At 35.0% G+C, this 60,948-nt stretch overlaps 3 protein-coding genes across 9 annotated transcripts; all 3 read left to right on the plus strand.

Moving 5' to 3' along the window:
- The first annotated feature begins 5,509 nt into the window (after positions 1 to 5,509).
- LOC145688481 (uncharacterized) lies at positions 5,510 to 17,725 on the plus strand. 2 transcript variants are annotated; one of them, XM_081762773.1, is made up of 5 exons: positions 5,510 to 5,580; positions 10,698 to 10,924; positions 12,170 to 12,347; positions 13,563 to 13,659; positions 17,599 to 17,725. In XM_081762773.1, exons 2-5 carry the CDS (start codon positions 10,706 to 10,708, stop codon positions 17,660 to 17,662), a joined length of 558 nt encoding a protein of 185 aa, XP_081618899.1. In that variant the 5' UTR covers positions 5,510 to 5,580; positions 10,698 to 10,705; the 3' UTR covers positions 17,663 to 17,725. The 2 variants fall into 2 exon arrangements, with proteins under 2 accessions (XP_081618899.1, XP_081618897.1); XM_081762771.1 differs by lacking the exon at positions 5,510 to 5,580 and having other exon boundaries at positions 9,496 to 10,924.
- A 9,668-nt stretch (positions 17,726 to 27,393) lies between these two features.
- LOC145688482 (uncharacterized) lies at positions 27,394 to 55,631 on the plus strand. 6 transcript variants are annotated; one of them, XM_081762774.1, is made up of 11 exons: positions 27,394 to 27,852; positions 34,646 to 34,842; positions 36,871 to 36,994; positions 42,086 to 42,177; positions 43,162 to 43,298; positions 46,259 to 46,325; positions 47,405 to 47,570; positions 48,737 to 48,927; positions 49,375 to 49,540; positions 52,486 to 52,625; positions 55,282 to 55,631. In XM_081762774.1, the coding sequence occupies exons 1-11, from the start codon at positions 27,798 to 27,800 to the stop codon at positions 55,624 to 55,626; spliced, it is 1,680 nt and encodes a 559-aa protein (XP_081618900.1). In that variant the 5' UTR covers positions 27,394 to 27,797; the 3' UTR covers positions 55,627 to 55,631. The 6 variants fall into 6 exon arrangements, with proteins under 6 accessions (XP_081618900.1, XP_081618901.1, XP_081618904.1 ...); XM_081762775.1 differs by having other exon boundaries at positions 27,395 to 27,852; positions 36,877 to 36,994; XM_081762776.1 differs by lacking the exon at positions 27,394 to 27,852 and adding an exon at positions 29,761 to 30,952.
- A 302-nt stretch (positions 55,632 to 55,933) lies between these two features.
- On the plus strand, positions 55,934 to 58,207 carry LOC145687512 (uncharacterized). Its single transcript, XM_081760978.1, has one exon. The coding sequence runs from the start codon at positions 55,934 to 55,936 to the stop codon at positions 58,205 to 58,207; it is 2,274 nt and encodes a 757-aa protein (XP_081617104.1).
- The last annotated feature ends 2,741 nt before the right edge of the window (positions 58,208 to 60,948 follow it).

The raw sequence follows: 60,948 nt of genomic DNA on the forward strand, positions 1-60,948 counted from the left end.
TGTATCTAACACAAACTGAATGGAACAAATTCATCAGCGTATTTCAGTGTGTGAAACATGCAGTGGAAGTGTGCAACGAAACTAGTATATTCCTGAAAAAGTACTATTTTGAAAAATGTGTTATGCATATTGTACAACATGTATCTAGATATTGTGATGGTTGTCAACATCGTTCGTGGGTGCATACCTGTATTGATAAACAGTTTATTTGTGATCAAATGGACATTGAGTTTCCACCAATTGATATTGCATTAGACCTTAAAAGACTTCAATTGGAATTAAAATTATATGCTAAAGACAAACTAGTGCAAGAAGTTCAAAATACATTGTATCGACAATATCCAGAACCACTATCTGGTATGGATGTATGTGGAGTGTAATAAAATGATCCATTTCAATGAATTGTGTTTTTTCATTTCAAGTACAACCCCAGGTTCTGACGTGTACTATTGCACCACAATGTTGTCAAAGGTTTTTGCTCTAAACAGTTCCGGTTCTTTACTAATGAGTGCACAAACTTTTAAAAATGTCAAACCAAACTTTGAAACAAAAATTTAGAACAAAAATCTTTGAAACAAAATTTTGAAACAAAAAATTTCAAACGAAAAAATTTTGAAACAAAAAATTTTAAACAAAAAATTTTAAACGAAAAAATTTGGAAACGAAAAATTTCAAACAAAAATTTCAAACGAAAAATTTTTAAACAAAAAAATTTTGAAACAAAAGTTGTCAAAAAAAATGTCAAACAAAATTTTGAAACAAAAAATTCAAACAAAAATTTGAAAGCAAGAATTTTCAAACAAAAAGTTTCAAACAAAAAAATGTCAAACTAAAAATTTTACGTTTCACGGTTAACCGTCAAACTTTATCCGGTTTTTAACTATTCGATTAACAAATAAACGGTTTTGATCATATTTATCAGTGAGTGCAAAATGTTGAACGAAACCAAGATTTTTAAATGTTAAACAAAACTTAAAACTGAATGCAGCAAAGATTTGAAAATCAGCAACCAATCAGATTGCACGAAAGATAGTGATCAGCCAATCAGATTGCACGAAAGATAGTGATCAACCAATCAAATTACATCAACAATAACTTTGCCAGTGTTGTAGCATGTATTCCCTTAAGACTATGAGTCATAAGATTCAATAAGGTTAGCTATGTATCCCTGTACACTACCTCATCAAGGTCAATCACGTGGTACATCGTATTGCTTACGTTTATATTTGGCTGTAATAATCAATACCAATGACGCATTCTCAAATTATCCTACAAAGTTTAAATGTACCAATGTCCTGGACTCCTAATCCCATCATAGGTCAATAACTGATCACGTGATCATAATGATTTACCCAATGAATGAAATACTATCCAATTTTAAGAACAATTACCAATTATTGATATGACAATAAGAAATGCACCCCTCCCGAAATTTAAGATTGGTACACAAATACACCTGTGTCTTATGAAAAAGTAATAAATCCTGTAGTTATTCAATAATAAAGCCGTTCAATAACCTTTAAATTTTGAATATTTGGCCATAAGAGGAACACCAATGGGTCCTAGAAAACGTTTACCAAATTATGTTATTTTATAGTTCCCAAATTTAAAAGAGAACATAAACATATAAAGGTAATAAACCATATAACGTGCTAAATAGGGGTCAATAACCTCCGAAATTTGATTTTTGGTAGTTCTTTACCCATGAAAGGGAACGATGTGGACCATCCAAATTTATAGTGGTACATATTGAAGACCTGTACGAAGATACCAAATGCTTATATTAAAACAATTTCTAAAACTGAGTGGATGAGTCAAGATACCCCTCCCAAATTTTTAAAGGGTGCATCAATGTACTCATGTCTTATGATAGGAAATGAACCTATATACATGACCATATGACCATATACGGTAATAGAACCGCATCAAACGGGATAAATTGGGCCAAAAACCAAACACGTGATACAACATATTGCTTATGTTTATATTTTGGCATTTTTTTACTCATGAAAGGGAACAAGGTGGACCACCCAAATTTATCATGATACATATTGAGGTCATGTACTATGATAGCGAATGCTTAAATTAAAAAAATTCCAAAATTTAAGGGATTGGCTATGGTACCCCTCCCGGGGTGCATCAATGTACCTATGTCTTATGATAGAAAATGGACCCCTGTACATGACCATATAATCATATTAGGTAATAGGACCTCATCCAAGGGAATAAATTAGGTGAAAACGAAACACGTGGTTGTACTAAAATTTGGCAATTTCGTACCCCTAAAAGGGAACGAGGTGGACCACCCAAATTTATCATGATACATATTAGGGTCCAGTACTATAATACCAAATATATAAAATGAGCAATTTCCAAATTGAAGGGGTGGGCCAAGGTACCCCTCCCGGGGTGCATCAATATACCCATGTCTTATAATAGGGAATGGACCAATATACATAACCATATAATCATATAAGGTAATAGGACCTCATCCAAGGGGATAAATTGAGCCAAAACAAACACGTGGTTGTACTAAAATTTGACAATTTTGTACCCCTAAAAGGGAACGAGGTGGACCACCCAAATTTATCATGATACATATTAGGGTCCAGTACTATAATACCAAATATATAAAATGAGCAATTTCCAAATTGAAGGGGTGGGCCAAGGTACCCCTCCCAAATTTTTAAAGGAGTGCACAAATGTACCTATGTCTTATGATAGGGAATAGACCCCTATACATATAACCATATAAGGTAATAGGATCTCATCCAAGGGGATAACTTAGGTCAAAACCAAACACGTGGTACAACGTATTGCTTACGTTTATATTTTGGCAATTTTGTACCCCTAAAAGGGAACGAGGTGGACCACCCAAATTTATCATAATACATGTTAGGGTCCGGTACTATAATACCAAATGTTTAAATTGGGCAATTTCCAAAATTTAAGGGGTGGGCCAAGGTACCCCTCCCAAATTTTTAAAGGAGTGCATTAATATTCCCATGTCTTATCAAAGGTAATGGACCCCTATACATGACCATATAACTATATAGGATAATAACACCTCATCAAAGGCGATAAATTAGGTCGAAAAACCAAACACGTGGTACTACGTATTGCTTACGTTTATATTTTTGGCAATTTTGTACCCCTAGAAGGGAACGAGGTGGACCACCCAAATTTATCATGATACATATTAGGGTCCTGTACTATGATACCGCATGTTGAAATTGGGCAATTTCCAAAATTTAAGGGGTGGGCCAAGGTACCCCTCCCAAATTTTTAAAGGGGTGCATTAATATACCCATGTCTTATGAAAGGGAATTAACCCCTGTATACGCCCATATAACTATATAAGGTAATAATACCTCATCAAAGGGGATAAATTAGGTCAAAAACCCCCGAAATTTGACTTTTTGGCAATTTTTTACCCATGAAAGGGAACGATATAGACCCCCAATACTAATAGAGGTACATACTATGGTCCTAGGCTACCACACCAAATTTTTAAATTTGGCAATTTCCAAAACTTAAGGGGGGTGGTCCTATGTACCCCTGCCAAAATTTAGGGGGTGGGCCATTGTACCCCTGCCAAAATTTAGAGGGGGTGGTCCTAGGTACCCCTAGGTCATTGACCCCGGGCTAAGGTCATTGACCTTTGACCTATGACGTCACAAAAATTTTTGCTGACTCGGCTCAATATACGTCGGGGACTACTACTTATATTTACAATGATTTATTGAAATATGATAAGACTAATTAAATGAAGTTACAAAATTAATAACTACTTAATAGAGATAACAAAAGTGAATCAAATTAATTGAATATTACGAAAGTGAGATTCAGATTGGAGACATTTCCTATTATACGGTAAGAATCCTGATCATTTCCTATTGAAAAATCACAATTCAACATTTATTCTTATTATAGGATAAAGAGAGTCAATTACATTACTATTCGACAGAAGAGTCCAGAAGATCCAACCTTTGATGGGCAGGAGAGATCCATCTCTATGTTTCGAACGATGGTGACTTCCTCAAAGCAAGTGCCTTGCCTCTCCACTGTACAGACTGGAACCCCGAATCAAACTTATGGCAGTCTTTTATATCAATCGTGTAACTGTAGTTAAATTACTCTTAACCTATTTCTGTTATACCCACTCACCTACAGAAGTCACATAGCATAGAATAATATTTAGAATTTTACAGTTAGGTGGAAACTTCTGGTCTCTTCTAACTCAATGAACATAGAGAAATAAATCAATCTTTGGTTTTTCAACCTGTATGAAATATATATATATATATATATATATATATATATATATATATATATATATATATATATATATATATACCTTTTTTTCCGAAAGTGATTTCTACCACATTACCCCTCCTAGGGTAAATTCATCACACATCACAAAACTCTTGTCTTGAGGCTCGAAGTGACATCCACCATAGATATGAGCATTTATTTGTAAAGAAAAAGAGAACAAACAGAAAATAGTCTTCGCGTTTAAGTGGATAGAGTGGCGGACTGGTAGTTCTCATACAATTTTGACATCAGATTGAATGCCATTCCATTCCATATCATTTTTTTTTTCACAAACCCTTATACGAAGTGTATAGTTTTCATGTTAATAAAAATCGAAGCAATATAATAACGAAAAAAAAACTTATTGATTCTTTTTTCATTTAATGTCGTATTTATTAAGGATTAGAATACTGTTGGTCGTAGCTATTGTTTTCAGTTCATGCTGTTGTATAGCTTCTTCTCTCATTTTCTTTTCTTGGAAAAAGAACAATTTTGTCTCCAACAAGATGTGAAGGATATACCCAGGCAGAAACAGACATCTAGTACCAAAAGTGATTTATCGTGATGAAATGGACAAATTTGCAATTATTTAAAAAAAAATAGAAAATTATTCAATTTCTGTTTCTCTTTAGTTTTTAGCTAAAATATACATTTTCTTTATAAAACTATACTTTATTAGGCAAGGTGTGTGATCATACCCACAAATTTAGCAAGATGTGAAAGATGATTTTTATACAAATATTTTAAAGGTTAGGTGCTTGAAACGCCAATACACCATGGTCTCGTTTATCCGACCTTCGTTTATTCCACATACCACATTATGCGACATATCATTGCAGATAAAAAATAGCATCAATCGCCAAGTACTGCGAATTGTGTTCTTTATCTTTTGATGCTCTGGAGTCCGTCGCCTAGCGCGCCCGTCTACACCATAACCCAGATAGCATGTAAGCTTAAATCAAGGGTCGCTTTCCCTTGATTTTGGCTTAGCAATGTACAGTTGATGCGACAAGCGACAATCAACGTTTATTTTAGCTTGTTTTTAACTTGAAAAGAAGCTTGAATGCGACAAGCGACAATCAACGTTTATTTTAGCTTGTTTTTAACTTGAAAAGAAGCTTGAATTTATCAACTTTCTACTAAGCCTATTTCAAGCTTGATTCAAAACGCTTGACGTTTGTCGATTGTTTAGCAAATGGAGTCATCTGTAGGATTGGTGAGTAGTCTGAGATTTGGCGCTTGATTTCTTCCAAAAGGTAAACAAAGGTAAGCTATGTGTATGAAATGTAATAGTAAGCCCTACTTTAGTTTTAGTTACAAAATAAAAAGGTGATTTTTATTTTAGACTAGTGCGCTAAGCGCTTTTAGGATAGTATTACTTTTCAAATATGGATGGAATTTTATGTTTATACCTTTTATGTTGTTTTCTTTTTTTTAAGTGTGTTCATCCGTATAATGTATACCATATTTAGCCATTGGATTCTTTAAAGTCAGCGATGGCTCTTGACAATTAGCATCAGGATAGACGCCCGAAGGGGAGGGGGTGGGGCCCGGGCCCCCTTTGGCTTACGAAAATGTATACGTAATATAGAAATCATGTATATTAAATACCAGGCGTAATATAGCAACCATGGAGATGGGCCCCTCCCTAGAAAATTTTCCTCGGGCACCCCTGAATATCAGTACAAAAATTAGAGCGTTAACTTCAGCAGACGGCTTTATCATATTAAAAATTTATAGGTGGAATACTTGATAACTGTTAAGGCATTGCTTTAGCAGACGGCTGTACCATATTTATATCGATTTTATGGTCATTTTTCACTAGATTTGAGATAATACTGTTACATATAGAGAATTTTGGAACTTGGGGGCCAAAATCAGGTAAAACCACCGTGTTTACAGGAGAAATTAGTTGGTGTTACGTAACCGTAATTACTAACATAACTAACCAAACCTAACCTAAATCATCAAAAACAGAAAATATAGGAAGAAAGTACGAATTCAGGTAAAATCACCATGTAAAAATTACTGCGGATATTTTATGTCTTTTTCCACTTTCCTCGTTTATGTGCATGTCCTCCGTCGCTGACACGCCTGCTCTCTACGGACGCATCCCCTCGCTCCGCTCGGGACTCCCAGCTACACTCCTGCCCTGACTCGGTTAGATGGCATTCGTGCTTTTTTTGTGGCCACCTAGCACAAGTTGGTTCGTGGTTTATGCACTAGCTTCTCATTTAGTGGATATTCTACAAAAAGGAACCGGGAAATGCAATGTGTGAACATTTGGTAGAACCATCTGCTCGAGTAATGCCCAAGTATCTTAACCCAGCCTAACCTAAACTAACCCAAACTAACTTAACCTACCTAAACCATTAAAAAAAATACAAAATATATACCAAGAAAGTACAAAATTTAAGCAAAATATTGCCACCCTCAGTTCAAAAAATATGCCGTTACATAACACTTTACGTAGCATAGCTGAGCGAACGAAGGGGAATAGATGCCCCGCAGGGCTCGTTTTTTTCCCCCTACTTTTTAAGTTACACGCGTTTGGCATTGCAACCATTGCAGACGGTCATTTTCCAAAGCTTCATATGTACTTACTGCCATCTCATTCCTTGCTTGTATTCGTCTGCCTACCGCCTTGTCAATTAGATCCACCATAACATACTTAATTTTCCATTTCGTAGGATTCTATATAACAGATACGATTTATTAAGTCTAAACACATTAAAATAATTTATTTAATTAGGTAGAGCCATCTGCTAAAGTTAACCTTATATTAATAATGAAGGTGGTTAAATGATAATGTAAGTGTTTTAAACTCAATAAATTGTATGTACAAATGAGTATACATGGGAAAGTAAGTATGTTATGGTGGAGCTATTTGCCAGGGCGGAAGGCGGTTGAATACAAGCAAGGAACGAAATGACAGTATTTGTATGTTAAGTTTTGGAAAATGACAGTCTACAATGGCTGCAATGCCAATCGTGTGTAACTTAAAAGATATGGGAAAAAAACGAGCCCTACGGGGCTTCTAATCCCCTCCGCTCGCTCAGCTGTGGTTCGTGAAGTGTTTGTAAAGTAGTGCCTCAAATCTAGTGAAAAAATCAACAAAATCGATTTAAATTTGGAGAGCCGTCCGCTAAAGTAATGAAAATTACGTTTTATCTCTACAATCGAGGAGAAAACTGCTTTGAATTAATACATTGCCTAAGCTTTCTTGTTTTAGCTTTCACCGATACACTAAAAATTTTAACTGATGTGGCTTCCACAAGAATCGGTACGGATGATATTTAAATGCAGCAAGCAAGCCTGGACATTTCACTCATTTTAGAATGCATCATGCTTATCTTTCGTTCCTTATGTTCTTCCATATTTATTCGCAGGTTGGGGGCAAAATTGAAGAATATAAATACTTATGTCCGACTTTATTTAGTATCAATTACTTATTCTAAGGTATACTTCATCAATCTTAGATTAAGTGATATCACTCATTTCATCGCTTTACAATAAGAGGAAGGAAAGGTTCCATCGGGTATGGACTTTTGGGTTTACGGTAAAAGAACGATGAATTTCGAAAAATTACTTATTAGATATTAATAATAATTCAAAATGGATTATTACGCGAAAATAAGTTGGCATATTAGTTTGAAGTTTGTTAGGTAAGAAGTCGAGGGTGTAAGTTTGAAGAAAACTAGGTTTTTCGTTGCTTACATTTTTATCTTTTTATCCTCTAAAAACAGTAACTTCTGTCTCTTAATTGATTTTAGTGCTTTTGTTTACTTTTTTTTCTACCAGGTGAATGAAGTCTGGATCTTAAATCTCAGAAAAATATTTGCAATCTGAACGGATGTAATAAAGAAATAACGCTATTTTTCAGGATTGGCCAAAACCGTGTTTTTTTTTTTTAACTTTTTTTCACTTAAACCGGAATGTTTGCTTTACACCAATTTTTTTTTTTTTTTTTTTTTTTTTTTTTGTTTAAATACGTTTACCTTAGATTAAAGTGGAGTAACCGTTGCCCCCTTTTTATTAAGAGTAAAGGTAATTTGAGGCTGATGATTCGATTGAACAGGGTCGCAACCTCGAGAAATGAACGCAACTCGCTCAAACTAGAGGTCATAGGTCAACTAGTTCTGCAAATGATCTGCCATTACATCATAAATTATTCAGCAGTCTACTCCTTCAGCATTGGTTAAGCTTGAATTTTCCTTGTCGGAGGCATGATAGTCCACAAGTTGAGTGGGGGTTGGATTCGTGAAAAATAATTTTTTAACTTGTCTCTTTAATTGTGATTTTATTTTATCAAGTTTGGAGTTCCCGCCGAACTGCCTGTAGTGCGCTGCCACTAGCGGACGGTCAACAAAACTTTTCCACAGAAGCTGATTAAGTGTCTAAATTTATAACATTGGAAAGTAGATCGACGAAACAGAGATTTCCATTAGGTTTGACTGTTGTTAATAATAATAATAATAAAAAGTTTTATTTAGAAAGATAGTATGAATGGTCCAGAACTATTAGTCACTTCCTGTATTGATTAGCAAATTAAATTAAGCCTATATTTCTGACTGACTAAATTAGATCTTCTGTACTATATAGTCTTTTAAAATTGTCCATTGATTTAATGTGTATAGCTATAGAGTGATTCCATTTTGCAGTTCTTTCCCTTTTGGTTCTTAAGTGGCTCCTAAAATATTCACAAGTATGCAAGATCACTGCAACGTATTTCTATCAGTTGACCTCCGTGGATGATGGGTCTGTGGATTTATTGCTTTTGTTATCAAGGGATTCTGGTTTCGAGTTCAAATGAAGAACAATATCTCTCGAGTGCAAACTGAGTAGTGGTTCGGATCTCACTTTAAGCTGTAGGTCCCGTTCTTCATAACCCCGCTGTTATGTCCTTAACCATAGAAAGACGAAGGTGGGTCAAATTTGCCCGCACTTTCTTTTTCTCTTTGCCCGAACAAATGAATTTTACAACGTTTGAATTTTTTTGTATTTTCTTCTGTAATCTAAACTTAAATTTAGTTTTATTAGAAAGCACATTATTGTGGTAGGTTTTTTTTTTTTTTTTTTAGCGCAGGAGACTAAGTACATTTTTTTAGCAACTTAGAAATGTTAAGAGGAGTACAGTTTTACCTTGAAAGGATCATGTAAACTTATCTATTCATTGAATGGATGACTAAATTAACATAATCTACTTTTATACATTGAGCAAACGTAATACTCTCAGGTTTAGTATAGTAACTTGTCTACACAGGCTAATGTATTTCAAGCTACTTCATGTCTGCTAACCAAATGCGGTAGTAGTCTGTACTGGGACTTGTAATATTTCCTATTAAAATAAAATTTCACAAGTCTTAAAATAATTTTACAACTCACATTTATTAGTAGCAGTCATTAAATAGCTTTAAAATACATTAGTAGGGTTAAAATTGGAATTTACAACCACGAGCAAAATTGACCCCCCTTAGTCTTTCACGTGACCAATTATAGTTTAGTCTTCCTAGGGTTAATGTTAAGATACACGGATGACTAATGATAGTGAATGATTATGAAGGAATTAGTGGCATGAGAACGGGAAAACCCTGACGAATATGATATTGTCCATCATAAACTCATAAGGCCGGAGATTGAACCAAAGATCCGTCGCACCAAAAGGCAACGTTCTACCTCTGAGCAATCAACCCTTTCCTTCCGCAGTGCTGATGAATGACGTCATACTCTAATGATCTGGTCATAATTCTGCAACATAGTGGTCTTCTACACACGTCTTCCTAATTGTTCCCCACTTTTCCCCCCAAGATTTCTGATTAAATGAACAGCGAACTCATATTTAAATAAAATCTTTGAGTTTTGTCCCACGGTTATGCGGGGCAGCCTAAAGGAGACGGTGATGATGAGAATGAATTAAATAATGGATTGAAGAAAGTGGAGGGGAACGGTAGAACCCTGAGAAAATCTACGCACACGGTGTTTGTCCACCACAAACGTACACCCATGTCCAAAATTATTGTCGCATGTCTATAAATATGTTGTTGTAGGAATAAAATTTGATAACGAATTCGCCCTGTATTTCTTATAATGTTGGTATGTGCATAATCGGCAAAGACATGTATGTGGCAAATTTCATGTCAAAAGAGCAGTAAATAAGAACAACAAAACGAAAATAAAACTTTCTTGTCCATTTGTTTTACTCATTCTAATTTACGTGCTTATAATTCTTTCCCTATAAAATTTTCCACAAGAAGACAGTTATAGATATGCGACAATCATTTTGAACATGAATGTACATTTAATTGTTTCAATGGTTTGTGAAATAATATATTTTCTAGTTATATTAACACCTTCAAAACAATATTTCCTAAAATTTATTGCAGATATCAGAATGGTATTTGGCCAAATGCAATCTACTTTAGCTGACCTTAGTGAAAGAGTATCTTCCGTCCAGAAGAAGGTCGACACACTTCTAAGTAATGGTGTGAGTGTGAAAGCAGAGTCCATAAACGAAGAATCCGAACTTCTTGGCCTTCTGCCTCTGCGAACGTTCAATGATTTTCAAACATTTGAGAGAAAGCTTGAAGAACCTAACTACGGAAAGAAATATGTAAGTATCCTATCAAACCTGTACAAGTTATGAAGCAGGTTTCAAATCTTTGTTATATCTTTTAATTTACGTCTTTTTGGAACATCTCTCTTTTGACTAAATGTTAGCATCAACTCCATTTTTGCCAATTTAGTCATTATGATGTGCATTAGCTATGGACTATAATTTTTGGTCAACTTGCCATTCATACTTGCTAATATAATCATTTAGGCGGCAATTAAATCTTTTGCAGTCAATTTTTTTTTTTAGAAAATATGAAAAACCTAAAAAAAAGTAGTTTATCTTGGTATTTTTCTAATTCTTTTGTTTACAACAGCACTTACATTGTCACAGTAAATTAGATCTTTTATCAGTCTCACCTATCCGTCACGGTAAATTGGGATTCCTGGATCTGGTTTCTCCATAGTCAATTTGTTTGATTAGTTTCTAGTGTATTTTTAGTTTGGGTGGAGTTTTTCTTGTTGAGATGCGTGCATGTGCATGTATATATTTTTGTGATAGATCAATGGTGTTATCCAGCCATACCCAGCATTAGAAGTTGAAAATAATTCAAGAGATTTTATTACTTCTAGTCAATGAAGGAACAAATTGTATTGTGAAACTGTTTGATTTGAGGATATCAAAAGATAAATAATATTAGAACATCTTTGTAAACTAGTAGACTTAAAGTACCAAATATTTAGTTTCTTTATTCCTAAATTCTGTTACCTATAAGTTAAGGTAAGTTGAGCCATTTTTAGCTAGTTTTTGTGCGTCATTTAGCTATTTTCTGACACTACTTGTTGGCAGCACTGATTAACCCACTGTTACTTGTTACTTTTGGAAGTGTATGTAATTTCCATATAGATACACACACACAAACACACACACACACACACATATATATATATATATATATATATATATATATATATATATATATAGTATTTTTTTCTAATTCAAACGGACAATGGTCCTTTTAAATAACCGCTATTCCGATATAAAGCTGAAAGTTACCAAATAAATCCCAGGCAAACAGTTTTTGTTAGTCACGTAGCCCATTTGATACGGCCTTCCGTGAAACTCAGAACCCCACGCCTTTTTTTTTCACACTTCACATTACGGTATCTAAAAATTAATCTAGTTTCATTCATGCTTTGTTTTTTTTCCACTGGTAGAAAAACATAACAATACGGACCCTTATATATATTGTTTTTCTTTTTGATTTCAGCATGCATTAGATCTAAATACTTTCCTTTCTTTCAGGTAAAAGTATTACTGTCAATTGGTGGTAAGGATTTTAAAAGGTTTCGCTCACAATGCAATAAGAAGAACTTTGTGCGACAAACTCGCAATGGAATTCTCCTACTCTGGCAGGAAACCAAGGATCATGAAGCAAAAAAGCACACCTTTGGGTCCAACCAAATGTACAATAAGATCAACAGTAAGTTGATTTGAAAAGTTGTACTGAAATATTTAACTTCATTTATTTATTTATGCTAGTAACCATACAAAATTCCAGCTTGCTAATTATTAAGTCTTACTTCTCTCGTACTGGACGTGTGTTCTCATATTAGTATGTCCCAAGCAATCAGAAGTAATTCTTCATGAATAAAGTATGCTTTGAGTACTTTAGGATTCTTTTACTGTCAAGTAGTAAAATATGTAAATGTGTTCACCCTTACTGGGTGAATATAACATCTGTGTAGAATGTATAGGAAATTCAATAACTGATCCAACACTCTATGTTGTAAACAAAGCTTTACTGGCAGAGTACATATTTAAACAAATCTTTGCTTTGAAAAGCATTCAAAAGAATTTGTAAGGTGTACGGAAAATCTAAAACCAAATACAATTCCAAGGTAGGAATGATTCCAGGGCTAAATAAAGTCAATAGTGTCAACGAATTTAAATTGAAGTACAGTGTAGGAATCACTACTGTGAAGTATAATTTTGCACCAGACTTTTCGTGTATACCTGTAAATTTGATACTGTCTACCACACGAATATAACTTTGTTGGGTTGGCAACACTGTTAGTCTGGTAGTATTACATAGTATGCCAAACTGTCTCCCCTGCCGATATTTTAAAGGTGCAAAATTTCAGAGCTCTTTGTCTAACACTGGAACGCAGATAAAACACTAGAAGAACATAGCTTTCGAAGTTACCATAATTCCAATATAAAAAGAGAAAAGTTGCAGGCTGTCAAGACGGCGAATAGTCAAACTTTCGTCTTTCTGTCGTCTTCATCTTTCAATTTTTCGTGACAACGAAGGTAGCCAAAACCTAATGTGTTTTTTGTAGTGTTATTTAAGGTGACTTGAAACGTTGACTCAAAACCATATCACCACTAAGGGCACCGGAAGAAAGTCTTGTTACACTTGTATCGAAAAATGTAACTTTTCCATTATATAATATACCAAAAGTGTGGTGGAAGATAACTTTCTATAGTACCCTTACATAAAAATCACAAAATAGGGGCCTAGCTTAGGTGACTTGAAAAATAATATAGGAATTAGTTTCAGCTCTAGGTATCGATGTTTAGAAACCATACCATAATTCCGTAAAGCTATTTAAGAGGGAAATTTATTTCAAATGACAGTTTTTTTTAAAGAATAAAAATCGCTAGTATTTGCTTGAAATTCTATCTTTCTTTTCAGCTGCTGTTCGTAAGATGTACACCGTCGCAACAGAAGAAACGGTGAAGGAAGTATTGGGTGTTTGGCTGCAGCAGGCGGAGCCTAGACTACTGCGTAGGTAAGTATAGTTTTACCTATTTTCCTTACAATCACGAGAGAGATCGGAAAGTCCTTACCATCACTAAATAAGCTAGGGATCTGCAACTTAGTCCATGGACGCGTTCTTCTCTACATATACGTTTTGTATTCACTACATTTCTCACATCTATAGGTCACTAGATCAATATCATATGCATAGAATTCTGTGGATTTGGAGGAAAAAGAGATTTACAGCGTTTCAATGCCTTTTACTTTCCCGGACCCCAAGATATGAACATCTTATTATAATAATTGTAATCCTTCCCTTTTTCTTCCTTTTAGGATATGTATCATAAAACGCTTTTGTAATAATTTTAAATGAGAAGTTACTTCCATATTTCAAATCTTAAAAGATTTAGAGATATCGACATTTTATTAGAATAATTGTAATCCCCACCTTTTTTTCTCCTCTCCACATCGTTTCTTTCCCTTTTTACTAGCATGTCAAAAAAGAAAAAAAAGGGCCGAAACACGTGGCAAAGTATTTTAAATGAGAAATGGAAATACTGAACTTCAAATCTCTCACCTTAAGGGATTAAATACTTTACTATAATAATTATAATCCCCATCCATTTTTCTTTCCACCCCCCTTTCTTACCTTCGAGGCATATTTCAAAAGCGCTTAAATTCTTATCTACTTATTTTAAATAATATGAAAATACCAAATTTCATGTTTCAAACCTTCATAAATTCAGAGATTTCGACATCTTATAATAATTGTAATCCTCACTCCTTTTCTTTCTCACTTTTTTTCTTTTTTTCCTTTGTACTAAAATATCAAAAACCGCTTAAATATGTCAAATTATTTGAAATGAGACATCCGAATATCAAATTTCAAGTCTGTAACCTTAAGGAATTCGGAGATATGGTCATATTTTAAAAATACGTCCCACACCTATTTTCCTCCCCTTCCTGTCGAGTTTGCAAAAATCCTTCCTTAGTGGTATCCTACGTAACAAATCCCATGTACTGTCCATATTTAACTTGTCTATCTTAAGCGATTTGGCCTGTGCAAAGATCTGTCGGTCACTCAATCACTTAGGTCTTTGTATTTTATATAGCGAGATGAGTTCATTTTTACGCACTCATGTATTAGTACACAGTGAAATGAGATGAAATGTTTACCTTGTATGTATTTATTATTTTATTATCCCTTATAATTTAGCAACTTGCCTGTTACTTTCCTCGGAGGATGGAAATTTTAACTAAAATCGAGATTCATTACTGTTTACATTTTTATTTTCTTGTCTTCTGGAAGAAAGTACCTCTGTTAATTTTATTTTTTGATTACTCCTATCTGCTGAATGAAATCTTTTTTTTTAAAGAATAACTTTTATTCCTTGATTAATTTTGGTGTTGATTACTTGTTTTCTATACTGCAGGAAATTTCATTTTTTGAAAACTGCGATGTCAGAGTAATAGAGAGATAGGCACTTACTGTTATATTTGCCTTCTAAAAACATTTCCTACCTGCTGCATGAAAAACAGAAAGCAACTAACCTATTTTTTTCTTGACTAATTTTAGTGTTATTTTACATCTTTTCTATCTACTGAACGAACTCATCTCATGAGAGAAAAACTACAATACCACCCTCTTTCTTGATTGATTAGAGTTAATTACTTCTTTTCTATACTAAATGAAACCATCTTACATTCTGGAAAACTCTGCAATGCCATTGTAATAGAGAAATATGCAATTGCAGTATCTTCCAGACGATAAGATTATTTCGTTTAGTATAGAAACAAGCAATAAAGTACTATAATTAATTAAGATACAGATGGTATTGTAGTTTTTTTTTCCTTCTCAGAAGATACGGTTTCATTCAGGAGATAGAAAAGAAGTAAAATAACATTAAAACTAATCAAGAAATAGATTTTTTTTCCTAGAAGATAAAGACTTCAGCAGTTAGAAAATTTTGTTAAAAGACAAAATAATAGTAAATGCACATTTCTCTCTTACAAAGACATTCCCGAGTTTTCGGGAAGATAAGACTTCATTCAGTATGAAAAAGAAGTAATCAACACTAAAATTGAACAAGAAACAAAGGTTAATGTTTTATCCACAAGATAAAGACTTCATTCAGCAGTGGCAGTAATAAAAAAAAAATTAAAAAAGTAAGAGTAGTTTTTTTCCCCCAAAGACAAAAAGATTTCAATAGGATAGAGCACGCCAAAGTATGCGTATGCGTAAACACTCAACAACAAATTAACAGGAAAATAAATAGGGAGACATAGGTCTTAAAATGCATTCAGAATTTGACTGGATTGAAGTAAATGAAGTGATTTTCCTGCCTTGTGCCATGTACACTGAGAAATGTTTCTGCTTTCAAAGATGGGATATAAAGAACTAGGTCGATAGGTCGCAGGAGTATTTATTACTTCTCTATAATGAATTGTGAAACGACGCTAATGACTCCGACACGACGTTCCATGAATATGGGTCAAATAAACTTAGTGTTACATTTACGGTAATGAGTCATCCCTTCTTCACTTGATATGTATGATGAAGGCAATATGCATGTCTACCTATCAGTGATTCTTGTGTTTTGAAAGAATGAAACGTTGCAAAGATGTATTCCTCCGCTGTAAGGCTCAGGATTAAAATCCGTTTGTTTTACTGTCACAAATAATTCCAGTGAATTGTTATTTAACACCTCTTTACGTGTTAGTCACCAGTAACTTTTTTATTTTTTATTTTTAAAGAGAAATATTTCATTGAACCTCTAAGGTATGTTCCAAACTCGTTGCAAAATGGTACGAAGTTGTCCGTATACACGGTGCCTACTTTAGTAAATTCTACACTTTTCCTGTGAATTGCGAACTACACTTTCCCATGCATTCTGTTGTACATTACGCAGGATAACGCCTTGTAGGTCATCATCTATCATTTGTGTTGCTCCGTGAAGAATACAAGGTATATAGGTTCACACACTTATGACCTATCTTTCCTGTGAATCGTGAGATCAGATTGCATTTCATACAAGGCATGGAGAGAAAATTACAGAAATAAGTAAATATTTGTTCTTCCATCTCTCAGTGATTTCTTATATCAGTGATTACTTCGTTTGTTTTTCGTAACGCCGTGCTTATACAACAGTACCGAGTGAGTCAATATGACATTTTCTGGATTTATCTCAATTGATGCTCTCACAGAACAATGCACATTTTCAGCTAGGAAATTAAAAAAAAACTTTACTGAAAATTTACTGGCACTAGAACATTGAAATAGGTAAAGTGAATAAATATCATGCAGTGGTACCAGTGATGAAACGAGTAACATACTTCGTGACTCGTGATCCCGAAGTAGTCAGATCCCTGACCCTGTATGACCCAGACAGATTCGTGCGATCCCGAGACGACTTAATATGAGACTGTGGGAGAGTATGTTGTAATTGTAACAAACGCGATTCTTTCCTTTCAAGTGTTTCTTATGAGTGATCGTCAAAATTTAATCAAATAAGGCTGTAAAACGTAAAATGTAGAATATAAGGGATGCCGCTAAACCGAAAGAGTGTTTGGGTAATGTTTGTGTATAGTAGTGTTTAAAATTACTTTATTAATTTTCAGTATGGGAAGATGGATTATATTGTATTTGACATAGTCAAGACACTTTGAATAAGAAGTGTCACACTACAAATCTAACATCTGAATAGGTGAGCTCGATTAGGGAATATTAATTCACTATAAAAAATTCTACCGTAATGCTATAGAGATCATATTTGGAGTGCTTCCAAGCCATGGATCACCAGATCTGAGAAACGAGTGCCAGACTCTGTTGCCTTGTGTGGCACTTACTTCAAAGAATAATAATGTATTTTAATGAGAGCGTATTTATAAGGTAAACAATATGAATGTTTTCTTTTAACTGTGCAATCAATTACATGTTTTTCAGTACGTATTTATGATCGTTATTTTGCAGAGAACGAAGAAATTCAAAACCTGTAGTGGAAGGTCACACCGTTGAAGTTGAGGAACCCAATTAAGGAAATAAGTTAGAAATAATACAAAATATGTAAATAAGTTCAATAAATAACATTGTAATACAAGCTGATTGTTTTCATGGAACCTTATATCAGTTATTGCGTAGAATGTAGGGATAATTTATTTCAATTATGTAGCAGAAGGATGCGAAATCATAAGTTATGATCGGGGAGAGATAGGAGTAAATAAGTAAGTAAAAAAAAAATGCACTGGAAAGTTTTGAAATGAAGATTTCATATATTGAACATCCAAAATTATTGATATATGTAAGGTTAGGGATAATGCTTATCCACTAGGTTGTCCACTAACTGCACAGATTTACTGTAAATAGTTTGTATACTTCTGACAGTGTCGATGTCACCTTATCTCTCCAGTAAATTATTGAGGATGAATTTTCTTCCAAAATTTTGAAGTATGGGAATGGCCATCCTCAGTATTTCGCACCCTGTGTAGCAGTGGTTCTAGGATTTAATTTATATTTCTTTCTTTCCTGAAATCTGATAATTTAAAAGTTTGCTTAGCCCTTGACGTTTGTCTAGTGGTGTACGTCTTTGGTGCGCCTAGGGTCGTGATCGATTCCCAGTGGAAGACCTTACAAACACTGAACGCATTACTGTTCGGATTCTACAGGTCAGTGTCTCATGTAAAACTTCGTGCTGAAACGGGACGCTCAGCTTCAACATCAAACTGTGGTTAATGGTAAACTAATTGGATGCTGATCTGCCAGGTCGCATAGTATATTCACCAAGGAACTCAGGAAAAGTGTTGTTTTCTATGTTGAGATAAGATACTAATCTCAATAGACTGGAGTATGGGGTATATATTCAACACCAATGTTGTGTGAGACATGGATTTATAATTTAACATGATATTTCAATAATGTTACTCAACAGAAATAAACCTGAACCTCGTGCTGCAAAGACGCATAATGGACGAAGGAAAGAAGCATAATACAGATTGTGAAAGTATACATTATTTTGCTTTCATTTTGACCGAACACAACTATTCTTTTTCAGAACATTGCTTATGTAGGTTTAACAGTTCTTTCGTCGTCACCTTTACGTTTATTTTTGCAGGATTATTGTCTATATGAGGTTGATTTCATTTTGTATAAGGTTTGATGTGAGGCCCAGTAGTGTCAACCTTGATACAGATTTGTTTCTGCACGTGAGAAAATGATTCATCTGGTTGGCGTCATGTATAATGTTTGATGTGAAGGTTAGTATAATGTTCAGTGTGTAAGTTATCATTTATGTAACTGGTAACTGGTTATCATTTATGTAATGATGGTGTGTGTTCTTTTGCCATTTGAGGGTGTTTGGATATTGCCACCACTTTATTGGCATTCTTTTAAAAACATTGCAGAAACCATAGCTTACTACTATGTTTACTATTAATAGTAAGTATGGTATGGTTTCCCCTATATATATTTAAAAGAATGCCAATAAAGTGATGGCAATATCTAAACACCTCAGATGGCAAAAGAATACACACCATCATTTATGTAACTTACACATTGAACATTATACTAACCTTCACATCAAACATTATACATGTCGCCAAGCAGATGAATGATTTTCTCACGTGCAGAAATAAATTTGTATCAAGCTTTACTGAGAAGCTTGCAATAAACGAGACATATTAAGCATGTGCTAAACTTGAAGTGGACAGCTTGAAATAAGCTTGAGGTGACAATCCTGTAGCAAGCATTATGTACCAAGTTTGAGATAAACTTGAGGTAACAAGCCTGTAGCAAGCATTATGTATCAAGTTTGAGATAAACTTGAGGTAACAAGCCTGTAGCAAGCATTATGTACCAAGTTTGAGATAAACTTGAGGTAACAAGCCTGTAGCATGCTTTATGTAACAAGTTTGCAATAAGCTTGAGCTGACAAGCTTGAAACAATCTTACAGGATAAGCCTACAATATGCTTGTCGCCTGTCAACTTCGTCGCTTGAATCAGCCTTGATATACGCTTACAGACTTGTCGTAACAAGCTTGGGACAAGCTTATATCCTTGTCACGACAAGCTTATATCATGCTTGTGGCAAGCTGTTTCTGCTATCTGGGAACTCATATGTCTATCATTCAATGCGGACACGCATCCAGGTTTTCTTTTCGGAGGGGGCCTAACACGAATCCTCCTAAGCATCATTCTAATGTTTTAAAAATATCAATATCAATAATAATAATAATAATAATAATAATAAAATAGTTTCTGTATTTCTCTTAAACTTTTTTTCTTACGTATCAGTTATGAACAAACTCCATTGTAACACAAACAAAATCAAAAATATTTTCGAGATACATGTTACTAAGGAAAACTGTCCGCTACGGATATCACATAACAAAAATACCAAGAAGGCAATGAGTGTATCGTTCTAATGCAATAAAAATATAAACAGAAATGAAACGAAATTTTAATCGTATTTAAAACTGCTTTAATTCCGCTTGGGATCAATGGGATTACTGTATGTTCTTATAATTCTAAGAAGACAACAACACATTGCCCAAAATTGGGAGTCTGACTCAAAGTAAACTGATATAAAAGAACCTCAAAAGGGTAAAAGCAAGTTTATTAAAAAAATGTTTGGGTTTTGGAGTAATACAGCCCCCAGGACCTCACGCAGGATACGTCCGTGAATCAGTGCAGTGTATTTATTTGTTATAAAACATGATTTTAGATGCATAATCTGTAAAATTATTTGACAGTTTTACTTTTAATAGGTCTTTTCTTAACACATTCATATTATCCGGCATTCTGACTGCCTGTTTATGTCGGATAAACGAACTTCTACTGTATTTTCAAAGATAGCATATATCCACATGCGCAAAAAAAAAAATGCACGTATACTGTAACTCACGATTTTTTCACATTTATTCCATTTTCCTTACGTTTATGAGTAAAAGTCAGTTATGTGGAGATGATAGAAAGCTATCCATCTACGGAGATATTTCCAAAAAATATAATAAAATAATAAACATATAAGCAAAAAACAAAGTTAAGCTCGGTATTCTGTACACTGGCAGTCATGCTTTCGAGGGATTTTCAGTAGCAGAGCACGATTGCGAAGGGAAATTGACAATAGGCAGTGAACGAGGGGCGATAGGCAAAGGAAGGAACTGGAAAGTGGAATAAAATATTGGATTTATTGGTTTAAACCTAGTGTATAGATGGTTTGCCAAATATAAATTAGCTTCTGTAACTAAGATGTACGAAAGTATAGAATTAAACAGAAAAACTCTTATCTTAAGGTTCGAAGCGATACGCAACGTAGTCTCCGTGGTTAGGTGGATAGAGTGGCGGTCCAGCAGTTATTTTATTATTTTGACACGAGATCGAATCCCATCCCATCCCATAAATATTACAAAGCATTATAGGAAGTGTATAATTTTGATGCTAATAAGAACCGAAGCAATGTAATAAGGATATAACTTATTGATAGTATCCTTTATTCGACATATTTATTCAGTATTAGAATACGTGTAGGCCTACTATTGGAAACAGCGATTGCTTTCAGTTTATGGTCTTGTATGTTACACCTCCCCTGCCCGTTCTTGAGCAGCAGGCAACTCACTTCGAATTTGTGTGTCAGGAACAGGAAAAAGAACATATGTGAGCTTGACAATCTTTCCAGTCTCACCACTTGTTACATCGACGTGATGTCAAATTATCGCTTACGTGTGTGTGTGCTTGTGTTTTTTGCGTTTTAGAGTATTGACTTTCTCTCTCTTTCCTTCATATCCACAAGTGCAAGAATGCTTTCGTTGAACGTAACTAAAATATACAGATCTATGTATGCGGAACACGAATATTTCCAAAAGATAGCATGAATATGAACGATAATCATGCCATATTTCTACATTATATACTAGCGTGAAAAACTGATATTAAAATGATATAACAGACAGGCATAAGCTTTGTTTCTAGCATGGCAACATATTAAACGTAAATCATTAAATTTTGGGGATTACAAATTATCACCTTACGTGTCACTGTATTCCTATTCGTTTTCACGTACGAGTGACGAAACAAGAAATTGTAGTGGTAGTGATAAAAATCGAATTCGAGATTTCAATGAATTCAAGTTTCACGCCCCCACATATCGAAAAAGTGATTTTGATGTCTGTCCATCTGTTCGTCTGTCGGGTCGTCACGCTTTTACATGCATTCAAATAGAGGCCATATTGTTCGACGTATCTGGACCGAATTCTAGACATGAAGTTTTTATAAAGCTTTATCGTTTCGAATTCTATATCCTCCGACACCTAAAAATAAGGGTAGTTTACTGAAGGATGAAAATTTTAAATAATAAAATTGTCAAAAAAAAAACAGCTGTAAATATTTTGCTTATTTTTACAAATATATATTTTACTAATAACCCGTAGTTTGAATCATTGCTCTGAAAAAATACGTAAGGTGTAATTTACTGTATGGGATGCGTTTTTTCGAACAACTTTCTCAATCACATTTCATGAATAAATTTAGCATGTAACTTCTGCCCTTACATCATGAAGTGAAAAATATTGAAATAGATGCGTATAATTGTATGAATTTAGATTGCAATTGTCGCCGATCACTAGCAAGTGAATATGGGAAAACTATGTAAAAAGTAAATAGACGCTTGCCATTTTGTTATAAAATTACATGGCAAGTGCAAATATACACGATTAAAGAACTCTGATTAGAAATATTAAAAAAACGTCAACGATTTATCACTCTACAACCTGTGTCCTCATAATCGCCTCCGTGGCGAATTCGGAAGTACACGCAACTAGTAACCCTAAGGTTGGTGCTTTGCGCCCAGCTCAGGGCACCTTTGTTTTTTACTTTTTTTAAATGTACTTTTTTTTAAACAAATTACGCATATAGGCGATTTAACGTATTTTAGGGGAATAATTTTGTGGTTCGTTGGCGTTCCGTCGCTTCTCTGCCGCTGCTGATATAATTTTCAAAACGGAAGTGGGACCACCGTCGATCGTCGCTGCTGGACCGCCAATTTTTGGGGACATGTCGCTAGTTGCCTAACGGTGGTCCACCGACACTTACGGCATGGGTTTGTCCCCTCACAAGTGAGGCAGATTGTAATCGACCAAGAGTGTTTTGGAACATCTTCCGACTTCGACTTCTGAATAATCCGTTTAGGATCAAGTCGGATCAAGGCTGCCCCACGGGAAGGTAGAACAAGTGAGTCAATCGTTCCAAGCACTACGCTCGACACCCTCCGTCTCATTCAAGACAGACTCTTCAGGAAAAGTAACAAGTTTATCACTTGTAATTTATTCTTTGAGTCAAAGTATTTTGCAATAAACCATCGTTTTGTAAGATATTTTTACGATCGTATACTATTGCTTTCGAAAATTGTACTCATAATATAATTTCCCATCACGGATTTGAAAAAATCAAAGTTCGAACAAAGAAAGATCTCCGATCCACATGTCTGATGTGGAAGTCTCATCTTCATTACTGACCCTTAATTTATTTTAGTCCTAGGCAACGCGAATCGACGGGATGGATCTAAGTGAAAACATTCATTTAGATGGTTAGTTCACGAAACACAACAGATCTTGAGAAAAAAGAAACAATTTTGACTACCAGGGAGAGGGAGTGAATCCTCTGCTTACGTTTGCTTAACTAGGAAGAAGGCAAGGGTGCCGATCCTGGGGGGCCGCCCCCCAAAGCTCATGTCGGCCTCCTTTGTATTTATGAATATAAAATATTTAATATTTGGCATAATTTGAGTGCAATTTGTCTTAAGATCCTCATATATATATTTTCTGCATTTGAGTGCCCCCCCCCCAAATAATTACAGAGAAATCGGCGCCCTTCGAAGAAGGTCTAGTGAAATGAATAAAAATGTGATAACGTAATACTTGAACAACTCTATCTAATGGAAGAAAGTAAATTAGTATTCAACACTTCTTTCAATTTTAAGCATTTCAAAGATTCTCGTAATTTAGTAGCATCCCGGATTTGCCTTTCTGAAATATGGGAACTCTATCTATACCTTAAAGTGGGAATCGGTTTCGGACCATGCACTTAAGCCACTTTGCCACAAGAGGCACACAGAAGTTTTCCTTTCGATTTCCTTATAAATATTACGAATGGTATGACTTTTAAAACTATGTTTAAAAAAGAATACACATCGACACAATTAGATGATGATCTGATACCTAGGAAATATATTGAATTGTTTTTAATTTGTTCTCACGCTACCAAAACAGTACTTATGCTTTTTCTTATTCCAGCCTTTTAATATTAGCATCTCACACTATTGTCTGTTCTAGGACGATACAATTCTAGTTCATGTATATGCTAGCTTTGGAAATACAGTAGAGCTTCGCTTATCCGACATAAACAGGCAGGCAGAATGCCGGATAATATGAATGTGTTAAGAAAAGAGCTATTAAAAGTAAAACATATGATATAATTTTACACATTACGCATCTAATAATCATGTTTTATAACAAATAAATGCACTGCACTGAATCAGGGACATATCCAGTGTGAGGGCCTGAGGGCTGTCCCCCCCCCCCGAAACTCAAGCATTTTTTAATAAACTTGCTTTTACCCTTTTGAGGTTCTTTTATATCAGTTTACTTGGAGTCAGTGCCCAAACTTTGGGCAATGTGCTGTTGTCATCTTATAAATCTAAGAACATACCATAATGCCATTATGCCAGGTGGAATTAAAGAACAGCTTTAAAAAGGATTAACATTTCGTTTCCGTTCTGCTTTTAAATTTAATATATTAGAACGATACACTCAATGTCTTCTTGCTATTTTTGTTATGTGATATACGTAGCAGACAGTTTTCTTTAGTTACATTTCTCTCGAAAATATGTTTCATTTTGTTTGTGCTATAATGCAGTTTCCAAAGTAAACCGGTTTATAAATGAAAAGTAGGAAAGGGTTTAAGAGAAATACAGAACTGTTGCATTATTATTATTATTATTATTATTATTATTATTATTATTATTATTATTATTATTATTATTATTATTATTGATATTGATATGTTTAAAACATTAGAATTACGTGCATACGAGGATTCGTGTTGGGCCCCCTCCGAATAGAAAACCTGGATACGTGTCTGTACTGAATGATAAACATATGAGTCAGGGTGTAGACGGGCGCGCTAGGCGATAGACTCCAGAGCATGAAAAATAGATCAAGACCGAGATCCGGGGTTTTTGGGCTATTTTTTAGACTTTCAGTCAAGCAGCTACTGCATCGTCACTATTTATCCTAGGATCATGGTTCATACCTCATTCTCTTCAGAATGGAGCTGGCTTTCAAATGATATCACTTGCATGCTCATACCATATACCAGAAGCGGGAAAAATGATGTCAAAGAGAAAATATCGGAGTGAATTTTTTTTCTCGCAATTTGGGCCCCCCTGGAGCGACCCTGTGTGAACGCAGCCATCTAAAAAAATCTGTTAAATAGTACTTGGTATACTGAATGTGTGTGCCAAATTTCATGTTTTTATCTTGAATACCAAGGGCGGGAGAAATTTTATCAAGAATTCCCACCTTGCCCCAAATTACCGTAAAACACCATGATCTCAGGTAAAAAATTTCCTGAGACATCCCTAATTACCCTAGGGTCACGTTTCGCCCATCATTCTCTTCAGAATAGAACTGTCTTTCAGGCGGTACCATTCGTTTGTCCCCATTATGTATCTAAGGCGGGAAAATCCCGTGAAAGGAATTTTTGGTAAAAATTTCCCTTTTTCAACGTTTAGCCCCTCTGTACCCCCTGTTTTAACGCAGAAATCTGAATAAAATCTGGTAAATACTACTCGGTGGACTGAATGTTTGTGCACAACTTGAATCTTCTAGGTGCAAAAATAAGCCAGCATAAAAATAGTACCGAAAATGTCCAAAACTAACCTATACAGAAGTATATTTTGATAAAAATTCCCTGACACTTCCCTAATTACCCAAGGGCCATGTGTCGCACATCATTCTCTTCAGAATAGAACTGCCTTTCAGGCGGTACCATTCACTTGTCTTCATCATGTATTTAAGGCGGGAAAATGAGGAAAAACGGGATTTTTGGGTAAAAATATCTTTTTTTCAACATTTTGACCCTCTGGATCCCCCCTGTTTTAACGCAGAAATCTGAAGAAAAAATCTGGTAAATACTACTCGGTGGACTGAATGTTTGTGCAAAATTTCAATCTTCTACGTGCAAAAATAAGCCCGCCAAAAATACTTTACATAAACCCCCCTAAAAAGTATTACACGAAAATATAAATTTTAGACTTAAGACGTCATCACCTCCTATATCTCGACACAGGAAGGTGTGAAACCATCCGTAATGTCTACTGCAATGCCTCTGGACTTGAAAAACAAAAAACAAAAAAAAACGGACGAAAAAGCTCAAATAGGAGAGTTATAACGCAATGTACCATGAAACACCCCGTATGGTACAAATTGTACCATGAGATCCCCAAAGGGTTAAGACCACAACGTGCAGTTCTTGTTGCCGATTGGTGCTAAATTTGTGGGAATGATCACACACCTTGCATTATAAAGTATAGTCTTATAAAGAAAAAAATATTTTTAGCTGAAAGCTAAAGAGAAGCCAACTTCAATAATTTACTTAGTTTTTTATTATTATTAATGGCAAACTAGTCCATTTCATCACGATAAATCACGTTTGGTACTAAGATGTCTTTTTCTGTCCGTATATATCCTTCACACTTTGCTGGAGACAGAATTGTTCTTTTCCCAAGGAAACAGGATGACAGAAGCTATACAACAGCATGAACTGAAAACAATAGATATTACCAATAGTATTCTAATACTGGATAAATATGTCATTATAGCAAAATATCAATAAGTTATGTCCTTATTATATTGCTTCGGTTCTTATTAACATGAAAATTATAATTTGTAAAAAAAAAAGAAAAAGAAAAAGAATGTGATTGGATCTAGTGTCAAAATACTGCAAGAACTACTAATCCACCACGCTACCCACCTAACAACGTAAACTACTTTTTGCTTGTTCTCTTTTTCTTAACAAATAAATGCTAATATCCATAGCGAACCTCAAGACAGGAGATTTCCTCTTTGTTTCTATATTTCCGTACGACATCTTGGTTACAGAAGCTAATTTATATTTGGCAGACAATCTACACACTAGGTTTTAACCAATAAATGCAACATTTTACTCTACTATCCAGTTCCTTGATCCAAATCCTCGACTTCCCTACTGAATTTCCTCTGCAATCGTGCTCTGCTACTGAAAAAATCCCTAGAAACCATGATTGGCAGTATACACAAAACCGAGCATAAATTTGTTTTTTCTTATATTTTCATTATTTTCATTATTTTATTGTATTTTTTGGAAATATCTGCTTAGATGGATTGCTTTCTATTATCTCTCCATACTAATAGCTGAATTTTACCTATAAACTTAAGGAAAATGGAACATGCAAAAAATCGTGAGTTACAGTATACGCGCAATTTTTATTGCGCATGGGAGTACATGAACTAGAACTGTATCATCCTAGAACAGACAAAAGTGTGAAATGCTTATATTAAAAGGCTGGAATTAATATATATAAGTGCAGTTTTGGTAGCGTGGGAACAAATTAAAAACAATTAAGTATATTTCCTAGGTTTCAGATTATCATCTTGTGTGCCGATGTGTATTATTTTTAAAACATAGTTTTAAAAGTCATACCATTCGCAACATTCCTAAGGAAATTGAAAGAAACACTCCCATGTGCATTTTGTGCTAAAGCGCCTTAAGTTTGTCGTCAGAAATCAGATTCACACACGCAAAAAACAAAATGGGTTACGTGTACAATAAAATTATAGTTAAACGGTATAGTCAAAGTAAATTGCTGCTCCAACTGAGAAAATTTGTGAAACAACCTGGTGCTGTGTTCTAATAATCATAGCGGTTTTGTTGTGAGAATTATAAAATATAGTTAATCATTTTATAGTTGCGTGCACAATGTGTATTGTTCATATTTTGTCCTTTGAACACAACATGAAATGCGAGTGTGCTACTCTGGCAATACTGTGAGTTGAACCAACCAGGCAACCAGGCTGACCTGGCGCGGAAGAGTTTGTTTTTGTTGTATTGGGATGTTGCTTCGACCCTTGACGAAAGGAGTATGGAGGCATTCTTAGAAAGAAATAATCTCAGCACATACATCAAGATATTCAAAGGTAGGGCTTTATTTGTTTTGAGTTTTTAATATATGTTAAAGTAGATGTTATTAAAGAAATGGTCAAGTTATTCAATCTTAACAACTGTTCACTTAGCAAATTACTCGGGTCATCTTAGCAAGTATAATTTTTACGGAAAAAAGAGCATTACTGTCCTTAAACTGTATATCCCGTACTTAGGATCGTGTACGTTTACTTTCGGTAGACCATCCGAAATAATTGTTGGGAAAATATAATTCTTTCACAAATTGGTAATGGTATACAACAGTACCTCATGATGTATGCGCGTGGATACTTCCTACTGTTGCACTACGTATAAAAATGATTTTATTACATTTAGAAGTAGTAAGAAGCATCCACGTGCACGTGACATGCGATATGTGCTTCAAATCCCCCACATATACTCATACACTACGTACAATGGCACATTATTATTCTTCGCATACCATAACACAACGCAAACCGACGTACATTTTATTTTATATTACTCAGTAATTAAATGAAAGTCGCCTTGTTACCTCATTTTCAAGTTCCTATATCCTCAATGAATAATCCTTAAAAGACTGCACTTCGTGAGTCCTCGCTAAATGATGAGGCACTGTCGTATACTATATCCCACAAATTTCCTTCTTATTATAGCCTAAAACATTTGCGTTGGGCGACATGAAAAGCTACTTCGCACAGATAAAATTCAATTGGGCCACCAGAAGTAACTGTTGAAAAATTATACATCTTTTACGATTTGTGTATAAATACGGCTTGCGCGTGTATTGCATAAAAATTACAGTTCCAAAAAACAAACGAGCTTGTGCTACGCGGCCACTAAAAAGCCTAAATGTTTACCCTATGTAACCGAGTCAGGGCAGGCCGAAGCTACGTTCTCAGGGATGAGGCGCGTGAACGATGGTGAATATACATCAGTGGGAAAGGGTAACTAAGGGAGTCATCCTTCGTATGCCCTCCCTTATTTTATCCGTCGTAAAGCCTAAAATACATCTGGGCATGTATTTTCGGTAATTGTTTAGCGATGGGGCCAACACTAACAAAGTTAGAAAACAATATGTACTGCGGGGCTCTAACCCGCCTTCACTTGCTAACGTTACCTCGGAATGAAATGTTATTAACCTAACCTAACCGAATGTGAATAGAATATCGCAAAAATTCGGTTGAAAAGTTGCCCCCGTCCCCAAAACTGAACAATTCCCATACTTTCTTTTAGCAATTCATTCATTTTTTTCGATTCAGTGAATCTATTCCTTTGGTTCGTATATATATATATATATATATATATATATATATATATATATATATATATATATATATATATATATATATATATATATATATAATATATATATATATATATAACTAATCTCTTCTAGTTGTATTGGGGCCGCGGTGGCTGAGTGGTAGAGCGTTCACCTCTGGTGCTTGGGGTCCCGGGTTCGATCCCAGCCTCCGCCAAGTGAACTTTGTGGTGGACAAACACCGCGTGCGTGGGTTTTCTCGGGGTTCTCCCGTTTCCTCCCACTTTCTTCATTTCACGATTTTACTCATCTCTCATCATCACCGTCTCCTTTAGCCTAACCGGCATAAACGTGGGACGTAAAACTTACAGATTTCATTTCAATTCCGCTCCACATTCCTTGCTATACATGTCAATCTTACGCAACGTTTAGAACAGAAAATGAAAATGAAATGAAATCTTTGAGTTTTACGTCCCACGCTTATGCCGGTTAGGCTAAAGGAGACGGTGATGATGAGTAATGAATGAAATGCTGGAATAAAGAAAGTGGGAGGAAACGGGAGAACCCCGAGAAAACCCACGCACGCGGTGTTTGTCCACCACAAAGTTCACTTGGCGGAGGCTGGGATCGAACCCGGGACTCTACCACTAAGCCACCGCGCCCCCCAAAGGAGCGCAATTGAATGCAATGTTTGAGATTAAATGAATATTTTTAATAGCTAATGTTATATTTGGTGTTATTTTCTGAGTAATGTCTCTAATTTAGGTGGCATACATGCTTATGCAGCTTGTCCATTTTAAGCACAAAATTCGAAACGATCAAGGCCATCCACAATAGTGCAAGGGTTGCTAGTACCACAATCTTATTTTCTAACACCCGATCCTGGAATCGATTCATTATTTATGATACTTGAGTTGACACTGGTTAAAATTGGATACCTTACACCCCTCGGGTTGGGGAGTATAATCATGAAATAAAAATATCAGAAACGACCAGAAAATAAAACATATATTACTCCAAATAACAAAAATTTGTGTGGCCAGGCTCGTGCACACTCACTAGAGAGTCAGAACTCATGCGCATTGTGGTATCGAGCACCGGGTGGCTCTGGCAGTCTCATTTACAAGATGAATATTACAGGAATTTTTATATTTCAGCACTCGATCGCAGAGCTTGCTACTTAATTTCCTCATACGGAAAACAATTGAACAAAAGTTAAGCTTCAGAAAACCTATATTTCTGAAATAATTAACCATTTCAAAAGACTGCCAGAGCCATCTTTTCCTCGATTATTGCGATCTCTTGCTAACTCGCGTATACGTTTAGCTGTTGACGTTACATCTCTGTCTTGTTATTTTCAATTTGATACTACTATATTTAACAACACCAAACTAATATGACGTATACGTCATGCATTATATGACGTATAAAGTGTGCTTTCCTCTATCCTCATTTATACGTATACTCGCCACCGCGGACGCGCCTGCTCCTGTGAACGCACCCGATAATAATTAAAGGGATGGTAAGGATAATGATCGCGTAAGTTCAGACTCTCTAGTGAACGTGCACGAGCCTGGCCACACAAATTTGTGTTCATTTGGACTATATGTTTTATCTATTGGTCGATTTTGGTATTTTTACTTCGATTATACCCCTCCCCCGCCCTCAGGGGTGTATGATATCCAAGTTAAGCCAGGGTCAACACAAACATTATAAATAATAAAAATCGGTTCGATGGTGGGATGTTAGAAAATAAGTTTGTGGTATTAGTAACCCTTGCAGTTTTCTAGTACGTTTTCAATTTTGTGGATAAGATTGGTTATGCAGTTTGCAATTTTGTACTTTAGTGAGAAGTAAGTAATATGTATGAGAGATGCAGCTGAATTGTATTTATTGTATTTATCTATGTGAGTTTTATGGGTATGTAGTTATGGTCATATATATATATATATATATATATATATATATATATATATATATATATATATATATATGTATGTGTGTGTATGTGTGTGTAATTTATACTGTTGGAGTTTAGGAGAGCTTTTTACCTCAAGCTCATAAAAACTAATGTATTATTTAACTTGTTTTTGCTACAAGAATTCCGATATAATAGTTAGTTTTGAGTTAACTGCTGTATCGGCGGACCAATCTTAGAAATTTTACCAGATGAATTCTAGAATTTATTTTGCTTTATGTGGAAGGGTGATTGAAAGTAAGGTGAGGGGAATAGTTGAAGTTAACAAAATACTTGTTCTTTTTAGTTGTTTTTGATGTTGTAAGGGGCAGTGTCTATTGAGGCGAAATGGACTATTTAGCGGAGAGGTACACTTGTTATGATTATGGGAAAGGCAGTGTGAAAAAGGTGTGTAAATCAGAAGTGTAACATATCGTGTTTGAGTTTTATCAGGTTATACGGAAATAAGGAGTGGAAATTCTTAAAGTTGTGTGATGGGCATAGTATACTTAACAGTCGAACAGTTTATGTGTGGAAACGAATTCAAACCACAGGAAAGAGCAATATCTAACATTTAATTTTGTACTTTTTTGAATCGCATTTAGTCCCCCCCCCTCGCCTATTCTGCACACAAGTCATGCATTGTATGACGTATAGTGTGTGTTTTCCTCTATCCTCATTTATACGTATACTCACCATCGCTGAAGCGCCTGCTCCTGTGTACGCACCCGATCGCTATCGCTGGCGCCCACCTGCCGCAATTCTGCCCAACGCGGTTAGATGACATTCGTGCTTTTAGAGTCCACCTTGCACAAGTTGGTTTGTATGTCATACGTCCACACTGTATTTCGAACAGTAAGCACTACTAAGTAAGCCAGGGTCACAACCTAGTATTTTGGGGGAGATATTGAGTAATAATCTTTTTTTTATTTATTTATTTTCGTGTGGTCTGGCATACAGCAGTAATGCCTTGTGTTTTTATGAGTTTTGTTCTAGAACTTGCTGGAGTTGGAAAATTTCGTTGTTCCTGGTGTAGTATTTCCTTTTATTATTTTAAACATTGAATATCTGAAACATTGATTAATTTAGGACATTAATTATTTACGGACTGCTACAGACTGTTTTACCAAACGGAACATTACAGGTAAAATACGATATTAAATTTTGATGGTGAAAAAATTAAAATGAATATGTACGTTTTTCCTGACAATCAACAGTATGTAAAAGTTAATTTACAGATAATAAATAGGAGTTCATGCGTATACCCACCATCGCTGATATGATTGCTCCCTACGGATGCAGCCCCGCGCTAACCCGCCTGCCTACCACTTTCGCCCTGCTCTGCCCGAGTTAAGTAAAATTCATGCTTTTTATCGGCCACCTAGCATAGGTTGCTTTGTGTTTTCTGACAATTATTTCTGGTAACAGAAAGTGTTTGTTTAGGTATCTGGGGCCTACCTGGACGTAACCAAATCTACTCTAAGTAGGCCAATCGACAACATAGTTTGCGAAAACAGTAATCCTATTTACGTATATTTAATACAGTCGTGTGTAGTAGTAATGGCAAAATTATTATTTTTTGTGCTACAGTTTCGTTTTAGTCACATGGCGATGCTGAAGAAAGTGAAAGCGGCTACCCTGAGGACCCAACGATAAAAATACTCCTCCCCTTTTGGCTTTCAGCCCGCAAATCTGCCTCCGCTTTACATATTTGCCCGTCATTACATTTGAAGTAATTTTTGAAGCACTTTTGAGATACCCAATAAAGTAAACTTGTTCCGCCACTTTGTTTGTACAGCGTTACCTAAAAATATCAATAGGTTAGATTAGATCTGTTTTTCACCTTGTAATCAAGGGGTCCAGGTATCGATTCCCGGTGGGGCCCTATAAATTATCTCATTTGCAAAGCGAGTAGTGATTAGGATGTCAGTTGAAACAGGAAGGCTTTTAGTGTTCATTTAGCACCCATAGCTTCTTAGTGGCTGAACTAACGTGGGAATCAGTGTACGTTTTATCAGGGTTGGCTGGTTTAAACCAAGGTGGTTTAAACCATGGTTTAAACCAAGGTTTAAACAGCTGTTTTTTTCAAAAAAAAACCAACTGGTTTAAACCAAAAAACAAAAAAATGTTCGTAAAAGTGTAAGTGTTTGTAAAATCTTGATGAACACACATTTGTGGGTTACCACGTTTCACTCCCGTATATTATTCGTATTATATTCAGACCTAAATTCCCCATTCATTACTCAAAAAGATTATACTACAAAAGCAACTTTTTTTTTTTTACAAGTTTATAAATGTTTATTTTGTGATTTTTTGTAGTTATTATTATTGTTATGTAATTGTAATCGAAGAAAAATTCTAAATATTGTTTCGTTTCAATGTTTACTATTGATAAAATACATCGAAAATGCCGTACTTTGTGTGTGTGGGGGGGGGGCGTCATACAGACCCCACGAGAGGCATTTAGTGAAATGAGAAGTATCTTTGGTATCTATTTATGTATAAATGAGTCTGAGCCAAAGTGGACTCAAATAATTCGTATCTTTAATCACTTTTCTTACTGATTATTTCTTTAATTTGTACGAATAAAAGTCGTTGTTAACTAACTTGAACTAGATTAGTTCTTCTGTACTCCGTCGTACTTTGAAATTGTTCATATGTAATTAATTCTGTGTAATGGTTTCACTTGTGCAACTGTTTATCTTTTTGTCCTTCTGAAATGACTCTTGACAGTTATATTAAGAAGCATGTAAAGATCAGTACAACGTATTTTTTTTTTTTTTATCAGGATTCCTTCGTGAGTGAGTCGGCAGACGTATCGCATTTGTGGCCAATTAGTCCTGGTTCCGAGTTCAAATGGAGGACAATTTCTCTCGGATGTAACTCGAGAAGCGGTTTTTATTCCGCTTTAAGCTTATGTGACCCCTTCCAGCATAACCCGGTTGTTGCATAATAACATCAAGGCGAAACAAACTTATTTTTGTCCATATATGATATGAATATATAGAGCAAATCATTTAAACCATATAAACCTGGTTTAAACCAAAAAAACCTGGTTTAAACCAAAAAAAACGGTTTTTTTGGTTTTTTTTTAATAAAAACCATGGTTTTTGCCAACCCTGCGTTTTATAGTAGGATCTTATTTTAGTTGCATGGCGGAAAACGATTAGATCATTTGAAATTAACATTTCGACCAGGATATTTATGATGTTACTTTGATTAAAGTGCGTATTCTAAGTGGGAGCTGGAAAGTCAAAATTGGTACGAAAAGTTGACTATCTCACGATCTTTTCAAGCTACGAAGATGAAACTTGAAAGATTAATTGCATATTAAATATAAGTGGACGCGTGTCCCAGTGGTTTTGAGAATTCTCATTTTAAGGGAAAGAAGAGGGCATTTCCTATGATTTCTTCATGTTGATAGCAATGCTGCCTGTTGTTTCTGATCACATCAGAAGGAAACGGTTGAACAATTTGAGATAAATGTATGAACATTTTTTGTGCCCACCGTAAGTCTGTTCTTATCATTACTTTGATTCAAGGGCCAGTTTTAATACCTTAAAAATCATCACTGAATTCGTATTTACAGATGAAGAAATTGACGACGACACGTTCCAACATCTCACTCCGGATCTTATAAAGGAGTTAATCCCAAAGGTGGGTCCACGAATTAGATTTATGAAGAGCTACGAGAAGTATAAGGAGGATATGAAATTACACCAGCCGATATCTTGTTCCACTCCAGTGTCAGAAACAACGGAAAGTAGTAGTTCTTCTGTTAATGAGGTACGAAATTCAGCAGAAATACAGTTAATTAACTAAGTACGTTTTTTAGGGTATTTGTTCGAGCTTCCCCAATTAGTAATAACAGATACTTTATCAATACACTAATTTTAATACAGCGCATTTCCTAAAAGCGAAAATATCTAATTCATTTGTTAATATTCATAACTGTTGGATCACACTGATGACAATCAAGTAAGGTACAATATGTACTCATTTTTGTACTAAGTTTAGCTCCAATCAGTTCATAATTGTTCCTGTAATTTTGTTTTTATTTACAGACTCTCTTGTGTTGCATATCAACTGAAGGGCATTGCAACAACTTTAAAATGGGCCGGAAATTAGTTTTATATGACTGAGGGTTACGGACTTATGACAACTTATGTATATAAAACTGCGGAATTTTTTGTGGGGTTGGGCAATTTTCAAAAATATGTTTAAAAGTAAAAAAAAAAAAAAAAAAAAAAAATGGACTTCTGTCTCACCGTGTACTAAAAGTTAAGTGAATCTGAAAGGTTCAAGCTTAGTGTTGATTTGACATGGAATGACTGCAATATGGATGAGCGTTTGATCTTGTATCTCAGTAGCATCTTCAAGTGAATGTTAAAAGTAGAACTCCGGACACATATCTCAGAAGTGATTATGATAGGATCTACTTTCAGATAAATATTCATAACTTTGAAACTGCATATGATTATACGTGACAGGTTTTGCGACAATTTCTTTTTTCAGGCTGCGCCATTCTGGAAAAAAGCACGTTATTAAAACCCACTAAGCTTTGCACATTATCTTATTGTCGGAACTATATCTGAAATACTGATCTTTATAGGAAGGACAGTATTGCAAATACATGAATTTTAGTATTAGATATCAAGGTGAAATGACTTCCGTGATATTTTTTTCCTGTATATCTCCCTGATTTAAATCAGTCCACAGTGCAACATACTAGTTGTTTGGTTTTTGATCTACTTACCTAAAACTTTTTTTTTCTTTGTGAGCAACATCTTCGGGACGGTGTTCCTTAACATGTTGAAAGGACCATATCTCAGTATGACAGAATTGCCTATAGGCTATTTCTATCTTGTTGGAAGATATTGGTCCATCAGCCACGCATCGTCGTTTAGAAAAAATACCATGCTACAGGTAGACTTTTTGGAAAAATATCATCTTTTTTTGTCATTTGTAAAATACGCCTATCGACATTACGCTTCTAGTTCTACTTGTTTGATAGAGCGATCAATTGGAAGAAAATATTCTCTACAATACGATACGGAGTTGAAGAAAATATTTATCCAACGTGTAGCTATGGTTCAAGATGCTATTTATCCAACGTATAGCTATCTTTCAAGATGCATTCTTTTCGCTTCTCCAAAACTTATTTATGTAGTTATTGTCTTGGTGAGGGCCTTAATTCACTTTGTGACACATAACACTGACCGAGTATTTCTACTGTGAGGAAAGAGTGGATTATTCAGTGGCCTCTTTGTATTCTCGACTTTCTAGTCCAAAAGAATGCTGTGACGACGAAGCTATGGCTAACATGATATATATTTAGATAGACGCATGGCGTTGATTTCTGCGAAATGTTAAGATCAGTTTCTGTGCTACAGGATCTACTTTTTTGTGTGTGTGTATGTTTGTTTGTTTGTTTGTTTTGTAGTGGATTCGTTTTGTTTTTTAGCCTCAATGAAACTATGTCTTTAAACATTATACAATGCGTTTCTTTGTATTGAAGATTGAATTTGTAATAACATTCAAGTCATTATAGGATGCTTCATGCCGAAAATGGTAGATTTTCCGAAAGAAAAAAAAAAAAAGCTTCACGAGATGAAAATACGTTCTAAATTTATTGGTACCAAGAAATTAATTCAAAAACTAACAAACATATTAACGAGTCTTTTTAATGCTAAAATATACAGCTATTATCTCTTTAAAAGATTACACATGTAACTGAAATATCACCAGAAACTGGCATGTATCCTTTGTACAACGAATGAATCTATTTTCAGTAAGTACTGCATATAATTTCAGTTTCAGGTGTGTGACTTTACTGTTATTACCGCTGCTGCTGGTGAAAGCGCTGAAACGTATTTGTACGAAAGTTTAAACTGTGAAGACGTGTTGGATTCAGCGGTTAATAACTCACCGGAGCCACGTAAGTTTAACTTTGATTACAGTTCAACTTCAAACCTACATTGTGCACATGAATGGTATGGTTATGGCAAATTATCATCTCTGTAATAAATTTTAGGGTAAATGGAAGAGTTTGTAACTTTACCGTACTCAAACGATGACCCTTATTAATGAGACAAAAGTAGGTATCTTTAGGCCTCAGAAAAGCTAAATATCTATTATTGAAAGGATTTGATTATCTATGAGAAAGACGTCGCAAAGTATGTATTTCAACCGTTAATGTGAAGTATTGTTGCAGCAGCGGATATGGCCATTGTTGTTGAAATTTTGGCTACTTTAACAACGTTTTACAGCTGTCTGGATCCTATATTTTAAAGCTGCTATAACATACTGTATATATTTCATCGTTTTAGTGGTGAGAGCTTTAAAACTGCATTTCTTTCTTCGATCCACCCTAATAAACGTATTTACATGCTTTCCGGATAGTTTCTTTCCCTGAATGATCGAAACTCGCGATTTACACGGTGACCAGTCAACCAAGAAAACCGGAAAAATCAGGAAATTCTGTTTAGTATCTTTAATTTTGTGAAGATTTGTAATTTTATGTCGTTTCGAAACAGGGTATTTCTGTTTAGATGCAAATATAAGATACTATCTTCCAAAGATAGCCGTTGATTTGTGCTGTTCCTATAACAAAATCACCCTTGTCTCTTGGATTCTGCCCGCAGACATCTATTCAACACTTAATGATTACTATTGATGCGAAGTTTCGTCTTGTAGCTATACCGGTTTGAACTGCATAGTTTGGCATGCACTGTTGTCAGTCAGTCAGTATTCATGGGTTTTATAGTATACTAAAAGGTCATTGAATACTGCATGTGAATTGAGCTAGAGCGAGTGCTAAACAATTTTGTAATAAACACAGTAGCTTCGTTCGCTGGAGACTCAGTATGAACACCGTGCTCGTGGGTTTTCTCGGGGTTCTCCCGTTTCCTCCCACTTTCTTCATTCCACCATTTCATTCATTACTCATCATCACCGTCTCCTTTAGCCTAACCGTCATAAACGTCGGACGTAAAACTTAAAGATTTCATTTCATTTTTCCGTATGAACACCGCTCTGGAATTCGCCCGATACCCCATTTTTCCCCGTTAGGAACTTTTCTCCAAACCACGTTTTAGCTCTATGGGTTTTTTTTCCAGACCCCATGCTTTCTCTCGATTGTTACACCGCCCCTACTCTCTACGAGTAACATTTTTTCTCTAGAATCCAAATTTATTACTTCTTATAAAAGTTATCATTTGAAAGTTTCAGATTGACCTCAGAGATATTGCTAGTGTTATTAATATGAAGTTAAAACCTACGTTCTCAGATGTTTATGAGAGGAAAGGTTTCAAATGGTTAGTACTGCTGTTCAAATCACCTTCTTTTCCCACTGAAGAGGTGCCTGTAAGAAAATAGTGGTGATTTCAGAATTGACTGTGAATAAACAAGGTAAGTTTAAGTGAATAAACAATATTACACGTCACGTGAAAAGTGAATGACTAAACGGGGACCTTTGGCATACCGTGCCGATACATTAACCACTACCCTACTCAGAACAGCCACACACACACACACACGTTCACTCCTGAAGTCTGTGATCTCCACTCAGACTACAATCTTGTACTACGGCCTAGCTCTTGTGCTTGAATAATCCAGTATTCATGTATTGAGAACATCTTTGGTCCAGTCATTCATTTTTTCACTGTTTCTGTGTTATTGAATTCGCACCTACAGATGACGTGGTGCATAAACAAATTGGATTGTTCTCTCCTTTCACGAATGTATAAGTTAATTTTATCGTTTCTAGTGTCACAGGAACAATTTCACATCACCCCTCGTGTTGAGTATGCGCATAAATCCGGCATCTTCATCCAATGGTGAACTAACTGTTATTCCTTATTAAATAATTGGTATAATCGGGTTAAAAGGAATTTAAGTTCCGATAAACCTGAAACAGACATGAAGGATAAAGATGGATAGGATTGCCTATTTTTCCTAGACTGACAAATACATTAAATCAGGGTTCTTAATGGTCAGGGAAAACTCAGTGAAAATGGTGCAGGTGAGGAAACTCAGAGAAAAAGGCTGAAAATCAGGGAAAGTCAGGGATGTCTTATAAAATATATTTTTTTCTAACATTAATTGTCCCCAATTTCAGTTTAGCCAACCATTAATGGTCACAGTATGAGACGTAGCTCAGATTTTTATGGGAGGTAAGTGGAATGCACGATGAGCAGTTGATTACTATTTGTCTCTATAGAATAAATGTTCTCATATATATAAATATTCACCGTTATCTATTCTTTATTTATATGTCAGCGTCATCCGACATACGTCATGAAAAAGTCATGGAATTTCCTATCAAAGGTCAGGGAGAAGTCAGGGAAATAAATTTCTCCAGATCAGTAGGAGCTCTGGAAATAGTATCTACACACAATACGATTTACGTATAGGTTTAAAACCACCTAAAACGCTAGAAAAGCACATCACCCAATTTAAGAGTTATTACACAGATGCCAATGAGAAATATGGTATTTGCGAAATAAAATGCAGTTGCCAAGAGAGTGAAGGAACACATTAGAGATTCGAAAGCGAAAATCCGGTGTCAGGTTTATCGAAACATTTAAAAGAAACGCAGTGCAGGGTAGAAGATTCAAAAATTTTATTTGGAGCCAGAAATGAAGTAGAGAGACTTTTTTGAAATTTTATTTATTCATTTAACGAAACCAAAAGTAAATCTAGACAAGGGATGACTGAGTGACGAATGGGAGGCTGTTATCACAAAATTTTCACAGTATTGGCATTATAATAAAAATAACATGAGTTAGCAAACTTCCAACAGAAATAGAAAAGGCGCACAAACTGACTGCCATATTTCAGTTTGTTTCAAGACCATCTGCAGATAGCTGACGCACTTGACAATGTGTTTTCCACATATCTTGTCCTCTTTGTAAGTCCGTTCCTTTCTGTTCCTTGATGTTTCTGTTCTTTTTCTTCCTGCTTTTAACCTTCATGACCAAGACTCCAGGGGAGAGTTGAAAACTTGGAAATTTAAAACTTCAAGAATTACAGAAACCTGTAAATAGAATACTCTCCAAATTGCTCTTGTCAGTTTGGTTTCCAGAGGTGACCTCTCCATTACTTTCAATACAGATTTCTGACATCCTACGCGACAATCTTTTCGAAATTCAAGAATGTCTTTTTCCGATAGTCTTGGCTTTTCGTAAAACATCTTTCGGTGTATAAGTTAGTCATGTTTACAAACTTAGCTTACTTTACGTTTTCACTTTCCTTGAAATCAATCATAACTAATCGCTGGCTCTTCAAAACGCTATCTTTTACAAAACAACCAGCAGCAGACAATATACTGGCCTGGAGGGAATTGCAATCGGAAAGAGCTAAGCCAGCTTTCGAGGGTGCGGGATCTCAGTGGTCGAGCGTTCACCTCCGGTGCTTAGGATCCCTGCTTCGATCCCAGCTCGCGCCGTGTGGACTTTGTAATGGACAAAAACCGTGCTCATGGGTTTTCTTGGGGTTCTCCCGTTTCCTCCCACTTTCTTCATTTCACTCATTATCACCGTCTCCTTTAGCCTAACCGACATAACCGTGGGTCGTTAAACTTAAATATTCCATTTCATTTATAATTTTCTAAGCCAGCTTTCCCTGAAACTCGCGAAGAAAAGGTTCATCAGTCTTTGGTAATGTTAAAGAACGTAGCTTTGCAACAAGAAGCTTGTCATTTGTGAAATGTCGTACAGTATCAAAACTTCCACATTGTGGTACTTTCTTCTTGCCAGCAGCACTTGTTCTTTGTTCAGCATTATTTCCATGGCCCGAGAAGTAACATCTAAATGTTTATGTTCATGCTAAGCTGGAAATTTGTTTCGGAAACAGAAATTCTGCGAATCTTTTGTAGTTTGTTCGACGAGCTGGAAAATTGTTAAATAAGTTATAAGTGGTTTACAAATAATCATCTACTTTCCAGCCCATTTATTGCATGGGAGCTTAGAAAGCACAATTGATAAAGTGCTTCCCACAACTTCCAATATTAAGAAGGATCAGATCTGAGGTGAACTAGGAAGTACGTTTTGCAGATCACTTAAGGAAAAAGATTTTCTCGAAACCGGGAAAATGTCACGGAATTTTGAAATCACGAAAGAGTGGTTACCCTGACTTAATGTATCATTGTTGGTATCTGTAAATGATTGTTAGGCGTTACTTATGGATATTGAAATTCACATTGTTCTTGCAGTTTAGTTAGGACCCTTCTATGTACTTTTCTTCGTCGCTGTCCCTTCTTAATTGAATGTTCAGACGCCTATTTTTTCATATCTTTGCGTTCTTAACGTCCAGATTCTGAGATATTACATTTTCTTGGGTTACGAATGATATTCTTCGTGTTCCCTCCATCTTGGCAATACTGTTAGATAAGAGTATACGGGAGAATCTCCTTCAGTTTTCTCCACTTTTTCTTTGTAATGGTATGCATGAAGAATTAAGATGGCGTTCATCGTCCAACGTAGCTCCCAAAAACGTGCATCCAAAGGAAAGAAAAAAAATCGTTACTGAAGTTAGAGATCGTCTGTGCTTAACGTATGTCTTCAAATATCAACATCAATTCAATTCCTGCTTTGTATGAAGATATTGCACACGCTGGTTAGATAACATATACTACTCACCAATATACAGGATCCACTTTTAACAATTACATGTTCCTGTAATATAAAGCTTGATCAACAAGCAGCTATCATCATGTTAACACCTGTCTTCTTACTGTCATTAGGCAAGACCCGCCATTTTGTATCAAAAGATTCCTTTATCAATCTTGCATGTAGTATGTGTATGTAAAATACGTAAGTGTACGTTTGTGTAAAATTAGATGTTTTTTAATGATGTTTTTTTTACCTCTGTAATAAAATGTTCTGTGCCATGTACTGTTTTACTTGACCCCATACTGACATACTGTACCTCACATTGCAATTATGAGTGAAGATAGTATACGTTCCTGTACACATATATATGTAGATACATGGATAAAATAACCATTTTCTTTGCAATATGCTTCTAGCAAGAGGAGGAATTAAGACGGCTCAAGCTGTAGTACCGGTCAATGTAATAGGAGAAACCAGTTTCCAGGCACAATGTGTACTACAGAACTTTGTAAGTATTCAGACTGTGACCCACTGCATCATTTTGCGGTGTTACTATAGTTAAATCCTCGTAGGTTGGTCTATGTTCAAATTTAGATAGGACGTGAAAATAAATTTCTTCAACGCGTATTATAAGCATGTAAATTGTATTGAAGTTCAGACATTTGTATATACTATTACCTGATACATATGTAAACTTTATAGTGGTAAAATACTTAAATCTTTTAAACAGCTGTCGACGGAAAGTCTACATTTTAGGCATAAAATTCTAACCACTTTCCTTTCAATTTAAAAGTAATGTCACTCTTACTACTATTACCGCAAAATATGATAATGTATTTTAATACTGCATGAAAGGTATCGTAATATATGGTTTATTCTGTTGGTAGATTTGTTTTTTCCCTGATAGTTCTTATTGCATAGCAGAGGCGATTTATTTTAGAAACAGTTATTTATGTTTCTCCCAAATGATATTGCAGTCAAGTCTTGCTCTTAAGAATGAACCACATTTTATTTGGATATAATCATTTGATTTTATCAGAAGGTAGAATGATCTTTAGAAATGAAAGTATTTCAAAAAGCAGAAATAAAGAATCAGAATTAGGCACAGTTATAAGACGTTAAAGGGTTAGACTTCCTTCTCTGAAACTTTCGACTCTTTAGGTTGCCATTTGTAAGAGCAAGGTGTTTTGAAACTTACTGGCAGAAACATAATCGGGTGATTCTGAAGCTAAGTATTGACAGAGGGAACCGCTTCAAATAATCTTCAAATAATAGTAATATATTTTGGTCAATTTTCGTTTGCCATCACCAATATTTGTGGAACTGATTGTGATAAAATCAATTGCTGCATATCAATAGGATTTCTCAATATAATGCAGATATTGATTTTCGTCATAGAAGTTGTATTTTACTTACAAATTTCCCTTATACTACTGTGCTCAATATTGTATCCTTGAGTTACTGTAAACAATAATGTAATGTTTTCTTGTAGGATCTGTTAACCATTTTGGAAAATTCTTTAGATGGAAGAGAAGTTTTAAGTGAGTACAAGATACATAATTGTTTGAGCTCCAGGACGAGAAATTTACTAACTGAAGTAATCATACGTCACATTGGCGCCGACAAAAGGTTTGTTCAGTAAAATACTTGAATAAAAGAGCAGTATTTTCTGTTTTTGTTTTGTTATACGTAAGATTTATTTATTAAAGTATTTTTAATTGCATTCTTATTGTAGCTCTAAATTTGTTTTATATTTTGATTTGTTTCAAAGTGTGATTGAAGTGTAATCATGATATAGAGCGTGTAGTGACGTGAAAGAGGTTAAGTGGTAATTAAAGTTTTTTGTTTTTTAAGAAAAACCTGAAAGGGCTAACATGTAATATATCTGTGTGGCAAATTAGTAATAACGTAATGACTAACCTTGAAGAATCTTAAATCTTGCGTACAGTGAGTGAGTCAAGTATTCGAAGTAGGATCAGTTCATGTGAAATCATCCAGTCCGTGTTGCTCAAAGTTTAGATTTGCTTGAATTTTTTACAGTTAATGTGGCAGTATATTGAAAATTCAAGACGAGGGTTTTAAACATTCTGAACTCTTGTTTTATTTCTTTCGTGTTTTTTTTTTTTTTTTTTTTTTGTTACTATTTTTAAGTGATGACACGAGCTGTTTTTGGAGAAATTTATGTTCGACGGAAAACTTCATAACTATTATTTTTGGAGATTTCAAAATGATTAAAAGTCCATTCGATTCAGCAAACAATGAACGTAATTCAGATAGAAAAAAAATTTTAGAAACTGTCAAAGTGATCGCTGAGAATTGACTTTCAAAATAGTTGATTTACCGTGGAGGAATAGTAGTTTCGACTTAAATTTCAGTAGAAGAAAGTGATACTCATTTATATATATATATATATATATATATATATATATATATATATATATATATATATATATATATATAATAGATATTCTGTACGACTGTTGTTTGGGTAAATATGAAATCTTTGCAGCTGTTTCTATTTTATATAGAGTAATAACGAGCAAGGGTACGCATTAACACTTTCAGCCCCATGTGTATCTTTTTGATACACAGTGAGGGTTTACTGATGGACCACGTGTATCAAATAGATACACATGGGCTGACGGTGTTCATAGCAAACTGTAGTCTGGTCCCGGGATGAAATTTACTCAAACAGGGTTGGGGCTGAGAGTGTTAAAAAGTATCATACATATGGTCCATGTGTGTTGTAATTCGAAGACTCCTCGTGCCATCACTCTTTACACATCCCACGTTAAAGCCAACGAAAATAAAAAAAACTCCACAACCACCACAAAAAATGTTCTCTTCCTGTTTTTTTGGATGAAGAATGGCCGGTAAATTTGAAGATAGTTAAGAATGTACTTTGTCTCTTTGGCTTAATATCTTTTGCGTGTGTTTTCCAAACTTCTTCACAAGAGGCTTTTGCTTCATTGCTTTTGCACCATCTTGTTTTTAAATGGTAATTCCCAAAGACTTTCTCATGACCGTCAATTCCTGGCACTAAAAGGAATTTTCCTTGATTCAGTCTTACCGATAGAGCACTGTGGGCTTTGTTGTGATACCCTATATTAACATTATTCGGCGCTCTCATTAAAAGAAAATAAAGTGGTTCCGTAACTCCTGTCTCATTCTCACTCACAGCCAGTTTGCGTGATATAGATCCAAATCTTGCGAGGTGCAAGATGCTGAATTAATATCAGCTGAAACATACTACACTGTAAAATACACCTCGATCATTTATATATATCGGAAATGTCACTGTTCATCTGAGTGATCCCGAAAACTATGGATTAGACACTAATATAGGTCATTTTCGATCATTATTATATATAGCTCCCCCTCCTTGCTGCGGCACAGGGGCATCAGAATTGTCACTGTTAATCTCAGCTACTCCTAAAACTATGGATTCGACACTAATATTAGTCATTTTCGATCATTTTTAACCCAACTATCTGGGCTGAACTTGGATTGAAACAGCATCAGAAGTGTCACTGTTTCTCTCATCGACCCTGAAAACTATGGATTCAACACTAATACCGGTCATTTTTGATCATTTTGAAATGTCTCTCCCCCTCCCCTACGCTGCATCGTCAAACTGAATAGCCTAAAGTAATCCCTGCCCCTAAACTCATGTATGTTGAAACTTTGATTGAGATCGGTCGGGTGGTTCAAGAGTAATGAAGTCACAGAGGCAGTTATTTTTATTTCGATTGTGTTTCGTATATCTCCCCCCTCCCCTCCGCTAAGTTGGCTTGTCAAAGTGAAACGATAGAAAACACCCAAGGCCCGACCCTCGTATATGTTGAAAATTTGATCGAGATTGGTTATGTGGTTCAAAAGTTATTAGGTTTTATTAGTTTTTATTTATACGTCCCTCCCCCTCCGCTAGGATCTACCATTAAAGTGAAATTGCAAATATGTTTTCAGATCCGAACCTCATGTATCTTGAAAATTTGATTGAGATCGGTCGGATAATTCAAGAGTTATTAAGTTACAAAAATAGTCACTTTCAGTCTTATATAAATTGATTTTTATATATCTCCCCCTCCTTCTCCACCCCTACGTTTCTCCATCAAATTAAAATCATAAAAACGACCCCAGACCTGAACCTCATCTATGTTGAAAATTTGTTCAAGATCGGTCGAGTGGTTCAGGAGTTATTAAATGTTATTTATTTTTACACCACCTTTCTACCATCAAAGTGAATAGTCTAAAACTAGCCCAGCCTCGAACCTCATCCATGTTATAAATTTGATCGGCATCGGTCGGGCGGTTCAGGAGTTTTAGAGTCACAAACATAATGATTTTCAATTATATATATATATATATATATATATATATATATATATATATATATATATATATATATATATATATATATATGTGTGTGTGTGTGTGTGTGTGAGAGAGAGAGCATTATTTATTTATTTATTTATTTATGATGTTCATGCATGAATCAGTGTCTTCTGGTTTGCTGAAAACACTCGTAACAGTAATATCCACATGGCATATATCGTACAGTTATGATGTGTTTGTATTTTTCATTCCAGAATCACTAGTCAAACGTTTTCAACAATTACTGACTCCATTGTTCAAGTCTTCCCTACAGAAAACAAGGTTAGTACGTTCACATATGGGTCAGTTTCTTTCAAGTAATCCAAGAACTGGTTGCTTGTTGATTCGTAAAATATCTCAAGCTTACTCTACTCTTCGCCTCATAAATTACGAACTTTGGTCATGTTTTTTTATTAAGCGATTTGTCTTTGGCAGCCATATTATTGCACTCGCCTATTTTCACTGTTGAAAGAATTGTCAAAAACATTAATTGCTAAAACAAAACATATTGTCCTAGGACAATGTAACCAAAAGCAGTTTGTTGGTAATTTATTATTGTAAAAGATGACTCTGCTGGTTTTTTTAACTTCTATTCTCATTTTCAAGACAAAATTAAAAGTAAACATAGTAAAATGTACTCACAAGGATGACATCCGAGTACTAGAAACTTAAAAATCTAATACGTAAAGCTGAATCATTCACGTTCTTTTACGTTAGTGATTCACGTTAATTTATGTGATCTTTAGATTTGTAATAAAACAAATAATAAAAATTCATGTGTGAGGCCTTATGGCGTTGGGACCGTCCCAACGACATCTGTTAACGATTGGTGAAACTACATCCGCCTGAGTAACTAGGTGGGGGTCACCCGCTTGCGTCACTGCCCGCCAACAGGCGTATCAGGAACTTTCTAGACTAAGTTGTTATCAAGTCTGTATCTAGGTGCCTCCCCAGTTCGCCGCCTGACGCTGGATGGGCCCTAAAAGTGGTATTCTCCAGCCGGAAATTGAACGCAGGACCACGAGGACACTGGTCGAACACCATAGACGAACCATAGGAGTCCCCTTAATTTTTAATACTCACGTTTCTCTAATCATATTTACCTTTTCCTTTTACGTTTATGCGTGATGTGCAGATTGTCTTGCAGAGTCGAAAGCTCTCATCTAGTGTTTTTAGCTTCGAGAAATTTGGAATTTGGTATCCCTTGGTGAATACATTTTACAATCTTTTGCTTACTGCGCAGATATAGTGAACACAGTTAAATATACTATGTGAACTTTAAGTTAAATTAATTTGTTTTGTTTATTTATCTTTTGTTTTGTTTTGTGAGTCACACCTAATTTTAATTTTCTCTCAAATAGCATACCTACTATGTACCATATAGTGCATTTCAAGGAAAGAAGGTGTTAGCAAGAGGAAAATTATGGGATAAATACAATAATCGAAAGCGACATCTTAGACACAGTGGAGTTCTTCCGATTAAAGGAAAAAAAGATACTACTCCAAGCAGTCCAATTACTCCCGAAGGTAAAGAGTTTGATATAAATGTAGATATGTTAAATTATGAATCCCACAAATATTGTAGAACGTGCGATAGAACGTTCCAGGTGCTTACAAACCGAGTAATCAACCTTTTATACATTTCTCCCATCGTGTCGTCTGTCATTTTTAGAGCCTTGTGAATCAAGAGAAAATCGCCTCGCGAGGTCACGGTTGCATCCATCCGTAGATTTGAACTGTGTTAGTATATCTACAGTTATAGGGTTTCAGGAGCCAGTTCTCATTTTCGTGAGTTATCGGGGTATTATGATAAATTTTCGAATTATAATATTTACATTTAAGTGGATACCTAAGAAAATCAAAATTTAAGTGTTAGTTTAAATAAGTTCTTTATTTAGAGTATCACTTCAGTTCGATCAATATTAAAGCACAGTTACGTGTTCAATGGCAAGTGGTAGAAACAAGATATCTGAATAGTTAGAAGCACGTAGGGCATTACAGAGTACCGGTGTTTTATGGACCTGACTTCGTTGGTGTCTGCGTAACGAAAAAACATTCACAAGAGCGCATTCACTTATGTAGATCGAAAACCAGTCTTCTATTTTCCAAGTTTTTGCAATGTATGAAGTGATCGATAAATATTAGAGAATCTTTAAACGTACAATTAGTTGCTTGATATGGTTATTCATTATTATTAAGTCTTTAGACTATATTGAGTGTTGAATTCCAATGGACAGCAGATTCCTCGAAGCTTAAACTACAAATCAAGAGCTTTCGATTGTACAACACAATCTTCTTCGGTTTAAAGTTAAAAGGAAACTTAAAAAGTATAGATGGTAAACGATGACCGACGTTCAAATCCTAAAAAATCACGTTAGTAAATCAAGCAGTGCGTCAGTGCTTTAGTTTTACTTAATGTGATATTTAGATTTTGAACTATCAGTCGTCTTTTACCGTTTTTACCTTTTAGTCTCCTTTTATTGTTACGACCGAAGAAGACAGTGTTGTTCAATCGAAAACCCCTGATTTCTAACTTACACGTTGAGCAATCTGCTGTCCGTTGGAATTTGGTCTCCAATTGGTGATGACATTTTATATTATTTTCTTCACTGAGCAGATAGTATGTATAATGGATATTATTGATCCATGTACATAATTCACACTACTAATATTCGAAATCCTGATAATTTTAGAGAATGACGAGGAAGACCTTGAGGAATGCATTCTTTGGTTAAAAAATTCCATGGAACCTTGGGAGAAGGTCTGTGAATATTGGAAGAAAACTTCATCCAAACGAGTAGCTGATCTGCGTAACAGCAGTAAACCAGTTGCAGAGTATTTTTCGGAATTTCCAGTTTTAAAACAACCGTTGGGATATACATTGGTAAGTGATAGATATGTAATTAAATCTATGATTAAACTGTATAAAGTTGCATATTTTTTGTATTTCAAAATCATGTATACCGAGTGTGCTGAAGTGGGGTCAGCCCTCAAGAAACTTCTCTCCGGATGCATCCACTTTTAATTGCAAAATAAAACTACTTAGATACATCTGTATGAAGATTATTCACAGCTGGTTAAACAGCCAGCACCGGAAGAAACCGCTTTTACGATTACATCAAGCTTAATACTCCCATTTAAAACATATCTGGTTTTCTGTCTTTCACTGATGTTTCCCACAAGTCTTAGAACACGGATGGTCAAAATATATCATACGTTTAAGTTTAAGTCATAAGTTTAAAATATGGTCAAAATAGGTTTTGAAAGCTAAATAACTTCTTACAATTTTCGAATAAAAGTGATCTTATGTTACTTATTGTTCTTGTTTTAGATCGAAAGTGATTTTACCAAAAGGTTTCCTGATAAGGAAGTGTCTTTATATGCAAAATGGAACACAGAGAGTGAAAAGTTGAAACACATTTTCTTGAAAACCAAGCAAAGTGCACCAGACGCAGCGATCTATGCAAGACTTCTTGAACAGAATGAGTTAGATGTAGGTAAGTAGCACATTCACTCAGCGCATGTTTAACTGTTGTGAACTGTAACAGGAAAGCTCAATTATTATCAGTATTGTAGGGAGTGTTGTTAACAGAAAAAAAAAAAAAAAAACGTTCGTATTTTTTCAGAAATGAACATTTTTTTTTACAAAACAAAACATTGCCTTTCGTTTTTTTCTGAATTTCGTTTTTTTTTAAATAGCCTACGCGCAGCGTTACCAACTATGGATATTAAAGTTTCCCTAAATTTGGAAAAAACTTCGAGAATTTTGTTTATAAATCCGTACTTATATGTCCGAGCGCAAGTCAACTTACGGCAGTCGAACATTGGTCCTTACTGAACAAAAGCGGGTACAGACCGTTCCAGTGGAGTAATTAGGGGGCGCACTAACAATTCGTATTAGGTTCTAACCCTTGATTTTTTTTTTTTTTTTTAGATTTTCTCTACTTTTCTGTTGACCGTAATCTATTTTTTTGTAATTAGAAGCTTTGTTTCTTAAATATCGCCATGATACTTGTAGGCCATATTAGTGGTGTACCAATGTTCATTTTAAGATAGTTTGCGTCTGTCTGGTAGCAGTGTTGCCAGCTATAGAAAAATTTAATTCCCGATTTTAGAGGAAAATTTTGAAAACAAAATCCGTTTTGTCTCCATTGTTTCCTTCCTGTTGGCTACATCGGGACGAACGTACCAGCGTATCAAAGAATCGTTTTTGCTCTATACAACAACAGTATAGGAAGTTTCAATAGAATAATTGGGGGAAGTATAGTTGAGGTTTACAGTAGACCTTGTTCTCTAAGTGGGAAGATAACTCATACTTTTATAGGTAGAATGAGATATTTTTAAATGGCATGCTTACTTTATTAGATACCGTCACGATACTTGTAGGATATATTAGAGGGATGCCAAAGTTTATTTTAAGATAGTTTTTGTGTGTCTGGTAGCAGTGGTGCCAGCTAACAGAAAATTTTATTTTCCGATTTTAGGGAAAAGTTTGGAAAATCTCCCTTTTGTCTTTATTATTTCCCTCTTGCTGGCTACATTGGAAGAAACGTACCACTATCTGAAAGCCTCTTCTTTGACCTAGAGGATGCACCATAAAAGTTTCAATAAGATAATTTATTAGGGAAGCTGTAGCTCCGATATATCTTGATTTTTGCTCCTGAGGCGTAAAAACTGTCGAAATTTCATGTGTATGATGACAGATTTTTTTTCTTTCTCTCCTTGCATCTAAGCCAGCGACTTCAGGTTTTCACTGTACCTTATCAACAGACCAAAAATATTTTTAGGTGATTTGGACCGATGTAGCAACAGTGGTGCTGAATACAAAGAATCTTGAAAATCGGTTAGGGAAGTTTTTGTAAATTTTCACCCTACATTTCCCTCAATATTTCCCTCCCATTGGCAACAGTGCAACGTAACCTACATGAAAAATAGCAACATCCCTTTTCTAACAAACTAGGCCTTAACCAAATCAATCGGATTAATGGTTTTTGAGCAATAACTCACTAACTGAAAATGTAGGGAAACGCCAAAAATGACCTGGGTCCGAAAGGGATAATCAGACAATTTTTTTCGTATAGGTACAAAGAAATGAACGATATGTAAGTTACGAGGGCTTCGACTCAAGTTCTGCTGATTATTTCACGTATCTGCAACATAAATCAATAAATAATAGTTCTCAGAAAAAAAACACATTTGAAAAAAAAATGAAAAAGAACGGCTTTTTATTAAAAAAAAACTTCACAGTAAAAAAACGTTTTTTTACAACACTAATTGTAAGACTCACGTAGTATGTTAAATATAATTAAGTATTTGAGTGTGTGAGTAGTGCAAATAAGTTTCATTTGGTAATACAGGAATGGTTTTCCAGTACTTTATGTGAAGCGAGCAAGTGTTGCGAATTTTTTTTTTTTTTTAAATGATATGTGCCATCCTGGGATCGTTCGTCAGTCAACTTGGCAATATCACACGCCTGCTTTAATACGCTCGCCGAACATATGTACATGATTAAATGTACATTTATATGAAAATCATAATCTACACTAAACAGTTTTAGGTTTAGCTTGACATTTCACTGAACTTCAAAACGAGCTAAATCTCTCTATTGATACGCTTTCTCAGTTCTGAAGAAACGTTATCTTACAAAATATACAAGAACTCTTCTGAACAACATCAGATCAATTTAAAACTTGATATACGTATTAACAATAAACTTCTTTAAAAGCTATCATAGTTTGGTTTCGAACAAATGAGAGTAATTCAAGTTATGAATTGTTGAAGTCAGCCCTCCGTTCCAACTTGTCGAAAACCAGCACTTTGTTTTAACATACGGTAGACATTTAACGAAACCTTAAAACTTGTTCTTTACTTAATTTAACCCAGATTTTTTTTTAGCTTAGCTTAGCTTAGCTTTATGTACTTCTAGGAGTAAACATTTTATTTATATCTAAACTCGTGTGTCTATAGTTTCCTCATGACAGCAAATATGTTATAAATTTCGACGCGACCACATTTTAATACCAGCAATAAATTTTGTAAAAATTAATGATTAAATTGTGGCTATTTTCTGTGAATTAAACAATTAATATGATCGTACTTGAATTGTACATCGTACTTGAATGGATTTAAATGTCAGTCTACTTCTCTTTTCACCCTATAGAAACTGAAAGTACACCGAATGTCAACCTCACTTTTTAGTCACATTCGTATAGTGTAAAATCGTAGTAAAAATGGAAACTACTCATTGGATCTGTATCAAAACTAATCCAACGTATGCGTAGTTAGAAACCAATGCAATTAGGATATGGTATTTGGTATTCAATACATTGTATCCATTAGGTTTCGTAATGTGATATTATTCATGTTATATAGGCATATTCTTTTAAGACGTTACAGTTTAAAGCAATTGTACTAATTACATTTACATTTTTTATACTTACAGGAGCCAGAAATGTAATTCTGCTGCTACTTTTAGGTAGACATTTTCCTCCTGTTACTTCGTCGGTAAAGAGGAAAGATAGCGGAGGATACTGGAAGCCAACAAAGTTAGAAGCGCAGCAGGGATTCCTTTTTCATGTTAAGGTATGTTGCTTTTTAAGTTAAATACCGTATAGTAGAAATAGAGAAGTATATGGATCAAATAAAACCTGAGGAAGAAATAAAATGAAAAAGTGCAAAGGAAGAGTGGATGTTTGCGTCAGATCAATCGAAAGATTGTTTATCCGAGATACATTGTTAAATGATTCAAAAAGGTGGTCTAAATCGAGTAACTGTTTCTTCAAGTTTCATAATAAATTTTCGAAATCCCATAAATATTCAGTTATATATATTCGAATTATATATATATATATATATATATATATATATATATATATATATATATATATATATATATATATATATATATATATATATATTGCTGTAAGTTATATTTCAAATGTTCTGAAAGAAGAAATGCGAAGGTTTAGAGAGAAAGAAATTACTAACACTCATTCTCTCTGTCAGAACAGAGGAAATATATATATGACACTTTAGTATTGAGTCTGACGTCACTTTCTTTTTCAACTCTTCGCATTTCTTGTTTCAGATAGTTTACAATGTAACCTAGCAGCAACCAGCAAAATTTAAATGTATGTGAAATTAATTTTTATGGTTACGTTTCATCGAAAGTTTGAGGGGACACATTACATTTGTTGGCACTATTTAATTATTCACATGTACTTTTGCACAGCCGAACGTGAGTTTCGTTATCGACGCTGCAGAAAGGGGAAAATTGATTCTCAAGTTTTAAGATCATTTCCATATTGCAGCTAAAGCGAACGTAGCAGAAAAATCAGTGTAATGTCAAAACTCACAAGTTCGATATAAAGTTGGACGGTGCTTTCTTGTATAAAACTTATACAGCTGGATAACGCGTCTCAAACTGGTTCAGTGTACGGAGTCTAATTTTTCGCAATCTCTTAGTCATAGTGAGACCTTCAGGTAGAAAATGATGTTACTTATGTCCAAACGCATTATAGCTACCAAATATCAATTTGGTATAAAATGTGTCGTTGTGGCCAAATTGAAAGCGTTCCGTACTCACTTCCAAGTCGGCTACAAATACACTTCACATGCATTGATACTAGGTGGCTCTTGTGCGTTTGTTACATTACATCACTTGCAACCTCCAAATTTCGCCCTTGATAAGGGGCTGCGAAAAATGAAACTCCCCTACACTGAATCAGTTGGTCACGTCCTCCGCCACCATAAGTTTTATACAGCTTGGCGCCCCACTTCGTACCGTATTCTTATCACTCATTGCGCAACATAATTTTATATGAATTTACACATAAAGCCCCAAAAGCAGGGGAAGAAAATCGTGTTTTGTGTGTGTGTAATTTTTATCAACGAACAGTTTTTTTTTTCTAATTCTTAAATTAGAATTGCGATTTTATCTTTTTGTTTAGTGGCACAGTTCCATTGAATGCTGCTTATAGCGAATATGTGGTTCTAAACGAAAATCATTGTATTGGTACTATTTACCCATTTACTTTACTGAATTGTGATATTTGTACTCAATCTAAAACCCGTCTATAATGCAACTAAATCACGCAATATGCCTTTTTATTTTCGAATTATAAGTAATGTTTAAGGACTGTAATTTTACTAGGTAAAATGTACCCTTATTATCTTTCATGGCTTTGAAAATTTACAGAAAATGCATGAATTTAAGGACCATCGTTTTTTTTCTTACTCTTTCCAATTTCCCTTTAAGTTCATCCCAGGGGCGAATGCAGGACCGACTTCTGGCGGGGACGGTGGGTTGCCATACTGTTACTTTAAGGGCTCCAAACTTTGGGATGGGTTTTATTTATATATATAAAATAAGAAAGTTTCCTCTTCTGGGGGGGGGGCAATTGCCCCCCCCCCTTGGATCCGCCCCTGGTTCGTCCTAGATAAAGGAAGGCACAGTTTTCATCTTAATACCGTGTTTATATTGTCTCAGAAAGTAAACAACTGCGTCAAGTGCTATATCACCTTAAACGCACTCCCGTGTTGCGGTACAATACCAAAAGTGAAGAAAAAATAAGAGTTCATTTTGATACGTTGAACTTCAATTTACCTTTTCCAGACATAAATTCAACTATATGAGCATATGAGGAAGATTTTTTCACGCGACAAATTGTCAGACTTTTCTTGGTGTAGTAGGAAGCGAATTTTAGATGAGACCTAAAGAAAGACCGAAAGGATCAAATACTCCTAGTAGCTAGTTAACTTTTTCCTCCGCAGTAGTGAATAATTACATAAATGTAATTCCGAAATCGAACCCATTGGAAAGGTTTCATTATCATGTCCACATGGTAATTTGTACATTCTTTTATTATTGGTTGGAACGTCCAAAACTCAAGAATCACGAATCATATTGATGCGCATAAAAATAGCGGTAACCTCACATGCAAACATAAGAAATGCCCCCAGGACTTCTATAATGAAGAATGGAAAGCCAATAAATCACCATCACTTAGCTAGCACCTCGAACCAATACTTCTCGCTAAACGAAACTTCCAAGGCGAAGACTCACTTTCATTGGGCTAATGCTCATACATCCATTGTCTGCAGTATTTCCTCATTCATTGAGCAGAGGGTCCGCATAAATACATACATTAAGATTGTCCCTACAGTAGGTTTTATTTCAAATGCATGATATTTATTCCAGCTTTTGAACATAATCTTATCAAATATTTGTGTTTTGCAGGAAGCATCTGACCTCCAGGCAAATTTAGAAGCACATCATGAGAAGATGAAAAGATTCGGCTGTGGTGTTCAACCTTTGCCTGTAGTTATAGCGAAGGATATAAAAAATCCAGAAGCATATTTCGTGTGCATCGAAACTCAGTTATACAGGATGGAAACAATTTTGAAGGCCATGGATATCTGCTTCAAGTGTTTCCATGTATTACACTTGCAGTACCCGAAGGAAAGTGAACAAGCTTGGATATTCATCCAACAACATATCTACGAAATTTTTACCCAGTGGGACAAGAAGTTCACAGCTGTAAGTAGTTTAATAACGCAAATAAACTGCAGCAGCCTTGAATAATGTTTTTGCAGTTGGACAAATATACAGCTGTAAATGAATTTATGTTAGAGGAACTGCTGTAGAAATCAATAGTGCGTATTTTGTTTGTTGTGAAATATTGACATAAAGTAAAATGCCGAAGTGTTATATATGTAGATGTAATGCCAGGTCAGTTAAACTGTTGTTGCAACATTTCAAATGTATCCACAATTTGCACATAAATAGTGTGTATCGCTGCGGAGAACATTTGTGTGGGCGTGAATTTGATATTCTTAATTCTTTTCGTAAGCATTTACATAAGCAGCACGGCTTCCCAGATGTTCTGTCTATGTCTCATGTTGTTCGAAATAAAATACATGTGTCTAAACATAAAACAACTTGTGGTGTTGATAGTGATGCTGCTATAGTAGCAAATGAAAACATAGATGAAAAAACAAATGAGAGACTTTCAGAAAGCAGCTTACCTGAAATCTATCAGGAGGCTATGGAGGAAGAAGTATTTTATTTTATAGCCAAACTATACAGTGAACCGCATCTCACCAGAAAGCACATCCAGTATATTTTACAATGTGTAGAGGAGCTCTTGAACGGCAGTATCGTACAACTTCTCAGGGATAACATTTTCAGCAAGTTATACACATTTCAGACTGACGAAAGAATCGTCAAACAAGTAGAAAACATGTTCACCATTGTGGGATCTTCATTTCATAACTTCAATAGCGAATATAAGCGATTAAAAAGCCTGGAAAAAACTGGTGACCTTATAATGCCTCAAAATTACATCATAGGACAAAGGCAGTGTTACAAAAGAAAAAAGGAAAAAATAGTTTTAGAAAATATACCTGTGTTCGGCAAATTTGTTCCAATGAGACATGTACTAAAGCGGTTTCTGGAAATGCCTAACGTCTTGTCAACATTGATTCATTTATCAGAAACAGCTCTCGAAGAGAGTAGTGTGCTTTTCTCATGCGTTCAAGGACGGCATTGGAGAAATATTTTGACATTTTCCGCTCAATTAACTTTTCCTTTGTTTGTTTATTACGATGATTATGATACAAACAATGCTTTGGGAAGCCATGCTGGTTTAAAGAAAGTTGGTGCTGTATATTACACTGTTGCGTGTTTGCCTCCAGAATTCATGGGGAAACTGGAAAACATATTTTTAGCTCAACTTTTCTACACGAAAGACCGAAAAACTTACGGCAACAAACAAACATTTTCTGTTCTCATTGAAGAATTACTCTTTCTGGAGCGTATAGGTATCTTCATACATTATGGTGAAAATGAGATAAATATTAAATTTAAGGTATGTGCCATACTGGGAGACAATTTGGGGCTTCATTCGGTTTTGGGTTTCACGGAATCCTTTTCAGCCAATTTTCCATGTAGATTCTGCTTAAGTACGAAAACTGACATTCACAGGCAGGTAAAAGAAGACTGTGATGCTTTACGAACAAAGGAAAATTATAAAGAACAACTTGTTATTGGAGACTGTTCCCAAACTGGTATAAAAGAAGAGTGTGTGTGGCATGTATTATCAAATTTTCACGTTACAGAAAACTATAGCGTAGATATCATGCACGATCTGTTAGAAGGCGTATGTAATTACGATATGAGCCTTATCTTAAACTATTTTGTAAACGAAGTACGAATTTTCACCTTAGAAATGTTGAACAGCAGAATCGGAACCTTCCGAAGTACACCAAGTAATGTTAACAAGCCGCCACCTATATCTTCAGACCACCTTCAAAATAAAAAATTGCATGTATCTGCTTCAGAAATGTTATATCTTGTACGATATTTTGGTTTGATGATGGGAGATTTGGTTCCTTCAGATAATTCTGTTTGGCATTTATACATATTGCTAAGAGAAATCGTAATCATTGCTACTGCAAGAGTCCTTAACGTAAATTGTTCAGAATTGCTTGCTGTTCAAATTCAGGAGCACCATGAACTTTACGTATCGCTATTTGGAGAGACACTAAAGCCCAAACATCATCACATGATACATTATGCACGTATAATTCGTGAAATAGGTCCACTTGTTAACACCTGGAGTATGCGCTATGAATCGAAACATCATCAATCTAAAATGGTAGCCCGAGTTTCCTGCTCCCGAAAAAATATTCTGAAAACACTGAGCCTAAAACATCAGTTACATCTCTGTTATCGATTTCGTCAAAACCACGGATTACATTCAGATCACGAATTAGGACGTGGATCAAGGGTGTTTCTAATGAGAAGTAATCAGTTTCTCGACTATTCAACGTCTCTGCCTCCTTCTTTGCATAAAGAATGCCTTAGTGTAAGTTGGTGTAGATATAAAGGGTATGTGTTTCACGTACAGATGGTTGTCTTCGAAATTGAAGAAGACGGTCCAGTTTTTTACTGTATACATCAAATTTTGTCGGATGAATATTCCAACATTTTCCTTCTGTGTAAATGCTTAAAAACAGTGGGATACAGTGAACATTATTGTGCTTATGAAATAAGTTTCACCGACCAGTGGAACTGTATCGACATTAATAATTTTCTTTCAGGACCCCCTACTTATTTTAAAGAGATGAGTAATGGAGCCTTATACGTTTCTGTTTGTTTGTAATGTATTTTGTTATTCAGCAACATGAAAGATTTTGCCAACTAATACTGTGACAATACTAACTGATATTAGGCCTTAAAGGGTATTAGTTATTGTTTAGAAAACAACATTGGCACGGATAAATTAGGTAGGGCTTATGAAGCATAAAGAAGTGAAGTATGAAATACAGAAAGGCACAAGTTAATATTACAGTAAAGGGGGCGCAAAGATGTAAACATGGTTACACTAACGTGTTCGTTTTCAGCCACACTACGGTTTCCACTGACTTGGAAATCCTTAGAAAGTCAGGGAATTCTTGAAACTACAAAAACTGGAAATATGAGGCTTTATATATATGAGGATTTTACAGGTCTGCTGCGTTTATTTGTGCCTCACCTGGCTATTTGGTAGGTGATATATTACAAAAGAAAGTAATTTGGTTTGCAAATCTTTCGTATCTTCAATCACACAAAAAATATACACATGTACACACAGCTTGGAAAGAGAATACCACCTTTATTCGGCACATTCTTCAAACTTAGACAACAAACTAGACGTGGACGATTTTAGTTCTCTTTTTATAAATATTATTAAATGGGTATCCCTATTAATAAAAAAGAAACTAAAATTGTCCGTATGTGATTGGAGGTGCTCTTTTGGAGCCGTGTCTACATGTGTAGATTAAGAAACTCTAGTTGGTTGGTATTGTTTCTTTTACATTATATATAAATCTTGGAATTTGTAATTGTGAACCTGGAAAAGTCAGAGAATTCTCCATCGTGAAAAAATTAGAACCCTGCTAACAATTCTCAGAATGTAACAATTTATCCTTGTGTTTTTCCATTATCTACTGTAATCACTAATGAAGGCTTTCTGCATTCTATACTTTCTCAGTTCTTTAATCAACCTTCCTACCTATATACGCGTTCCCATGTTGCTGTTTAAACACTAACTAATACTCATTAAAGCACAATGATGTTCTGCAAAGTGTTATTTTGCAACGTATGTAGATAGATTGTAATGTCTTACAATTACGATTTTATATACAAAGGTTGATTGCATACAAGTTACAATATAGTAATTTAATGAACAGTTGGTAATAAATTAAAGATTTAACGTTACTGTCATACCATTCAAGTTTCTAGTACGGTCTCGTCTATCATAAAATTCTTGTGGAAACAGTTAAGTAATTTCTAGTAGTGTTACACTGCACGTTTCGCCCAGACATCTTCTGTCCATCCCTCACAAGTAATTTTGGGGCTGTGAGTTAGATTTGGGTGGCTTATGGAAGATTTTTTTGTAGCGTCAAAGTGTATACGATCATTCTTGTAAGTAAAATGCCAACAAAAGCTGTCTCAGAGCGATGTAATTAGTAAACCATGGGGAGAAGGTGGGCTTCTATTGAAGTTTCTGTAGCTCAGGATATTGCCTGCAAATACTTTTATAAGCATGCCGCTGCGATGTTAAACCTTTTCCTTGTCGTCTGTTGTTTCTTATTTGAAATCTAGTTAAAAGCTACATAATACTGGTACAGTTACATATAAAATTGACTAGTCTCAAATAAATGTTTAGTTTGTATTTGAAAGTTTTATTACGTATACAGAGTGGCCCAAAAATAAGTATACAGTCCCGTACTGATCGGCTCATGACATTTTATATCATTTACTTATTATTATCCATACATGTTTAACTTAGTTTCTTCGTTATTTGTTCTTAATTTCTTTTCACTTATACCTAAAGCTCGGAACAGACCGAAGGAAATAAATGTATTATCTTAATAAGTTAAAATGTCAAAGTTGATCGATATTGGTCTATATACCTACTTTTGGGCCATCCTGTAGTTTATTATCAAGTGGTGTGCAATTTAGTGGACGACCATGACGGTAGTGATTTAAGCACATTAAAGATATTGTCAAATTCTTTTGTACTGTTGCATAATACTAGCTGGTGAAACATTTTACACAACAGATGTGTTCTTAATAAAGTCTATCAAATTGTGTATGAGGTCTGTTATATTCTTTAATAACTGGAAGTCCCCAGTAGGTTGTAATAAACATTATGTAATTAACACGTCCGTGTTTGTATGTTAAATACTAAGTAAAAATTTATTTTTTTAATGCAAATGTTTATATGGTAAATGTAAATGTATTATTCGTTGTAAGCATCTGGAAAAATGCTCTGCTTTTGTTTCTGTACAATGTGTTCTTGACTAAGTAAAGTCTATAAATGTCTGGTAAAAGTACAGTGTGTAAAACAGTCTCTAGTAGAGTGTAATCAGAAAGTTTGATTGCTAATGTTCATGTTTGTATAGTAAATATTCAATGAGAAACATTCCTTTTAAATACTTATATGGTAAATGTAAATTTAGTTTTTATATTTAGCATCTAGAAAAAATACTCTTCTTTTGATTTCGATGTTGTGTGCTAATAGTATAGTATTTGATACGAAAACACAAAAGTGTAGTATTTAGTAGGGTTTAATAAATATTTCAGTTAATTCACTTAATTGTGAGAATAAGTTTCATTTATAACGTTTCGGTAGTAAAGTGAAAGTAAAATATGTCTTTGTAAAGTTACGTAATTGTCACTTTTCTTTTGAAGGAAGTTCTAAACAAATTCTGTATATATTTTTTCATAAAAACATATTACTCAAATGAGTCTTTCTATTACGTCTAACCTTGCTTATTCGGGGTACGTGGGGGTTCCACCTCATAATCTTCTTTACTGCTCTACAGTCTTCCCTCATTATTGTAAATCAAGGTTTAC

The sequence above is a fragment of the Thermobia domestica genome, chromosome 6 (genome assembly GCF_964235325.1).
Source record: "Thermobia domestica chromosome 6, izTheDome1.hap1.1, whole genome shotgun sequence".
Lineage (NCBI taxonomy): Eukaryota > Metazoa > Arthropoda > Insecta > Zygentoma > Lepismatidae > Thermobia > Thermobia domestica.

Bases quoted from the DNA above. Each gene is read 5' to 3' on its own strand.
- LOC145687512 (XM_081760978.1), top strand. From the start codon at position 55,934: ATGTCTCATGTTGTTCGAAATAAAATACATGTGTCTAAACATAAAACA.
- LOC145688482 (XM_081762774.1), top strand. From the start codon at position 27,798: ATGGAGGCATTCTTAGAAAGAAATAATCTCAGCACATACATCAAGATA. The intron at 43,299-46,258 runs GTTTGTTCAGTA...TTTTCATTCCAG, and splicing joins CACATTGGCGCCGACAAAAG to AATCACTAGTCAAACGTTTT. The intron at 48,928-49,374 runs GTAAGTGATAGA...TTCTTGTTTTAG, and splicing joins AACCGTTGGGATATACATTG to ATCGAAAGTGATTTTACCAA.
- LOC145688481 (XM_081762771.1), top strand. From the start codon at position 10,601: ATGAATGTACATTTAATTGTTTCAATGGTTTGTGAAATAATATATTTT. The intron at 10,925-12,169 runs GTAAGTATCCTA...CCTTTCTTTCAG, and splicing joins CTAACTACGGAAAGAAATAT to GTAAAAGTATTACTGTCAAT. The intron at 12,348-13,562 runs GTAAGTTGATTT...CTTTCTTTTCAG, and splicing joins AATGTACAATAAGATCAACA to CTGCTGTTCGTAAGATGTAC.